Genomic DNA, 72,089 nt, shown 5'->3' with positions numbered 1-72,089 from the left:
TGGTGTTGTGTGCCCTTTCACACTACTCTCCTGTGCTGAGAAAATCCTAGCATTCACTGAGGGGACACTATTTCTATACATTGAGGAACCATTGCAGCAACTCTGCCCTATTTGGCCAGATATCCTGGGTTTTCAAATCTGCTCTATCTTATAAATAAAAGTAATAAAAGGACCTAGTTTGAAGGTAAGGGAAATACTGTCAAGTTCAAATATGCATGCATTTCTTTTATAATATGCATGTTTATAACAGAAAAATAGAAAACTTAAAAAGTAGAAGGAAGAATAAATAATTCCCCATAAGCCTACCACCCAAGGTAGCCAATGATAAAATAGTTGTGAATATCTTTCCAGGAAATTTCCCAGGTGTCCCAGTAATTCTGGGATGGAAGCTTTCCCCCCCGTAATCAGACTATGGACGACTGATGATCTGTAGTGAGTGAAGAGGTCATCTGAGGATGTGGGGAACTTGTCATGGGTTCCAGGGACTTGGCTCATTGCCTTCCACATTATCCTGGTTTGAACTTATTTGTCATCTTGGCTCAAAGCGATGGATAATGCTCACCTCCTTTGCTCTTACCTTATGGCTCTTGTCTCTTGAGCACACGAGCATGCTGCTTGTCAGTTGGTTCCCTTCAGCTTTGTGTGTGGCTGAGGGGGCTTGCCGGTCCTCTGGGACTTGCTAGCTCACATATGGTCTGTGTGGATTTCAGAGGGAGGGAATGATGGAGCAAGACAGAACATTAGTAGTGCCAGCAGTTCGAAAGATGTTTGCCGAAGCCTTTCATTTAGACAAGCTAAAATGACATTTCTTTTAGGACATGAGATTTCTCAAGCAGCCGGCCATGCTTCTCTGAGAACTGAGATTTGATAGAGTAAGTCCCTTTTTCTCTATGTTAAAGAGGGCACAGAGCTGGTTTCTTACCATTATGTGATGAACAAACCACTGATATTTTCTGAGATGTCTGTGGCTAATGGCACAAACTTTTAAGTAAATAAAGCTTGCTGTTTAGGGAGTCAGGAAAATCTTTAAACTGTGCTTTCCTTACCAACTTCTTGCTTTGAAGAAATATGAATCTGGGTCCAGAGAAAACAAACAAATTGTAGTAAAATTGTAAATAAAAACCTTTCAGCCTTCATATCCTTCTGTCTTAAACCAGAATCCCCCCAACTGACAAGCTCAGGAATAAAACATTTAGAAGTAACAATATGATGTGAATAAACAATGTGCATTTCTGTTCTTATCCCTCAATTGGAGTGCTAAATAATGAGACTCTCTGGGATCACAGAAGTCTTAATGCAAGAATATTGCCACTGATAATTTCATGTTAGCTCAAATTTCATGTAAGTAGGCCACAAAACAAAGGATATACCTGTGGGATGACTAAATAGTAAGGGGAAACCTGAGTGGTGTGGCTCAATTGGTTGGGCATCATCCTATCTACTGAAAGATTGCTGGTTCCATTCCTGGTCAGGGCACATGCCTGGGCTGTGGGCTTGGTCTCTTACAGTAAGGGACATGCAGGAGGCACTGATGGGTATTTCGCTCTCACATTGATGTTTCTCTCTTTCCATCTCCCTTCCTCTTGCTCTAAAAAAAGTCTTTAAAAAAAAAAGAGGAATAACCAGATAGGGAGTATTGACCTATTCAAAGATCTTCACTTGCCCAGATTCCACCATATTTTTTTACATTTCTTTAACATCAACATGGACATCCAATTTAAGAGTTTGGATTCTCAAGAATTCTTTATATTTAACCATCATCTACAATGATCTTCAGACTTTCAAAACTTGTAGCTGACGATCTCTCCAAGTTGTTTAACATGTGAGACCTTGTACTAAAAGGCCTACTCTCTGATCATCGTCTCCTCTCCTAAAAGTTCTCTCACTTAGCTATGCCCACAGCCCCTGCCCTTAGATCTCATTGTGACATCTGGAATCCCATGTCCTCTTTCACTACTTCCCAATCATCTCCAGCCTGCCCTTCCTTTTCTACTCACTGTCTAGTGTCCCTCACTTGAATCATTCTCTTATAATTCATTTTACCCTTTTATTTTTCTAATACACCTATCTTTCAAAAACCCAAAATTAAAACTCAATACCTGGATTGAAGAGAATTGGGGGAGAAAAGCCACATGACTACAAAGATCTGTGTCCATAAATTGATAGTCATACCAGTAAATTCAGCTCATGAAGGTTAGTCTAGTGGTTAAGAACATGAGTGCATAATCAGACTGACTAGATTCAAATTTCAGTTCACCACCTACTATAAGTGAGACCTGTGGCAAATTATTCTTTTTGTGTGTGTGACCCATTTCCTTACTTGTGTAATGGGAATGTAAAAGCAATTGTTTTGTGACCTGTTGTTATTACTTAATGTCATGTGCAGAGAGTAGTATCTGGCATGAAACTTCAACACATCGCCATCTATCTCACTTTCACAAATGATAGTTTCCATTTTATAATGTAAACAAAAACCATTAAAAGAGAGAAACTTGTCATTGGTTCATAAATTCAAGGAGCTGTTTTTGTTTTTAATTAGCAGGGTTTGTGGTAATCTTCCAGTCATGAATATGATAATCTTGTTATTGTTCTGTCCATGCCCAGAGGGTGAATAGAGAACTCTATAGACTATGAAGTTGGCACTTCCATCATTTCTAAGGATATTAATCTGACAATATTGAGTAGATATTTGATTGCAGACACATAGGGAAATGAGAAATAAATAGGCAAGCAGAATGTATATCATCAAGGGAAGCCAGATTTTTCTTGAATGTCTAAACCTTGTCAGCGCAAACTCAATAAAAAAACCTACATGCTTATTACTGTACCTCTTTCTTTTCTTTTCTCTGTCTAAAAAAAATTACCCCCCATGTTTATAACTCCAAGTGAGATGTTTGCTATGGTCATATTAATTACAAAAAAACAACAACAACACACAAATCAAACATGTTTGGATATTAAGTTAAAATGAATTATGCTCACTAAACTGGGCCATAGTTTGTTGCTTTCTTTTTAAAATTCAGGGATTTGAATAATAAATCTAAGATTATTGAATTAAAACATTTTAACTTGGGGGCAAATCAGTTGATACACTCATGCACCACAGCCTTCTGAAAACTTTACTACCCTTTATATGATTTACAACCATGTAAAATGTCAAGCTAAGCAATATGACAAAAATCCCAAAATTAGATAAGTCACTCATTGTTTTATGAGCTATAGTACTTTAAAAAAATAGATTCTTGGTGAATTCTCCTCTCCATCCCAGCCAAATTTTTTAATTAAAGAATAGTTGATATATAATATTATATTACTTTCAGGTGTACAACATAGTGTATATATATATATATATATATATATATATATATATATATATATATGATATGATCACCATGATAAGCCTAGTAACCATTTGTCACCATGCAAAGTTATATTATTATTGACTATATTCCTTATGCTGTACATTATATAAGTTATTTATTTTGTGATATAAAAAAGATGCTCTAGGAATTAAGATCAATATCATGTAGAAAACACATAGAAAAATGACAAAAGTTCTTTCTTATATAATAAGTGATTATATTATATGTTAATAGATTTAACTCCTTCATTAAAAGGTAGAAATTGACAAATGAATTAACAATAACAAACAAATGTGTCACATCCATATGATAAAATATTATTTAGCCATAAAAAGGGATGAAGTGCTGATACATGCTATAACATGGACGAATCTTTAAAATATTGTTCAAAATGAAAAAAAAAAAGACACAAAAAGCTACATATTGTATGATTCCAATTATGAGAAGTAACTGCTTAGTGGGTACAAACTATCTTTTTGGGGTGACAAAAATGTTCTGAAAATAGTAGTGATGGCTGCACAACATTGTTAATATACAGAAAATCACTGAATTGTACATTTGGAAATGGTTAAAACAGTACATTTTATGTCATGTAAATCTTACCTCAATAAAATAAACAATCAGGGACACATTAAAAACAGGCATGCTTCAAGTGAACAAAAATAAAATAATTGCTTGAAAATGGCCTCAAATTATCCAGATTTTTTTTTCTTGAGTTATATAGTTTCAACCAAAAAAACCTTTACATTTCCTCAGTAATGCAGCCTCTGCAGTAGAGGCATGCATCATCCTACTATTTATAATTAATACAATTTCTTATGAAGTTACATTGGCAAAACTACATATAGAAGTATTTTCAGTTGTCTTATACTCCTTTCAGATAGCAGGCCATCATCATGTATTATGCCAGGAACTGCAATAATTTAATCAATAGTATAATTAAACAGTCCCCATTATAAGTATATATTTATATACTATTGCCTTGACAAGTGGCTTTTAAAAAGCCTCGAGTTTAATAGTTTTGCGCATCATTTACAGTTCCTCTGCACCACTGACATGATTGATTAGCACCACAATAAGGAATTATGTCTTCTGCATAATCCATCCTATATTGGAAGAATTGATTATATTTCTCAGGGGAGGTCAGGTCTTACAATGCAGATGTTAATTAATTTTTTTGTATTAAAAGCCAAATACAAAGATTGAATCACTTTTATTAGGAACTTCTTTTAATGAATTCATTGCCCTTTGAACCAAAACAGTTTATCTTTGGGCACATGCATACTATTAATGTACAAAAACAAAGGATTGTGCAATCACCCACGTGTGTCTCCTTGCTAGATTCTAGAGATAGGTTGCCATGGCCTCTTAAGTTACTGTTAAATTTAATCTCAGACACTTAGCAGATTTCCTTCTTTTCATTTTTTTCTTTTTACTCTCTTTATCCCTTTGAAAAATTATTTGAAGAATAACCCAGGAAGTTAAAATTGGTAGAATTATTTTATCTCTTGATGTGAGGGTTTAGAATGGAATGGGATTACATGTCCTGTTTATTTCAAATATATTGTACTAGGAAAGCATCATGTCAAAAAACATCAAGGCTATGCAGAGGATAAAATGGTCTATAATTAAACTAGAGAACTTCTAGGATATATTTCATAGGCTTTTGTGCATTATAAAAATTCATAACTCTAGTGGTGATCACCTCATATGTATTTTAATAGAAATTTCACTGGAAATTGAAATTAAAATGTAGCAATGGTGGTTTGCATTTGATTGGTTTTTGCAATGGCTGGGTCTGTCTGCAAGGCATGCAGAGTTCTGAAACTCTGTTATGATCTAGCATTTCTATTTGAAACTATTTTTTAATAAATTTGATGACCCATATTTTGATCACCATTCTATTTAAGTCCAGATTTCTGGGACCAGAGTATTGTATTCAGTTCTCTCCAGCATAGGATCATTGCCATGGCTTATTTTCTTAATATTGCTCCTATGTTCTTTCAAAAAGTTGTGTAATCCTACAATTAGTTTGAAAAATTTCATTAGGTATCAAGTGAAAAAAATGTTAAATGTGCTCATGCAGAAAGCATACCATATTTTGAATTTATATTACTTGGAGCATTGCACTTCAGAGCCTCATGCTAACCAGGCTATGGGAGGAGACTTCATCAAAGAACCATCTTTTATTTATGTAGCAGATGAGGCATATACTCATTTGTATACATTGATGGTGATAAACATTTTATACCCCCGCCCCAATTTTGAATGAATTATCCCTAGGTTATTTTCCTGGGTTGTAATAATTTTTGATATCTCATTGAGCTTCCTCCCTCATACCTCTACACCAGGGCTTAACTGAAACAAATGACAATGTGAGTGGGTTGTCTTTATTGTTATTCTTTCTACCCACCTTCCTCTCCTCTCCTCTTTTGGCACCTTCCCTGACTTCTTATCTTGTCACCTAATAACTTATGTTGCTTCCTCACTCACAAAATGTCCTAATCAGACACATTTTATCCAATAGTACAAAGTTAAAGGGCAACAAGAGTTCTGCACTGTATCCCATCTTCTAATGATCCAAAGAGGAGACAAGCATAATCTTCCAAAGCTGAATAATGCAGAAATCAGGTATTATTTGCTTTGCCATGGTATAAAATTGCATATTTTCATTAACAAAGAGACAGTAATAGCAATTTTAATGGTATATTAACATATTAATTATAAATCTTTTCATCCCCTTACTCTCTTACTCTAGGGAAGTAAGACTTTTATTGGCTGAGTCAGGTCCTAGTATTTGGAGGAGCTGGGGAAAGGGCAAAAAGCAATTAGTTATCTCAGATATATTTATCCACATAATAAAAATCTGAACCAGAAAGACGAAGGGCAAGAGACAAGAAAACCTCCAAGAACTGAGTTTGTAATAATTTGAAAGAGCATGGATTTGTGGGGCCAGGGTTATTGAAGCAGTTGTGGCATGTGGGAAATGGAGAGTGAGAGAGATGAGAATAAAAATTTTTTAGTTTATTTACACACTATAAATGTGCTTTTCCTTTGACTGGGGTAGGTTAGATGCTTTTTAACCATTTCGGATGCTGAACTAATGTATATTTCAATGGCACCCAAGATAGAGCTGGGTGGTACAATTTTATACCTTAGGCAGCCATGACTATGAGCACCCTTTTGTGGGAAGCTTGACTACAACCTGTCTGGGCATGTTTTAGTACACATCTTGACCTTACACAAGTGTTACTGTCTCAAGCTTTGACATACCCAGTGAATTTCAAAAACTTTCTCTTTGATTAAAATTCCTTCTCTTTTGACTGGTTTTCTTGAGACTCTACTTTCTGCTGCCTATCTTTTGGATTTATCTGGGCTGATGGAAGGTAACACATATTCCATTTGATTTGAGTTTCTAGGAAATATGCTCTACTCAAAAGAGAGATTCCAATTGTGGAAATCCCAGGCATCTTGACTTGTCAATGACACTTTGCCCCCAATCATCAAAATACCTGCAACAGGAAACTACTTCTACATTGTATATTCACTTCCCACACTGTTTTCCTTATGTACTCTTTATAAGGATTTATTCCCTTCTGAAGTCAGTGATTACAGAGTCTATATAATTAAAGAGAAGTCAGAGTAAGAATCAAAGATATAACCAAATGTTTAACAAACATGGTATTTTGCTAAGTACTGGAATTATGGTGGAATGCAAAAAAGACAAGTTTCATGCCCTTAAGGAATTTATAATCAAATGGGAGTGAAAAATGTATACAAATAAATATTCATGAATACAACTGTATGTAAGTGCTATGAAGAAAATAGATAGAATGCTATGAGAGCATATAGCATGGGACTGGTCTTCAAGAAAGGCTTCTCTTAAGGAACTAACAATAGAGGCAAGATAATATTTGTAGCTATTAACTAGGCAAAGGGGATGGAGGAAGAGTGGTTTAGTCAGCTATAAGGATAGCATATGCAAAAGCCCTGACATAGGTCAGAACATGGAATATTTGTTCTAAAAGCAGAAGGAAGTCAATGTGGCTAAAGTACTGAAAGAGGTGGAGAGGATGTAATATGAGCCTAAAGAGACAGAAACCCTATTAAATTTTGTGAGCAAATTCAAGGTGTTTTTTTTTTTTTAAATAAAAGATATACAAATTCATAGATGTATTTTAAGCAGAGAAGTAGCAGATAAGCTTAAGAACATCAAACACAGAAGAAGGAGTGCTGTGAGGTGAGTTAAAGACTGTTCCTATAGTCCAGAAGAGGTATTATAGCAGTTTGGTCTAGTTTTGTTACCTGAGTGACAGAATTAAGAGAAAGGCTTGAAAGATATATAGGAGACACAAATATACCAGACTGCATAACAGGTTGAATATGGGGTTAGGGAGAAGAAGGCGTTGAGAATTGCAGAGGAACATCCCTGGTATGTCTATTGCCATGTTATTGTCATTTGGTGTTTTCTAATGTTCGTTTTCCATCCACGTAGAGATAGGAATGACAAAATTTAACAGGGTTTCTGTCCCAAATTTATAGCTTCTATAGCTGAACAAAGTAGGATCATTCACCAAGGTCAAAAATGTTGGGAAAGACCAGATTGGGGTAGTGGTGGCCATGGTAAGATCATAAAGGAGCTCTGTTTGGTCATGCAAATTGAGACTATGTGATCTCTACAATGAGTCCAGTAATACCTATCTTACAGGTTGGGTCTGTATTTTGCAGGATATTGTGCATGTAAAAAGCATAGTACCTGTCACTTAAAAGGCCTCTGTAAAGGTGAGGAGACTGCTTATAACATGATGTATACGTGTGCACATTTAAGCTTGCAAGTCTGTATGTAAATAATCCAATCAATGTGGTCCAGTTATATTTGAATTTAGCCAACATAAAGTTACTATTATATGAAGGATAGTTCCTGTGTTTCTAATTAACCTCTGAACTCCTGACTAATTTAATTCCAAATACAAGATAGACAAGATAATATATAGCTAACTTGTGCTATGCTATTTTATCTCTACATTCATTGGAGCCTATGAGTTCACAAAGTCAATAAAAAAATGGTACCCCAGTTCTAAATAATTACAGTATTTTAACTTTAATTTAATTATGGTGCATTGAATGGTAGACCTTTAAAACTTTACAGTGATTTGCCTCGGTGAGTTAGATTAATCAGTAAGCCTCATTATACTCAGCACATACAAGGATATATGTTTCCCACTTTATAACACATTCTTTAATGTGCTCCCACAGTGCTATCAAAACTGATGCTGGAGCATTGACAGAGCTCGTATTTTTTCCTTTTAAATAAAAACCCTCGAGTGTAAAATTTTACAGGAAAGAGCTATGAGGAAAGAAAGTTGGCAAAATGAAAAACAGGCTTTGTCTGGCAGCATCTAGACTCTGAAGGAGCCACAGAGCATTGGAGACTTAATTTTCTCCTGACAGGTGACATAAAGATGATCTATGGAGTCATCCCTATCTCTACATGGATGGAAAAAGGAACATTAGAAAACACCAAATGACAATAACATGGCAATGGACATACCAGGGATGTTCCGCTGCAATTCTACAAAAAGAGTTTTCTACATGAAGAGACACGAGATACACCTCCTTTAAAAAGGCCCAAACTAAAATTAATATTATGGAAAGACTGACAAAGCATTGATTAGCTAATTTAAGTGAAGATTTTTTAATAGAATATGCACGTTTATTTCTAAGGAAGTCAGTCGCCCAAACAAAAACATTGTTGGAGCTATTCCTCAAATTCTTTATTTGACTAGTTGTACAAACACTAAGAGTGGAGGATGGATGGGAAGAGCTGGGACCAGAGTAATTAAGTGAAATCTAAAGAAGATGAATTAGACCAAGCATTGGACAGTGAGCATGGCTGATCAAATGATTTTCATCTGTAGTGACTTGACTGTGGGAATAGAAAATGAACTATTCCAGGCATTGAAAATGAAGGCTGTGTCTTGAATGGTATCCAAACTGAGAGGCTTTGCACTCAAATGGCTCTAGCCCACCTACAAGATGGTGTGGAATAAACCTAGGGAGATCACAAGGACAATGTACCAGAGAAGCTGGGCCATGGGTATCAAATCACAGGCCTATAATCCCTGGAATATTAAACAGTGATGTGGCTGTATTCATTTCCTGATGTATTGCAGGAGATGGTCAGGCACCTGTGGTTTGGATAAAAATGCATCATTTCTTTTCCTAATCCAACTTCGAATATCCCCACATCCATTAGACTTGGATGGAAAGCTGGGGCCTTCCAAAGTTTCTGTAGTGGAAGAAAAAAACGTTCCATTCATGGGGTTAGTAATACAAGCCCAAAGCACGGTCCAGAGAAGCCCCCCACATTTTGCTCCTACATATTTTTAACGGCCATCTCTGAGGATTCAGGAGTTTCTTAGAAACATTTTTCAGAATGATGAGAATCTGGACTGCAAAATCAACTTTGTCTCTTTTCTTTTACATTTCTTTGGTCCCCTATAAGCATAGTGGATTTTCAGAAAAATACATAGTTAATGAGGCTTAGTGAGAAGAATTCTATTTTTCCAGGTTTTGGAAGATTTTTTCCAAGATTAGGGCACATGTAGGCATACATTTCAATATGGGTGGCATTCGTTAATTCAACCTGCCCCAATTTCCAGTGTTTCACTTTCTGACCTCTTTCCAACTATTCTTGTCTCCAGAATCTCCTCTCTCCCTTCCAGCCCTATTCTTATTCAACTTTTTGGGGTCTTTTTTCATTCTACTGCGCAGACAACCAAACAAATGCCTTTCTCTGTAGGCTCTCTAATACTTTCTCTTAATCCAGCCTGTTTTATTTTATAAGTAGTTTCTGACTCTCTCCTATGAGAGTAAATATCTCTCTGAATTTCTTGCTTTATTTGGATATTTTCTCTCAGCCTAGAACATTTTCCTCCATTTAATCCTTTCTTACCTGACTCTTGCTGATTCTAGTGACCCATTAATAGACTCCTGGTTGTTCTTGCATTCCCTTCAAATTAGATCAGATCCTATTTCCATTTCTGCAAACTCTTTTCTTTTTGCTTTGAGCCCCCACATCACCCCTTCCTTCTATTTCTCCTTCTCTCTCTTTTTGTCTCTCTCTTTCTGTTTCTCTATGTGTCTCTGTCTCTGTCTCTGTCTTTGTCTCTGTCTCTCTCCCTCTCTCCCTCTCTCTCTCTCTCTCTCTCTCTCTCTCTCTCTGTCTCTCTCTCTCTGTCTCTCTCTGTCTCTCTGTCTCTCTCTCTCTCTCTCTCTCTCTCTCTCTCTCACACACACACACACACACACACACACACACACACACACACACACATCAGCATCAGTAGGAATGTGGCCTGCCCTCAGCAGATACTTTTGTCTTTATTTTATTTTTAATTTTAAAATACATTTTTTATTGATAGTATTACATATCTCTCCTCTCCCTTTCCCCCTCTTCACAATTCCCATTTTAAGGCTTTCGTCCCCTGGCCCCATTGCTCTTTTTCTGTCCTGACATTTCTCAAGCTATTTTGGCACTTCATAATTTCTTACATGTACAATGGAACAGGGGACTGGTAACTGAGGTTGTGGGTGGCTCCCACTGCCTCTAATTTGGGGTGATTTGTAGTCACCCCTGGAAAGCCTTGGCAGAGAGTTTAGAGCATGTGCTATTTGAACAGGTACAGCAAGAAGTGTAAGGAGCACACATAAGAGATCTCGTTAGAAACAGCAGGGCACCTGTCAGGAATTTATAAATATTGCAACAACATAGTTTCTTGATTTTTATGATTATTATGAAATTTCTGTCTCTATCAAGTCAGAGTAGCAATGACTTGTAATCACTGTGTGAATATATGACTAGATAAGGAAGCTAAAATAAATTTGTCATCTTGCACAGATATAATGACACTTTCATACCAGGGTGATGACTGTTTTTAAAAACACTCACACAAAGAGAGATGTAAGTCATTTTTCTCTTTTATATTTTATATTTCTCACCTTAAAAAAATGTCCTGGCTTATGTAACAGAGTTAGTTATTCCTATTCCAAATCTATAAATTGAAGCTTGGAGGATGAGTTTATATAACTGGACAGTAAGTTCTTATTTTTAAACTTCCGCTAAAGAAATAAGGATGCTTTCTGCTGATTCAAAAAAAAAGTTTGACCACCATTTAGTTGTGCTTTCAGTGTTTACTTTGATAGGAAACCTTATTTTTTTATACTAGGTATACATATTTTATTAAAATGCCCCCAGTATTGATACTGAAACATTCATTTCTTTTTTAAAAAAAGATGCCTTCAAGGCCTAGCTGGCAATCTCTTTGGCAAACACAGGCTCTGATCTGTGTGCTCTGAGAGCAGAAGAAAGGTCTCCAGTGGAGTGCAGCTTTGTCTGTTCCTGTTGGGGAGAGAGCACAGGCTCTGAGGGAACAAAGAGCAGTGTAAAGGGGGTGTGACCCAGGTGGTTGGGGCAAGGAGACCATGAGACCAGCTTCTCCCAAATGGTACTTCCTCAATGACATGGTGCATCTTTACAATTGTTCCCTCCTGCTTCCCAATCTGGTCTCTCTTCATTCAGGGAAGTTTTGTAGTCCCCTCTGTCTTGTTATCCATCCTGTTTCCCTTTTTTTATTTCTTATTCCCCTATACCACCCCACCCCTTCCAGGATCTTACATGGTTAGATCTAGAGAAAGCATTTTTCTATCTACCCTGCCCTCACTTTTTTTTTCTTTTCCAGATTTAGTGAGGTATAATGTATATACAAAAATTGAACATGATCAATGTATACAATATTGTATACATACATTTGTGTTACCATCACCACAATCCAGGTGATAATCATTACCACCACCCCCAAAAGTTTTCCTGTGTCTGTTTTGTTTCATTTTTGTAGTAATAATGCAGCATGAGATCTACCGCTTAAACAAACTTTTAAGTTAACATTTACCTTGTTGTTAACTGTAGGCATTATGTTTACAGAGGACCTCTGAAACATATTTCTCTTTCTGCACAGTGAATAACTCCTCTAATCCCCTCCCACTGTTTCCTGGTAACCACTATTCTATTGTCCACTTCTATGTCTTTGACTATCTTGGGCGCCCCGTATAAGTGGAATCATGCCGTATTTGTTTTTCTATAACTGACTTATTTCACTTATAGGATGTCTTTAAGGGTCTTTTGTGCCATGTCAAATATATACCCTTTTTTAAATATGAGGTGGCCATCATCAGTGGCTCCTAGCATTCATTAGATTGACACACTGGTCTCTCACAAGCCTTGACTTCCTCACCCAATATAACTTGGAGACTAGAAGCTCCCCTTCCTACCAGGCATGAGAATGAGAAGAAAGTGAGCACATGAGAAAAGAGAGAAACCCTAGTGTCCCTTTAGGCATCAACTTTCATTTCAATAGTTGTGAGTTGGGAAAATTATTTTTAGAATGTAAAGTAGTAATACATTACTCTCTTTGAGCATTCTTGAGATCTTGGTTTTATAGATAGGGCCTTCTTTCTGTGATCTGTTTTGTAAAATATTTATTTTTATTGATTTTAGAGAGGAAGGGAGAGGGAGCTAGAAATATCAATGATGAGAAAATCATTGATCAGCTGCCTCCTGCATGCTTCACACTGGGGATCGAGCCTAAAACCCAGGCATGTGCCTTGAATGGGAATTTAACCATGTCTTATGGTTCATAAGACAATGCTCAACCACTGAGCCATACTGACCAGGCAATGAGTCTGTTTTATTTCTAGTTTTTGACACCTACTTTTTTGCCAGAAAATTACATATGTTCCTGAGCTCATAAAAAAAAAAAAAAAAGAGCAGACAGAATTGAAAGAAGCTAAATCATTTTAATATCCTTATCATGACTGATTTGCAGAATAGGGGTTAGAATTCAGTGTACAAGCCATTAGCCTGGGTAACCCTAATTTTAAGTATAGCTGCATTTTATGCTAATTCTAATGACATCTATTTTGTGAACAGCTCAGGAATAGAAGGAAAAGTCTTTGACCCACTGAACAAGACTAACTAGTGCAAAAAGTGGTTTATGTCCTATGTTCTGTCTTGTGTAGAACATTGGTAAGGCAAGTAAAAAAATTCAGCAGAGCATTGAGTCTTAATTACAACTCAGAGAAGCACATCAGACCCAGTGCTTGAACCCCTGACTCTGCGACACATGGACATCAGTGCTGTCACCAGAGAAGTCACACAGAAGCAGCACTGAGTAGTATCTTAGAGGGTGGTTTGTTGGTTTCTATGGTTCTAAGTCATCCATCATATGGTCTGCTGGCCATTTAATAGTTTCAGAGGGAGTGCCAAGAAATGATTTATTCACAGACATTGCTGAATTTGAAAGGTACAAACAATGACTGCATTCTGAAAGACTCTGCTTATTCTACAAGGACTGCAGTGGCCCTTTTCTCCTTGCCTGTTCGTTCAGTAAAGAGGGTGTAGTTTATCTTGATTCACTCATTCTTGCTTCCTTTACGTATTTTTTTTTTACATTTGTTATCTTTCCATATTTACTTTTACTTTTCTATGTGTTACCATCTTGATTCACAGAAATAAATCAGTGGCTCAAAAGTTGTTAACTGAAGCGTGACAGTAATGATTAAAATAGTGAAGCAAGTACCACAACTTCGAAGAGCATCATAAATATAAATAGTGAACAGGGCTTAGATGTGAAAATAGAAGTGATTCTGCATCTGCCGAGATAACTGAGTTTTTAAATGTACTGAATTTTCACAAACTGTAAAGAAAAGTGCAAATAAGAACAATGGGAGTCTGAAAATCTAACTTTGTTGGACCAAGCTTCCATTTTCCCTTAAGATTCAGCACTCCATCTGATATGAAACTTTGTCATATTGTGGCACAGAACCACAAGATCTTCAAATCATTCTGCGGTATAGTCAACATGCTAGAAATGTGAACAATATTGTTTTTCAGAACAATAAGATGATACTTTCTACTAATCAATGGACAAATTTTATTTCTGAAGATTGAGAAAAGGCCATTGAAAACTTCCCTCCTGGGGGGGGGGGGGGGGAAGCAAAACAAAATAGAAAACAAAACCTGTTCCATCACACTACAGTAGACAAGCTTATAAAAATTTAATGATAAATATTATGCTTGGAGAGGAAGTAGTGCTAGCTCCTGAAAAAATTCTTTTATCAAAGGATGTTTGTGAATATCACATATCACTGACAAAGTAACAGGTATTTTGAGTAACTGAGACCACAGGTGGGCAGAATATATAAATCAATTCTTGCCAAGTAGGAAAAGGAGTCTGAGAAAATAGAGTAAACATATACTAATAATTTCTTCTGTGCTCTGTACTTTAGGTATTCTACCTTATTTTTTTTTTAGCTCCTAAATCCTATAAAGTAGGCACTATCCTTATTCCCTCTTGACAACTTGGAAAATTATAGCTTAGAGAAGGTTAGAGCTGTAGTCAAGGCACTTGACCACTAGGGTGTTAACTCCGGAGCCTGAGCAATGGCAATGCACTGCTCACAGGGAAGAAAACCTGATGATTTTTGTTTTACCACTGAAAAATATATACCAAAGGGACACACTTATTTATGTGTCAGAATGATTTGCCAAGGTTCATTGAGGTCAGTAATGATGAAAAGCCATAGAAAAAACATCAATTTCTACGTGTACTTGTTTAGCTTGGGTTCCCCAGGAAGCAATCCCTGAAACGTCTAATTAAGGAGTTCTCTTGGGATTGATACCTATGACCTGGAAGGGAAGAAGGTATTGTAGTATTAGGCAATGGGAGAAGTTGAACAAGTGCCATTGAAAAATCTCAGCTGACTTCCTGTAGGGCTCTGGATGAACAGTGATGGCCCTTCAAAATTGTTGTCCTATGAACATTAGAGGAGTTCTTGCTAAAGTGAGGAACAAGCAAAAGATGCCCAATCAAATACAATTTAACATGGTTTTAGAAATGTGAAGCAAAAAAAAAAAGAGAATAAAATTAGATGAATAAGAATTAAAAAGAAATAGTAACCATTTGGAATCGTATATATAGAAAAAAAGAATGATGGGAAAACTAGTACAAACAAAAGTTGTAGTAAAAATAAAAGGAGGATGTTAAGGTAATTCACAGAAATCAATACAGCTTTGTATGTGTAACAGATTATTTAGTGAAAGAAAAGACCTAATTAAAATTACAACAAAGAAAATATGATACCTTGTTATAAATTCAAGAAATGTATTAAATTTAAATAGGAAAAACTCTAAAATATCCCTGAAAGACCCAAAATTAGATTTGAATAAGTGGAAAAACTACTAATATTCTTAAATAAGAAGATTTGGAATTATAAAGATATTAACTCTTCCTAAGCTACTAAGTAAATTTAACATAATCCCAATAAAAATAGTAAGAAAAATTGCAATGATGCTACCCAAGTTTATTTAAAACTTTACATGGAAAAATAAACAAGCAAACATAGGTAGGAAAACCTTGAAAAGTAAGAATATGTATACTCTTACTTGTCAAATGGTGTAATATGTATATATCCTTCATGTGAATATAACTTTGTTCCATGCATAGACAGATGCAGTATCATACAGAATTGACTCCAATATATTTGGAAATTTGGTATTTCATATTTATCCAGAAAAGTTGAACTTTCTCATTAAATGGTGTTGAGGCATTTTAAAAAAGATTCAATTAAAACTGCACCTCCCTCCATAGACCAAGATAAACTTCAAAATGGCTGGAGATCTAAATGTAAAAAATCAAAGGATACAACTCATGGAGGTAGGGACACTTACCAACTGTCACTCAGAATCCACAAGCAATTTAAAATAATTAAGTTCAATTACATTAAAAAAAAAAAGAAAGAAAGAAAGAAAGGGGACCATCCACAAAGTAAAAAAATATATATATTTTCAATATACACAAAGGGCAATTATCACTAATTTATAAACACCAACTAAAGTTGAGGGGGAAAGACCTATAAACCAAAGGCAAAATAGGCTAAATATATGAACAAATAATTCACAGAAAAAATAATTTAAATGGACTTTAAATATATAAAAATATCATTAATCTCACTCATAATAAGAGGAATACAAATTGAATTATTTTGTCATTTCTCAAATGTCAGCTTTACAAATCTCTAACAGTTTAAGAATATAGAATTTTGGCAAAGCTATGGGGAAACAATCACTGTCTTATATTTTGTGGGGATGTAATATCATACAACCCCTGTGAAGGGGCATATGGTAATATCTAGAAAACTTACATATACATTTATCTTTTTCTCAGCAACCTCACTTCTAGGAATCTAGTCTAAAAATAAAGCAGGAAAATATGAACTGACTTATGCTCAAGATTATTCACTGTGACATTTTTTATAGTAGCAAAAGATTGAAATCAACCTCAATGTTCATCAGTTTGGAGACTAGTCGGATAAGCTACAGTGCATTCATACAATCTAATATTGTGTAACTATAAGAAAAAAAAATGAGGAAGGTTTTTATATACTCACGTAGCTTGAGAACCAAGATATAATTTAAGAAAAAACAGCTAAGTAGATTTAATTTTATCTTTTTTGAAATGCCTCAACACCATATGATATGCTGCTCTTAGTATAAGAAAGGGGATTAATTATACAAATGCAAATAGAAATAGAAATATTTGAAAAATACTAAAGAATTAACTAAAAGTAAATAAAAGTGATTACCCATAACATAGAAAGAAGCCATAGAATGGGGAAAACAGTAACAGAAATGGGGCTTCTTTGAAAGTAATCAGTTATATATCAATAGCTTTGATGTTGAAGTCAAGTGAGTGTTTTACATACCGGTATTCTAAATTTAAAGAGTCCAAAAAAGAAGAAAGCAATTCCTAAAGACTAAAAAAGTTAGAAACATCTGTTACTAACTGGGATACAGAAAGAGTATTTTCTCACACATTTATGGTGTGAATTGAAACATTTTTTGAAAGAAACCTGCCTGGCAATATTTATTAAAATAAAGTGTGTGTGTGTGTGTGTGTGTGTGTGTGTGTGTGTGTGTGTGGTGTACATATGTATCTGCTGACCTAACTATTCCACTCCAAGAAGTTTATGCCAGAGAAGTGAAAACATCCAAGGATATACAGACATGACATTTATTGCAGTAAAAATCTGGAGGCAATGTTCTTGTTTTTATGAGAATGGTTGACAATATCATTTTGTATCTATACTATGGAATAGTATACAGTATTAAAAAGACTAAATTAGAACTCTACTAGGAGACAGAGGAATTCATGTAAGAACTTTTGAATAAGAATGACAAAATACAGATAAGGGTGCATAATATAATTTTATGTTTGTAAAACAGCAATGAGGAAAAAACATAGATATGTATATGAGTGTGTGTGTGAATCATAAGGAAAATATACAGGGTAGCATAAAAATAGGAATTATCTGTGTACTTAAGGCAAATGGGAAGGCCGGGCAAAAAACAATGAGGGTAACAAAACTGCTTTCACATGGATAAAAACAAAATTTGTATTTGCATAATTTGATTCCATTTTGCTTTTCTGTTAAATTACATACATGTGATTGTGTGTAAAAACACGGTCAATGTTTAAAAAAAGATGCATGTTTAATAATCTTAGAGGTGATGTGCATCATTAATGTTGACTCAAACCTTTAAAGAGAAAGAAAAAATATGAGAGAAAAGAAAATAGGAAAAAAGATAAGGACATGGAAGCCTAGAGGAAAGAGAAATTGAGGTAAGGAGCCTGGACAAGGTATGCCCCAGAGGCCACGCATAAGCTTCTGGTCCTAGTGCCTGGCCTGGAGCTACCATTGCTAACAATCCCTGCGAAGTTGTAGCTTCTTCAGCAAAGCCTTTCCTCTGGACTCAAGCAGAAATGGCGGCTTTCTTCTTAATGCCACCTGTGGTCTGGTGTGCACCTGAAAATATCTCATGGTAGTCAAGTCTTTCCTTGAACTTTCTCTCCTTTGATATCGCTGTCATCTTTGTTATTAGCATTTTTGTAAGCTTGACCTTTATGTCAAAGCTTCACACTTAGAAAACATTGTACAAATATTTATCAAAAGAATGGTTTAAGTTCAATGGATAAGGCTAGAACCTAGTCTTCTTTCTCTAAAGCTATTCTGCTGCCCTGAAAACAACTTAATGGAGTGGAGATCCCATTCCAAGGTTCTCTCTCAAGCACTTATTTGCATCATCCCAAAAGAACAGGGGTGTTTTCATAGGAAGTAAAGACTGAAAACATGCAGGAAGGAGAAAGAGTGAGCCCTGCTTCTGTTCCTGTTCTTCAGTCTGTGGCTGTGAATCTCTACGTGTGAATTAACAAAGCAGTAGAACATCTAACTGTTTTCCTATTTTGCCAGCTAAGACTGGGAGGAGGACCAGAGTGTACTCCCTTTGGTTATGGCATGTGCGAGCTCAGAAATAGTGAATTAGGGAATTGAGACAAAAGCAGTCTCTTCCACCTTAACATCCCAAGAAGGGAACTATGCTTGTGAACCACCTCCACCTTAACCAAGGCCGGGGCTGTACAAAGCCGAAAGCTCCCTTTCTGCTTTCCATCGCCCCACTTTGCTTTCTATCCCTGACCTTAGTCTAAATTGTACTGCTGTGTTACACAGCCTCGTTCAGAGTAAGAGCCACACCTAGCTTTTCCATCATCATCCTTTTATTCTTCTCATTCTTTATTAAAGCCACAAGCTTTGGAGATTTAATTACTTGTGTGTGGTCTTTATTTATTCTAAAAATACCAAGTCTATTCAACAGTTTTGAGTTATAGAAGCAGGGTGATAAAATGTGTGCATTTCCATATTAGGGATCTGTATGAACAAATATCTCTAAGCAGTAAAATCTTACAGTTTGGGGCTTTCAAATGGTAGATTCCCCATGTGAAGTTGAAAGTCTAAGAAAAATGTTATGTTTTAGTAATACAGTATTACTTAACCATTTCAATCACTTTATCCACATATCATTACCATGTTATATATTTCTTTTCTTATGGATGTGATTTTGAAACAGGAAGACATTGCCAGTCTTAAAAAATAATATGCCCAGTGTGAGAACTATCTTGGAATAAAATGTGTGGAGAGAAGTTGAACCAATTATATATATATATCTTTTTATATATAATTGATTTTCATGATATCTATCTCACTATAGAGGTTTTATATACATAAATTATATAATACATTTTATGTTATAAAATAATATATATAAATATATTATATACTAGAGGCCTGGTGCATGAAATTCATGCACAGGGGTGTGTGTCCCTCAGCCCAACCTGCACCCTCTCCAATCTGGGACCCCTCCGGGGATGTTCAACTGCCAGGCCTACACAGGCAGTCAGACATCCCTCTCTCAATCCTGAACTGCTGGCTCCTAACTGCTCACCTGCCTGCCTGATTGCCCCTACCCACTTCTGCCTGCAAGCATGATCACCCCCTAACCACTCCCTGCCAGCCTGATTGATGCCTAACTGCTCTCCTGCTGGCCTGATCGTCCCCAACTGCCCTCCCTTGACAGTCCGGTCACCCCTAAATGCTCTCCCCTGCATATTCCCTCTTTATTAGATAGGGTTTTTTTCTTTAACATATTGGACAGCCCTAACTGGTTTGGATCAGTGAATGGAGCAATGGCCTGCAGACTCAAGGGTCCCAGGTTAGATTCCAGTCAAGGCCATGTAACTTGATTGGGGGCACATACCCAGTGGGAACTGTGCAGAAGGCAGCTGATCAATGTTTCTCTCTCACTGATGTGTCTAGCTCTCCCTTTCCCTTCTTCTCTGTAAAACATCTATAATATATATATATATATGTGTGTGTGTGTGTGTGTAGTATATATATAGTATATATATATAGTATATATATATAGTATATATATATATATATATATATATATATATATATATATATATAGAGAGAGAGAGAGAGAGAGAGAGAGAGAGAGAGAGAGAGAGAGAGACATTTAAGATTTATCCAAAATTTGCCTGGCTGGTGTGACTCAGTGGCTGAGAACCCAGGCTGGGCCGGGAGGGGATCTCTGTGTGGGTTCGCATGCCTCTGCCAGCCTGAGACCTCAGACTGGGGCGTGGCTCAATTGCGGTGGGTGTGTGTGCCACTGCTGACTTGAGACCCCAGGCTGGGGGTGCAGACTCAAGCCTCTGCTTGGTGCTGGAGCATTCCCACGTGGCTGCAGGCAGGGCAGAAGTTCCCACCCCACCCCCAGCTGCTTGGCGCCTGCACTCATAGGCTCTGAGTGGCCATGGGGCATTCTGGGACCTCTGCTGCTCAGGGCCTACAGGCCTATAGGCTAGGAGCAGCCTGGGTCCAGAGGATATTCTCGTTGCCTGGGAAACCCAAGCCTCCTTCCTGCTCTCTGTGGCCATAGCCATCTTGGTTGGGTTTATTTGCATACTCTCTCTGATTGACTGGTAGGCATGGATGGTGGGCATGGCTTGTGAGTGTAGTGGAGTCATGGTTAATTTGCATATTACTCTTTTATTAGGTAGGATAATACGTATTTATATATAAATATATTATATATTTATACATGCAATGATCTACATTGATCTATATGTATCTATTTATTGAGAGAGAGAATGAGTAAGGAATTGTTCCACACAGTTATTGAGGCTGAAAGTTCCAAGATTTGTAGTCAGCAAGCTGGAGACCCAGATGAGTAGATGTTGTAGTTCCAATCTGTCCAAAGGCCAGAGAACTTTGAGAGCTGCTGGTGTATGTTACAGCTGAGGTCAGGAAGAGACTGATTTCCCATCTCAACTACTAAGGCAAACTTCTAATTTGGCATCATTTTGGTACAGCTCCAATTTCTATTATTAGATAGATCAATTGCTCTTATTTCTTCTAGTCAGGTCTTCAGTTGATTTATATCACAGCAATCACATTAGGGATGGTATGCCTTGCTCAGTCTCCCAATTCGAAGGTCAATCTCATTCCAAAACACCCTCACAGTCACACCCAAAATATTTGATCAAATATCTCAACAATTTGTTAAATGACCCAATCAAGTAGACACATAAAATTAAGCATCATGCCATATGAACCAAAGCATAGTTTTGTGTGTTTTTTTCAGAATATCCTTTGAAGGCATGGTCAGAGCACTAAAGGTATTTGATTTCCCTTTAATAGCTCTCATATAAGATATTAGAAATTGCAAACATAAACTGACAAGCTATTCTTGTGGCCTGGGATTGCCTGTGAACAATCAATGTGTATTATAGGTACAATTTATTTCATCTATTGTTTGGATTAGAGCTCAACATAAATCCTAATTTGGCACCATTTTGGTACAGCTCCAATTTCTATTATTAGAGAGATCAATTGCTCTTATTTAGAAATGTTTTATGTAACAATTTTTCTAAAATAGTTTTTAATAAATTGTCTGACAGTTTTTTTTTTTTCTCACCAGGGTAATTAATTTTATATTCTCACTCCATCATCAAGTATTTTAAATATGCAAATCTTCTTACATTTAGTACTGTCTGTCACAGCAGTGCCAAAAAAGATGTAGAATCATGTTTTCAGAGGTTTTTCTTCACAAGCTTCCTTAATAGAATAGAGCCTGCATAAAATAAGCTTAAATTTATTATATATTTCTGATAAGATTTTCTATTTCACAAGACTGGAGTCAGGAGAAGGCATGTGTGTGTCATTACTGCCTGGTTGTCCTCGCTCTGGGAAAATGGCTCTCTGCCCCTCAGAGCCCAGAACAATGTGCTGGAATCAAGAAATCATATGTCAGTGCTCCTTCTAACACTGTGGTTATGAATCCGATAATTATTAAATTTAAATGTAGTTGGTGAGCATGCTTCATCCAAATATAGATAAGCAAAAAGAAAAAGAAAAAACAATAAAGAAAAGGCTTTTGTAACTAATTCTTCAAACCCTGAGCTTCATGGTAGTGGCATTAGGGGTACATAAGATAGGAATCTGGAAAATATATATATGGATTTTGGGGGCAAATAACTATGGAAGTTATTAATTCAGCACCCAAGAGTTAGTTCAGACTTCTAAAGCCCATGAACATAAAGATATTTCTTCTGCCTGCTCAGAAAATCTTAAACACTCCCTTCTTTCAACAATATTCAATCAACAAATACCTATTGAGCATACGCAGGTCCTAGACACTTGGCTAGAAAGGCAAAAAATAAAACAACCACCTGATTCTGCTCTTTGAAGCCTACGTAGAATAAGGGAGATACACATTAACTAAATAATCACACAGTGAACGTAGGATTGCAAACTGAGACAGACTGGGAAAAGAAAGCAACAAACTGACCCAAGCCAATTCGACAGTTTGCAATGATAAAGTTATGTACAATAGATAAAGGCACCTCTAAAAATTAATGTTGCCCAGGTCTGCACTTCTCCCTACTCACTTCCTGACAACCAGGTGTCAGTTACAATTACAGTAAGCCTCAGATGGAATTCTGTCACACCAGTGATTATCAGTAAGCTAGCATCCAAACAAAAAAAAAAAAATGCATTCACGCAACCTGGAAGCTTGATGAATTTCCAGCCTTTAGTCCTTAAATGTAGGCAATTCTTCTCAAATGCCAACGTTCATTGAGCCTGGGGTGGGACTGTAAAGTCCGCCTTTCCAACCAGCTCTCAGGTGTGGCTGATACTGCTGTCCCCAGACCACACTTTGAGCAGCAAGGTTTTTTAAAGATGCTCTATTAAAAGTTCATTTGAGCCCTAACTGGTTTGGCTCAGTGGATAGAGTATCGGCCTTTGGACTGAAATATCCCAGGTTCGATTATGATCAAGGGCGATGTACCTTGGTTGTGGGAACATCCCCAATAGGGAGTGTGCAGGAGGCAGCTGATCAATGTTTCTCTCTCTTTGATGTTTCTAACTCTCTATCTCTCTCTCTTCCTCTCTGTAAAAAAAATCAATAAAATATATTTAAAAAATAGTTCACTTGACATCAATGTGACAACACTCCATCAGTAGGATTCAGATGACGACAGCCTGTAAGCATCTGGATCCAGAGCCTACGGGGCACCCTTTGGAAGACTATTTTACGGGATTTGCTCAGTTCTCTACCCTATTTCTTCAGAAGCAAGAGAGCTAGTATGATGTTCCTAGCCAATTCGCATTTTTAAAATACCACCCATTAAACGAATGAAAAAGAAAGCTTAAATGCAATTTGCTAGCTTTCAAACCCTCTGGTGGATTAAAGATGAAGATAAGTGAAGCATTTGTTGAAGCTGCCTCTGAAGAGGAGATATTTTTAAAATTATAGCTTTAAATTCTCATTACTCCTCGAGTGTATGTTTTAGATTAAGGTCTTTCAAATATGTAGTTAAACACCCTCAAGACGGAGATCAAGAGACGCAAACACACTGTGTATCCTAAAATATTTACAAGTAACTTACGGACAACATAAATTGTCTATAACTGAGTTGTATGCATGACCAGATTAAAGAACCATGGCCCATCCTGAGAGTGGCTCCCGGGGAAGAGCTGAAATCTACAGAATAAAGAGGAGGTGCCTTGGAGGTGAGGGCATCCCAGACAAAGGGAACAGCATATGCAAGGCCTCCTGCTATAATAAGAGAGGTGGAGCCTTGTAGGGTACTGCCATCAGATGGTTATATAGGTCAAGCAAGTCTCCCAGGGCAGAAAAAGAACACAGCCTTGGGTTCTTCTTTCCCTTGGGGTTTAGAGTCTCAGCACTTGACGCAGGCAATCACTGGGGAGGCAGACACAGTTCATTCTATGATTAAGCTGTAAAATTGACCTTCCTGGTAACTCAGTTTTGTCTTCTGCCTAACTGACTGTGCCCTCATTAGCACCTGGACTGACAATCTATGCTCCTCTGGCTGCTAAGGATTCGCCTGAGGCCTCTGGGAGAGAAATTCAGTGTGTCAGCTAAGGAAACCAAGTACCGTTCAAGGAAAGGCATCTATTAGCAAGATAAAACTTTGCATTTGATTCAAGAGATGCTTTTGTATATCACTGAAACTCACAGGACTCAAGACTCAACTTGATGACAAAACAGTTTTTTTGATGTATCCTCAGAAAAGTTCTGTTACTAGTAAATGGCAATAGCATAAACAATGAATTTATGATGTGGAAATTTGTAGTATATAAAATGTATCTCTAAAGAGAGGCTTTATTAGTATTTTTATATTATACATTTTCTAAATAACGTAATTAAAGTTCATGTAAAATGTGATTACAGAGAATACACAAATGTTTGTCCTTTTTATATGATTTCCCTTTTTATATGATTTTCCTTGTTGTCAGTATGGTATGCTCTTTAGGTTTTTTTTCCCCTTGGACTGAAATATTCTCAGTTTATCTCCTCACAGCTTTCCTCTTCCACCCACCCTTCTAAAGATGAGTTTATGATACACTAGGAAAGTGGAGGGGCTGAGAAAGAGACTCAGATCAGCTTCTGTGACAGAGTTAAAGGTCTTGCGTGTTTGAAAAAATAATGAGCATGTTTGGATATGAACACTCATTATCTTAAGAATTATATTTTAACCTCAAGAGACAACATAACTAAACAAATATGTCTGCTTTATATGTACATATACACACACGCATAGTATTCATTTTTAACGTAATAAAGATAAATGTTCAGACTAAGGTGATTAGCACTAAGAACAGGAAGCGCTCTTATATATGCATACTTATCTCCCCTAGTCTAGAAGAGGCTGTGAGTTATAAAATAATTTATGGTAGCTGCAGTTTAACACTGCACTCACCTTTGACTGTATGAGGATTTATCGGTTTAAGTGATGAGCTCTTTGGTAATAAAGAGAAAGTTGTACTGGTTGAACTGCTAATCCCACCGCTTGGCTTTGAATTCCATGGAACCCAAGTTGTGTCTGGGGGGGTGGGGGGGAAGAATGCACATGTGTATGCTTTTATTGTATTATCTGTTCCACCACCTCCTGGTTCTGCTTGTGTTATCTCCACGGCCTCTACCAGGCTTCCTCAGAACCGGCACAGGCTAGAAATATAAACAGCTTCAAAAAATGCTTAGATAAACCCATGGATGAGCTGTGTAATTAATTATTAAAGGAGTCTGGCATGGTTTGTGTTACCTCCCTAGCCTTTTCATGGTTGAGATCGGAGGCAATAAATATACTCTCCTGCCAAATTGCTATCTGAGACCCAAAGGATAACTGCATGGACTGACCTAATGAATGTAATGAACATTTTATGACCTTTTAAATCACCTTCTATTTTTAAGAAAGGGAGCAAACACATACTATCTGGGATAGATTTGCTTCAGCACGTTAGACAAAGTCTGCTTAGGAGGAATGGCTCATTATAACTGAGCAAGGCAGGATATACTCTCGAAGGCAGGGCTGCCAACATTGCCAAGTTGAAAATGTGGCTTTAGTCAAAATGTAATTATGCAGTATTGAAATGATTTGACAGTTATGCAACTATTTTTATAGTCATAAACTTAAAAAGTAATTGTGAAGCTGTCTGATGAGTGCATAGGAGTTCAGTATCCCATTCTACTTTTATGTATATTAGACATTTTCCATAATAAAGCTTTTAAAGTAATCGTTAATAATGCCATTATTGAGTAAAGGGACTATAAAGTGCGTGTTTGGCCTTACCAATTTGTAGCTAAATCTGAGATCATTTAGTCACGTCTAGCACTTGACCACTCAAGAGGCCTTGGGCCAACGTAGATTTGAAATATAGGCATTACCATTTTTAGGGCTATCATGGGTTCAGCAAGAGCAGGTGGCCCACGCAACCCAGAGCGGATTCTGCCAAGATGAAGAAAAACTTGAGAGGCAAGGGAAGTCATCTGGCCACCCAATGTGGGCACAGGAAAGTCTCTGCTAGAGCTCAGGTGAGAGCTAGGGAGGCTGGTTGGTAACATAGAAGAAACAAGAAGGAAATAACTGAAAATAACCAGAGATGTGAGGGATTAGGTAGAAATAAGCAGAGATTGCAAGGCAATCCCAGGCTCTTAATCCATAAGGGAGCTCAGTATGAAGATCCCCATGGCGTGAGAAGCACCAAAACCCTGCATGGAACCAAGACCTACCTGTTCAACCCTCCGGAGTCTTAAAGGAACATGTTCCTGTCAGAATCACAGGTTTAGATCGACTTTAGAAATTCTCCTAGTCTGAACATCACCTAAGGATTTTATAGAGATGATGGAATTAGTAAGTAGGATACTTTTTAAAATATATTTTTATTGATTTTTTTACAGAGAGAAAGGGAGAGGGATAGAGAATTAGAAACATCAATGAGAGAGAAACATCTATCCCCTACTGGGGATGTGCCGCAACCAAGGTACATGCCCTTGCCCGGAATCGAACCTGGGGCCCTTTAGTTCACAGGCTGATGCTCTATCCACTGAGCCAGACTGGTTAGGGCAACAGAACACTTAAAAAAAAAAAAGAAATTAAGTAAAATAGTTTAGTTCTTCTAAAATCTCAGCACAAATTCAAGGAGAGTTCCTACCTTTGGTTATTGTGCTTTCTCTAGTTCCCAACTTTAGCCTGTTTCCCTGGTGTGAAAATAGAGATTTATTTCAGATTTTGGCAGGTCTTACTGACAAGTACTGAAAATACCTGCTGCTGATCAATTCCGGAGGCTGTTTAGAATTTCACTTTCATCATATCTTTCACTCAGGTATCCATTCAGTCTATATTCACTGAGTTTTTCTTGGTTCTAGGCAGAGCAATAAGGCCTGGGGACAAAATTCTGAATGACATATAATTCTTGCTCCCAAGTGCTTATAGATTTGTTCTAATAATGTCCTTCGGGCAGTTTCAACATTGTAAAAACAGGACACCTCTGCTAGAAGGGTACTTCTGTGGTTTCTATGGGCTTGTCATTGCACATCCTTCACTCTTACCATCACCTCATTAGGTAACAAAGAGGGAGAGGGGTGGTCATGAACAAGAAATACCAAACATTCTGCTTTACCTGACTGCCTTTATCAAAGCTCTCTCTCTCTTTCTCTCTCTCTCTCTCTCTCTCTCTCTCTCTCTCTCTCTCTCTCTCTCTCTCTCTCTCTCTTTCTCTCTCTCTCTCTCTCTTTCTCTCTCTCATTTCAGGTGGCTCAGTAAATTTATAGAACTTAATCTGACTGAGGTTAGAAATGATACAAACTCATCTCCTTAGGGCAGCACAATGGTTTGCAGTGAGGAAAAGAGCCTGACATACCTCCCAGACTGTCTGGATCATCTTTCTATAACCACATATTTTCTGGCTATATGAACCTCACAATGGAGCTGCACTAAATTTCTGCATCCCATTGGCTTACATTTCTCTGCGCCATTCCTTCGAGTGAGTTATATCCTTCAAAACAAGAAACATGTTTGGTGATATACAAATTGAGGCCAAGATAATTTTATCTAGAATACTGAAAATATTCCTAGGGTGGTGTTTATCCAGAATTTTCATTCCTCTTTTATAGCCAATCTTTTCCAGCTGTAACAGCAATAGCAAGTTGCTTGGTCTTTAGCAAATAGAGACACTATTGTCACATCATTAGAGGTTAGATTTCTAAGACTAGAACCATTTGTTGAGACAATTTTCCTTTTTAAAGGTAGTTTTATTGGCTTCCATTTCAAGCAAGGACCAGAAATAGGAGTGATTTTGATTCTAATTTGACAAAATCGCTCAAAAATGTCACTTTCTAGGTCAGTGAGTTTTTTGTGTTTTTTTCCTTTTTTTTTTTCTTTTTTAGTAACCTCATTATCCTTCTCAGTTTAGCTTTCAGTAAGATCCTGGATTTGGAGGAAAGGGCACTGAATTGATATGGGAAATAACAAACGGCTTTGTATTTTTTGGATCTTACCTTTCAAGAAATAATAAAGGCAAAGTGTTTTTATTTCACAATCACAGCAATTTATCACAGCTAGGGACCCTGGATTTCTTCTTGCTTTTGATAATCATCTCTTTGTATTCACCTGGAGTACTGGGCTGTAGTAATAATACCAATAATTGTTGCAACCACTTACTTATTTTATTGTGTGAGGCACTTTTTATATATCCCTTTTCTCAATCCTTGTAGCCAATCAATATATTATTATTATCATGACTTTACATACTAGGAACCTGAGGCACAGAGAAGTTAAGAAAATTGCTCAAGGGCATATAACTTTATATTGTCTATATGTCGAAGCTTTAAGACAATCAAAATTATTTGTAGTCTCTCTCTCTCTCTCTCTCTCTCTCTCTCTCTCTCTCTCTCTCTCTCTCTCTCTCTCTCTCTCGTCCTTTTACCGAATGTAAATGATCAAACAAAAGCATCAGCAATAATAGAAGCCACAGACAAGGCCATGTCTTATATTCCACAAAAGGATGAATATGACATAAAATGAAAAGGAAACGCCCTCTTAGTGCTTTGAGAAGACTGAAAGAGGAGACCAAAGCAAGGGCTTATTTGAAGATAGTCTGGCTCCCTCCCTTGAAATCTGGAAGGAGTGGAGAATAAGAAGGAAAAAAGAAGCCTAAGTCAATGATTTTTGTGTACTTTTCAATGTTTACCTTTATATACACCACTCTCAGTGGGTTCTGGAGCAGTGCAGTAATGTGATTTAGAGAAGTGTCTCATTATTTATTTATTTATTTATTTGCTCATTCATTCATTCATTCAGGTAATATTATCTGATTCAGGAAACAAAAAAGCCTTGCTAATGCAGTACCAGGCATGTAGGTGGTGCTCAATAAATATTTGTTGAATTAATACATGGATGAAGGAATATGCTATAAAGAAACACCTTTAATTATGGGACTCTTTTTGACATTACATCAATATTCAATTTTCTACATTTAGAACCTGCTGGCATCTCTGCTGCAAATTCTATTTTGAAGGCTACAATAACTTGCCCAGGAAAACATTACCACTGAAATTTTACAGAGATATCCACAGCCTGAAATTTGTTCTAAGTGAGTGTTTGAAACCTCTAAATCAAGTTTTCTGGCTTTGAGTGAAAGGATGTCAAAAAGATGGAAATTAATCTTTCAAAATATGGATTTTGCTTGTTGAATTGAAAACTTTTTATTTTCTTCCGGATAGAGAAGCTCTTTCAATGTGATGAATTCATGATGTGGATTTAATTGCCTTAGTAATATTAATAGCAGTTAATTTTTAGAGGCTGTAACAAGCATTTGTTATATTTAATTGATGAGACTCTAAGTTGACTGTTATATATTATCTTATATTAGATGTGTATCCTGTCCTTTGTTCATCAGTGCCTCTATTTATAGCATTCATTGAACCACAGATACTTATTGAACACAAGGTATGATGTGGAAAAAAAAAAAAAAAAGGAGGGGTAAAACATGAAAAAGCATGGCTTACTCCTTTAAAGAATTAATAAAGTAATAGGAGAGAGAAACTATATCATTTTTGGCTCTCTCATAGGCCAAGTCAGTTGGTTTAAACATAAACAAGGAAATTATTATAAATTATGTGCCGCCTTCTGGCATGTACCATGCTGCTCTTCCACATTCTTCTCACCAAGCTGCATCCCTGCAGGGCAACACAATAGTAATTCTTTATACCACTGTTTCTATTTGTCTTCCAACATGTGAAGGTAAACATAACTGGAGCTGAGGAAAATTGAGAAATCAGTGAACTTTGTGTAACCCAGAGATCCCAGACATGTCCAGTTCTTCAGAAAGCAATGCTCCTTTAAAAAACATTTGTATTTTTAGAACAGCCTTAAATTTATAGAAAAAATGCTAAGATGGTGTGGTATGTATAATTAATGAACCAATATAGATTATTATTGTTAGCTGAAGTTCAGACTTTGATTTCCTGAGTTCTAGCACTTTTATCCAAATAAGGATAATCTGAAATTGAGAGAAAACAGAAAGGCACAATATGAAAAAAATAAGTTGGCTACTGTGTGACTAAGATGCAAAGACCAAGACCTTCCTTGGGAACTACTATAGGATTATTTTTGTCCTTGGCTTCTACCCCTGCTTCTATTAAGAGATGTCCAGTTAACTTCTTTTTAAGCCTTAGCTTGAATTAATTGAAAGGTTAAAAAATAAACCTTTAAGGTGGTTTTTCTAAAATAGAGAAGTTTTTTTTTGTCAAAGTTGAATTCAAGTATATCCCTCAAGAGAAATTTAAAAAAATATATTATTTTTAAATGGTTTTACTGACCTACCCCATATCTGGTCATCAAGTTAAAATACAGAGTACATTTACCTTTATTATTCCATGTTTCACTTTGATATCATTTCCCTTCTATGTTCTGATTTGGAAATGCTCTCAAATATCCATTTTGGACTTTTTAGGGTCCTAAAATTCTCTTTCAACTTCAAGAATATATAAAATGTGCCAAAAATGTGAAAAATGGCTTTTATGGAACACTAGAGGCCCATTGCAGGAAGATTCCCCCCAAAATAGGGCTTTCTGTGGCCTGCTCCGCTACTCCGCCTGCTTTCCTTCCTTTGCTGCCTCCCCACTTGCTTCTCTGCAGCTTTGCTCCTTTTTGCAGAGCTTGGCTTCCTTCTATGTTGTCTTCAGTCTTCCCTCTGCACCTGGATATGCAACTTAACCACCATCTTGTTTGGCTTAATTTGCATACTTGCTAATGATTGGCTGGTGGGTGTGGCTTGTGGGCATAGCAGAGTTACGGTCAATTTTGCATGTTTCTCTTTTATTAGATAGGATACCTTCTATACCAGGTATCAACCTTGCCTTGGATGGCAAATTTCTGTGGGCCCCATTAGAAGTCCTCCATCACCTAGAGATTGCTCCCTCCATCTATTGTGGTAAAACCATGCAGAGATGAGAGATAGCCACCAGAGAACACCTGAATTGGCACCTTGACTGGGCTTGTTACTGATTCAATTTGCCTTTCTACTGCTAGACAGGTCCAAGGTAGAGTCATTGTTATGATGAGGCTACAGAAGGACAGACTACTCAATAACTGATTTCATACAGTAATTTCTTTATAAAGGAAACCTGCTTAACTGTGTCTAGTCTTAAAATTATCTATACTAATAAAAGGGTAATATGCTAATTAGGGTGGATATCTTCTGGATGACCTTTCAGACATTCTTCTGGATAAAACCTCCATGGCTGCAAAGGGCTGAGGCGTGGCTGTGAAGGGCCAAGGCTCAGGCCAGCAGTAGTAGCAGCAGCAGGGTAATGGGGTGGCGCCTTCCCCTGATCTGCCAGGTCGCCTCCCCCAGAGGAAGGCCAGACTGCAGCTTAAGCTGGGGGCCAGGGCAGAGGCAGTTAGGTTCAATCAGACCAGCAGGGGAACAAGTTAGGGTTGATTAGGCTGGCAGGGGGGCAATTAGGGACAATGAGGCAGGCAGGCAGAGGGATTAGGGGGAATCAGGCAGGCAGGCAGAGGGGTTAGGGGCAATCTGACACGCAGGCAGCTGAGCAGTTAGGAGCCAGCAGTCCCAGATTGTGAGAGGGATGTCTGACTGCCCCGGAGAGGTCCCAGAATGGAGAGGGTGCAGGCCAAGTTAAGGGATCCTCCTCCCACCTTGCACAAATTTTGTGCATTGGGCCTCTAGTAACCTAATAAAGACCATCTTAACAAAGTGCTTTATAAATTTAGGCATTTCAACTCATACATTTTTTATGAATGATATCACTCCTCTCACTATGCAAAGATATAGTTCACCTATTCAGAAAAATGTTCCAGAGGAATGTTGCTTACAAGGTTTTGTCCACTCTGGGAACTAGAATATTCTCTGAATCTGTCAAAGAAGTTTTCCCTATTTAAGATCCCTAATATGTTTTAATACATGGAAGTTTTCTTCTTTGGGAAAATGAAGATAGCCAAAGGATTTACTGGGAATGACCTGAATCTTCTGTATGGAAAGAGAAAACACTATACAGCAGTGAGCAAAAGAAATAATTGTAAAAATTATAAAGGATATAAAAGAGGTTCTGAAGTCAATTTCCAGTTTCTTTCTCCATTGAATGCATGAGAATTTTAGGCAGCATATTCTGGTCTTGAATAAAACTCTCTCCTCCCAGTTTCTAAAGTTCTCCTTTTATGCCCAGCTAATGCAGTTTGGGATAAAGTGATAACATATTATAATTAGACTTCTGTTATGATTTTCAGATTATTCTCTATCTCAGTCCACCTGATTAAAAAATCTTGATAAAAAAAACATGAACATATGTCTTTGGTGGAGGCTTTGCTTTGGCTAAACGTGGCTGTCCCTTTGCTGGGTTGCCTAGCTACTGCCCTGGTCTGTCACTCTATTCTGAAGATTTCTGCTGTGTTGCCTGCCATTCTGTGGTAATAGGAAAGTTACCATCTCTTTCCAGGCTGGGAAAGATGTCAGTTTTGATTGGGATCTGTCTCATATATAAATGTCTGCCATTAGTCTTTACCAGACACACCACTGTATCTCAGAAGTAGTAGCTCAGGGGACTTCCTGTTTAACCACTTTCTTCCCAATGACCTACAGTCAACTTGGGATCAGTCCTCACCATGATGATAGCACTTTTGCAGAGCCCCTTAGGGTATAAACCTAAAAGGGCTGGGAGACCAAAGTTAGCCTTGGTGAGCAGACCATTCCAGCACTACCTCCTGTCCTGGCCCAAGATCATTGTTACAGAGGTTACTGACATAAGAGAGGCAAGATGTACATCTTTGTCTTTGAAACAAAACATAAAGGAGAGTCTTTTTATTTATTTATTTATTTATTTATTTATTTATATATTTTTTTTTTGCTACATCTACATCAAATATTTCTTCAGACAGTTAGTTTTAAATTTTACTATGCATTAGAATCATCTGGCTAGTTTACTAAAAAGGTGTTCCTGTATAACTCTTATAAATTTGAATTCAATAGGTTTTGAGTAAAGCCCAGATGCCTAAATTTTTAATTATACTCCAGGAAATTCCAATAAAGTGGCCCTTTGATCAACCATTGAGAATCACTGACTATTCTAAGAGAAGAATTGGGCCTAATATAGTCAATAAATTTAAGAATTCTGAAAGACAAAAGGCCCAATCATAGAATTTAGTTCTTGGTATATGAGTTTATTGGTATGAAGTAATGTTGATATCCAAGGGATCGATTAAAAAATACAGAGCCCTGGCCATTTTGGCTCAGTGGATGGAGCATTGACCTTTGGATCAAAGGGTTCCAGGTTTGATTCTGATCAAGGGCATGTACCTCAGTTGCAGGCTCCTCCCTGGCCTGAGCCCTGGTTGAAGTTCGTGCAGGAGGCAACCAGTTGAGGTGTTTCTCTTACATTGATGTTTCTCTCAGTCTTTCCCTCTTTCTTCCACTCTCTCTAGAATCAATGGAAAAATATCCTCAGGTGAGGATTAAAAAAATACAGATTATTGGGCCCCATCTATACTTTAAGGAACCTGCACTCATATAAGTATTCCTAGTGATTCCTGGGCAAGTTCAAGACCACAGAAGGAGAGATGTGATATTCAGCCAATTTCACACTCATTTACCAAGGGTGCCCTGTGAAAGCAGGCTGATTAGTAAAGACCCATGGTATGGAAGCTTCTAGCAAACTTTGGTAGCAAGTAGCAATAGCTGAATTAAAATTCAAATGTCATCTCTGTTCATAAAATTCAGTTTCACTGCAGCAAATAATTACCACTGACTAATGAAAGGGATGGATAGACTAAAGTAAACTTGATATTTAGCTTGTGTTTTATTTATTTTTTTCCTTCACTGTTTGAGCAGGGTAAATAATGTCAGTGCAGTCACCTCAATGGTCGCTCTTTTGATAACAGCCCAGAATCAAACATGTAGTTTTCTTTTTCACTTCGATATCTTAATGGAATGCATGCAATATTATTTATCAACTGTAAGCTTGATGGAATACATCATATAAATCATCTGCAATGTTATTTGCCACCTTCCTGCCTGTTCTGAAATGCATGCAGGCTTAATTAATCTAATTAGTCAATGCACAGATCACGAGCACATTTATAGCTTCTCTGTCATCATAAATAAAGTAGTTTTGTTTTCATAGGCTAAATAATTCATTTTAAGGATGGATACTAGGAAGAATCCGGGAGAGCTGACCTCTATTACAGTAAAACAGAATAACGACGACAGGGTTTCCTTTCTATTCTGTGTGCCCTCCATTAACCTTCTATTAAAATACTCCTTTGCAGGGGCGTCTAGGGGGGAGGAGGTGGCTCATGGCAGAAATGTCATGCCCTCCCACCTGGAGAGGCATACTTGCCATTTGCAAAGAATGAGCCTAGCCATTTTAAACCTCACGACTGAGAGACACATGGATTCTTAAGTACAGGCATGTGCACTACAGAGCTGAGGACCACAGATGCTGTAAATTCAGGAGCCCACGCTGCTGGCTGAGGTCAAATCCAAAAGGAGAACAGGGCAGAGTTGCAGGTGAGAAATGAGGCTAAGCACAGCGAACAGACTGGATGTTGCGAATCAGCAACTGTTTTCTTTCACAGCCATGGCTCCCTGGTGCAGCCTCACTAGCTGTGTGGTCCCCACTCCGCGAGATACAGCAACGTGAATGGAAGCTTGCAACACGGCAGCCTGAAAGGACAGTGTCTTCCACTATTTCTAAGCTGTGTCCCCTTGGACAATCTACCTACCCTCTGTGTGTGCTATTTCTGCTCAGTACAATGTTGACACTTCACAGGTTTATGTGAGACAATTCGAGAACTTAGCACATGACCTGCTCCTCATATATTTGTGGGGTTCATAGCAAGAGTATGAGTGGAGGCTGCTCTCCCTAGCCCACTGCTTGTTCTCCTACGGCCTTCCCTTTTGCTCCCCACCACCCAGGAGGAGGAAACCAGGGAAAAAGCCCAGGTGGGACTTGGAAGTGGATTTAGTCCATTCAGGCAGAGACTTCCTGGATCCTGTTATTCAGACGAGAGTAAGAAAGCAGGAGCATGGTAGGGTAGGGTTGGGCATTTGGTGCAGGCTTTCCCCCTCATCCCTTGCACTGGCTCATTTATTTATTTTTAAAGAATTGTCTTAAAGCAATAGAACGGCAAATCACAAAGAGTGAACTTTAATATATGTAAGCTAAAAAAAAATACCACTAACAACCAGAGTGATGTGCAGACTATGACATATGAACCATATTGCATTACATATGTATGCCATAACTTTATTTTTTTATTTTTTTACTTTTTTTGTATGCCATAACTTTAAAGAAGAGCATTAGGATAAAGGAGTCGACCTAAATAACTCTGGAAAGGGGCGATTTGACTGTGGATGGTAAGAATAAGCATTGGTTTTTAGCTGGCAATTTCTTGTGGTAGTATTAATTTAAAATCCTGGAAACACTTTTCATGTAGCCTAAGGTTGAACACATAAGTAAATGGCTGGGACGCTAACATGAACATGTAACAGATGATACAGAAAAAATTTAGATATATGTCTGTGTCTTGGTATACTAATATATACATATACCAAGTTACAGACATACATTCAGTACATACAGCACATACAGCACCCAGATATTAATTCCATAATTCCATAATTCTATTTCCCAACAACTGGAACCAAAATCCTCAGAAAAAATGGCTTACTCTGGGGCTGAGCCAGGAAAAATATCGCAAGCTAGGCTTTTACTTTAAGAACAGGAATAAGCTTGCTTGAGAGTTTGAGATTCAGTCCAATATTGTAAATGGGGGACAGGGCTAAAACCTTTCACTGCAGCTGCCACACCTAAATGGTCAGACAGAAATTATTAAATTTCACCTCTAATAAAAGAAACCTTCTTATCTACAGTACAGAGAAAAGACATCTGAATTCTAGAGAGTTCCTTGAGGTTTTTTTAAATAGTGGGACTATCCCATAAAATCTGTCAACATATTCCAGCAAGTTGGTAGCTGTTTATGTCTTTCATAGCTAATCTCCAAACTGATAATAGAAACAATGAATTTTTCAAAAAGAATGTTTGTGTCTCAACCTTTGTAAGGTTAAATTATGTCAAGTGCCTACTGAATTTGGTACTCAGAACACTGATGACATCTTACCTCTTGGCAGATAACATCTAATTTTCACACAAGGCTGTTTCTAGAAATCTAATCTTGAAATTAAGAATCAAGCCAACTTCATTGAATTTTCTAGACCTCTCCCTCTCAGCCCTGAGGTCCACAGGTCTCCTGCATTTCTTCTGATACACAAAACATGGACAGTAAATTGGAATACTTCAAGCAGTAATTAATACGGACTTGGATATTTCATTCCAATTGGCATCTTTCATTTGACTCCCAGTCAACACAATGACATATTTATATTTTGCATTGAGAAAAGAGTAAACTCTTGGGGGGGATGTGCAGCTAAGAAACAACTTCCTTCCATCTCAGGATGCATACTTACAACAGAACTGTCTGCCAAATTAAGGTTGAGGCAGAAGCAAACTTTAATTGGCACGTTGGAGTCACAGGAGCCACTTATTGTAAATAGCTTTGGAGATAACAGGAGTTCTCTGGTTACGTTCCAAGGATGCCGGCTGTATTCAAACATTTCCCTGGTAGAGTAACACTAATAATCTTGTATGCTACATTTATTTTCGGTTTAACCTGCTTCTTTCTCTCAATTATTTATAAGGACCCTCACCACATCCTGAAATAAGCCTTCCCCTCATCCCTACGGCTGCTATTGTCTTTTTTACTTCATCCTCTGAATTTTCCCGGTCATAATCATCACAGTGGGGCTGCTCTTGTTGTCCTTGTTTGTGCAGCCACCCCAACAGTGAGGCCAGGGAGCAGGTTAAATTAAAAAAACAGATTTGTAGCAGCTTGGCAGCCAGCCATTTGCCCCGGTGGCTCTATGCAGGAGACGGAGGCTCCAAGTTCATCCGAGGCAGTTTGATGCAGCGTAGTGAGTTAAGAAAGCAATGGTCCCCTTGTCTCTGTCAGTGTCTGTCATGGTGATGCCTCTGGCTGCTTTGTCCCCTTCCAGCTGATTCTAGCAAACAATTGAGATATCAAACAGGGATCATTTTTTTTTTTTTCTTTTCCTTGATGGCTTTGCTAGAATGATTGGCGCAATGTCCAGACTTTAGGGTAAGGATGCATATTTTTTTCTCTCACTTGATTTCATTCATTCATTTCATTGGATGCCATTTTTGTCATTTACCCACAACAGAAGAAAGCCACTAGGTCTCCAATGAGATCATTTTGTGTTTCAGTCAAGGCTCCACCATACTCTAACTGCGTTGCTTTAGACAAGTGACATAAGCTTGAGGACTCTCAGTTTTCTAATCTGTAAAATGAAGATTCTATTTCCTATAAGATTGTAAAGATTGAATAAAGGATTTACTTCCAGTGACTGGTACAATGCCACACCTTTGTGCCAGGTGCCAAGAACAGAAAATAATATTTATTATTGTATTCTAGAGTAGGAAGAGAGGAATGTGAAAGTGTCTCAGGCATAAATCTTTCCCTATTGTTTATGGAATTAAAATAGAGAAGAAGCAAAACATGCAGAATCCAATGAGTCACCACAATTGTTGGTATCCCTTGAGAGACAAAATAAAACATGGTGATGTGAAAATTATTTATTTTGTCCATGTAGGTAAAACAAAAACAAACAAAAATCTGACTGATTTGCCATTGAGAGGCCAGAGTGATTATGCTAATGTTCCAACAATAAAAGGAATTCTTTAGCTTGTTAACATATTAGTTTTCTTATTTTGTAATCTGAACATCTGTGCTCATGTACTAATTAAGTAGTTTTGGAATATTAGACAAATCCCTGGCCCCCTCTATGGGACACCATTTCCTCATCACAAAATGTCAAGATTGAGAATTTACCTCTTAGGTCTTCTCCAGTGTTAACCCAAGGGTTTTAGGATTTCAATTCTCCTGTAAACACTAACACCACCAAACTTGTCATTTAAATATTTCCTTCAATACTTGTGTGTTGCCCTCTTCAGGCCGAAGACTGAATTACCACTTGGATGACATTGATCTTGAAATCAATTAAGATAAAATACAATCAAAGTTTTGAGATAAACAGTCTGACACTGGCTAAAACTACAAGCTATAACAAAAATGAGATCTTTGTAACACACCTTTTGATTCTCAGTGCATTGTGAATTTAGTTAAAATGCACACAGTTAACATATTCGACATTTCATTTTCCTCTTTTATGTAATCAGTACTTAGAGTTACTAGGAATATTTTTTGTGTGTCAAATAAACAATGACAAGAAGTGGGACCAAATTGAAAAGGTCAAGTTAGAAGGCAAGGGGGTAAACTGTTTACTCAAAATGTTGAAAATTTTCAATTAAGAATTAGCAGTTTTTCTTCTACCTTTCCTCTTTTCCTTTCTCCTGCTTTCCATCCCTTCCTTTATTCTCTCTTTTATACTCCTTCTCACCCTCCCTTCTTTCCTATTTTCTTCTGTACAGTAGAAAATAATTTTGCTATGCTTATTTATCTGGTTATGAGAATAGACTTCACTGCTGACTGATTATGTCAACTTAGGTAAGTTGATTCACCTCACCCAGTCTTATTTTCTTCATGGATTAAATGGTGCAATCAATAAAAATATTTGCCATGAGTTTTCTGTATGAGTAAGATGGGATAAAGTACATGCACATGTTTTATAAACCATATGTTGCTTGCATGTATTAATATCATCCTGCCTAGGTCTGTGAAGACAGGCCTGGTCTTACCTGTGCCCTTCCCTCTATCATTCATCCTACAAATCTCCTCTTCGCTCTATCCCCCTGATCTTAAAACATACATCAATCTTGAAAAACTATAGAAACCTGTCCAGTTTATTTTTTGTGGAATGTAATAAGTATGTTATGCAACAAAGAAATGTTTCAGAACATATTTTGGAAACCATATAAGAATGCAGGGTCAAAGGTGTTGATGCTACCATATAAAATCATTCTTGTGGTTTCCTGGTGGAAAAGGGAAGGTGATGATTATCAGTTCTGCTGGGTGAATTGCATCCTTGATACCAATGCTTCAAATCACATCTAGAGGACCAGTAGGTATAGCATTGTTATTCTGTTTATCAGCATACTGTTTTCTAGTATAGCTACTGAACCAAATTACTCATAACTGATGGACCAATAATTTTAGTCCACCACATTCTTGAGTGGAGGAGGAATAGGAGTCAGAGTTTCTTTCTACCCTTTATAGACTACAGTTAACAATCTTTTTTTTGCATCTTCCCCCATCCTATTGCTGACCTTAAAATACATCAGTTTAGTTCTTTATGGTCCAAGGCAATGCTTCTCAAACTTTAATGTCTGTATACATGAGTCATCAAGGATTCTTATCCAAATTAAACTTCTGAATCAGTAGGTTTGGGATAGAGCCCAAGATTCTGTATCTCTCACTAACTCTTAGGTAGGTGGTGCCCATGCTTTTGACCTGCAGGTCACACCTTGAGTAGGAGGACCTAAGGAAAATGAGGAACACGGATGATGTGGCATTAAAGCAACTTGTTTCTGGTTCAGTTAGTAACTGAGCTAGAACATGGGGAATGTAAGAGGATGAATGATATTTTCTAAGCATGATGTCTGGAAGGTGAAGATTGAACCGGTGTGGTCCAGAGCCCCATTGGGAGGTGGGAATGCTTCTGAGGGTGTGCTCCCCACATTCTTCTGCCATGTTTCTAGCTGCATGCCCAAAGATACCAAGTAACAAATCAAAAGATTTTGTGTTTTCTTAAAAAATCACCATCTTCTAGTTTTCCTTCCCAGCCATTCAGAAGAGAGTACCATATATTGATTTTTCTTTCTAGCTATAGATTGAACCAAACATTCCTTAGACACAAAGGGGAATGCTTTCTTTAGCTCTGTTTTATATTTATTATGTCAAGTAAGAGCTCTTTGCAGAGGAAGGCATCTGTGAAGATCTACTGAGAAAAGGCAAAGCACTGAGGTAGGTGATTTATGGGGGACTAACTCTCATTGTCCTGCTCCTTTCTGATACTCCCTTACTCCCCAAAATGATACCTCACCTTAACAATGAGCTCAGAGGTGCATCTGAGTATGTGCATGAGGGGCAGAGGTGTGATTTGTTGCTTTATTTTTCTTTGTGGTTGTTGTTTGGGAAGTGGGGGAAAGGGTGGTCAGGGAAGCTGTGAGGGAGAGTAGACATCGGAGGTCTCCTGCCCAAGGTTTATGAGAGCTGCTCCCCCCAGGGAGGCAGAGTCAGGGGTTGTATTTCATATTTTTAATCCTTATACTTTTGAAGGAACACAGCAGAAAAGGCTCATCCTTTCCTGCTAACTGAGGAAGGAGGTTTCTTGTTTCCTTTATATGTAATCCACATTCTTTCCCAACTCAACACATGAAACATGGATTTTGAAACAAACCAAAATGTGGAGCTTTGATTTTCTAGCATAAGATCTTGGACAGGTTACTTAATTTCTCTGAGCCTAGTTTCCTCATCTCTAAAAATATATCCTATTGTATCATTTAATATAAGTTACATTAAGTGAGGACAGTATGTGCATTGCACATATCAATTCTTTTTTAAAAATAAAATATATTTTATTTTTTCAGAGAGGAAGAGAGAGGGATAGAGAGCTAGAAACATTGATGAGAGAATCATCGATCAGCTGCCTCTTGCACCCCTCTCCCCCCCGATGAGGATGTGCCCACAACCAAGGTACCTGCCCTTGACCGGAATCAAACCCGGGACCCTTCAGTTCGCAGGCCGATGCTCTATCCACTGAGCAAAACCGGTTTCGGCTGCACATATCAATTCTTAATGGATTTTACTATCATTGTAAGTAATTTATACAGGGGTAAAAAATATATACTATTGTATCATCCTATATAATAAGAGAGGAATATGCTAATTATCCATTATGCCCTGAGGCATAATGACTGACCACATAATGACAGGATCACGGATCAGCAGAAGGATGGGGCAGCGAGCTATGAGCTAGCGGTGGAGAGCTACAGGAGTGGGCAGAGCAGCAAGCTATGAAGGGGAAGGGCCAGGACAAACTACAGAAGGGTGGCAGTGAGCTAATGGTACACAGATTTGTGGGTAGGGCTACTAGTTTAATATATTACATTAAAATGAGGCCAGTATGTACAGTGACATATAGATTCTTAATAGGTTTTACTATCATTGTAAGTAATTTATTTTTAAAAATTAGAACAGGTGTCTAGGACTAAGATTTATCTAGACCACTTGAGAACTTGTTTGTTTGTGTGTGTGTGTGTGTGTGTGTGTGTGTGTGTGTGTGTGTGTGACTGCTGAGCTGCTTATTTCTGGGACAAATAGGGCTTAGTAGAAATATGTCTGTGCCATTCCCATGAGCCTCTGTCTGTTTACTCTGTGTTCAGAATTAATCCAGAACCTGGACTAGCTTTTTCCTCTTGGTCCACATTCTACCTACCGAAACAACACAGCACAGCCCACACCTTCATGCCAGACCCCCACTATCAAGGATAGAACTCCTTCATTCCTAAATAATTTCTTTTGTTCAGATTAATCCTCTCCAGCCATTGGTCATGCATTATCTGAGCCATTTCTTCTAAATAGGTTTTATTTTTAAAATATGGTATCTGACCTTCAGATAGTCCTCTCAGTATATAGAAAGATGAGATCAGAATAAAGTGGGTAACAAATTCCTACTTCTGTGGCCTCATTTTAGTTTTACTTTATCTGAGGGCTATCCTGTAATGTTGGGAAATATCAGTCTAGCCATCAAGTAACAGAGATGGGAAGTTTTTCATTGAACTCAATCAAAGATGAGCTTCATGGGATTTGTGAGCTGTTTGCTTTGTGTGCATATGCACTCTAAGGGGAAAAGGGAGTTTTCGCTGGATTCTCAAATATTTCCTGGTCCTCTAATATTCTGGAAAGGTTTGAATATAAACTCTAGTAACTGTTTTCTGGTGCAAAATATACTTTTTTATTTTTAAATCTTCATTAATTTGAGAGAGGGAGGGAGAGAGAGATTTGTTGTTCCATTTATTTATACATTCATTGGTTAATTCTTGTATGTGGCCTCACTGGAGATTTTACCTGCAACTTTGGCATATAGGGACAATGCTCTAACCAAGTGGTTGGCAAACTGTGGCTCGAGAGCCACATAGGGCTCTTGGCCCCTTGAGTGTGGCTCTTCCATAAAATACCACGTGCGATTGAAACCTCATGGCCCATGCACAGAAGTCGGTTTTCAGCTCTCAGAAGAAATTTCAATCATTGTACTGTTGATATTTTCTCTATTGACTAATTAGTTTGCTGATCACTGCTCTAACCAACTGAGCTATCCAGCTAGGATCAATATATATATATATATATATATATATATATATATATATATATATATATATATATATATATATTTAAAGAAAGAAGTTGATTTTAAAAGGGAAAGTGTAAAAAAAATCTTTAAACATGTTGGTTGACTGAAAGCATACATATATATGCAAATTTTGTCATTTTTTTAAATGAAGAGTCAAGGACTTTTGATGTGGGTAAGTTCATTAAAATTCTGTGTGTTATAAAAAGTATGCCATTAAAAGCATTAAACTGCATACATGAAGGAAAAATTTAAAACACTGGAGAAGTAATATGAATAAAGAACATAGGTTTTTATAACTTTTAACAAACATTTACAGTTGTGATGCTCATACTTAAATCAACTAGTATTTATTAAATTACTTGCCTTTGTCAAGTCTTTCCAAATATTCAACTTACTTGAAACAATAATTCTAATCATATTTCTTCAATTTGAGTAACATTGAATTAAATAATGTAATTAAAATTATCGATGTCTACAAAAGGAGATTCAATAATTAACAACCCTCTTTTCTAACCGGTTTCTGAACAAGTGGAAAATAAAAAAGAGCCAATATTGAGGTCAGAATATCATTTTTATAATGACAGAAGCTAAGGTTGAAGGACGGGATTTTAAATGTGTTAGCCAAGTTAGTAGTACAAGTAGGAGTTAAGCCCAGAGTTAACCACCCAGTCCCAAGAAACACTGAACTTAGGCTGGCCCTCCTTACCTGGAACTGAGATCTTGGGTGAGCAGAACTATGCACACTAATTCAAGCAGTGTTTCCCAAAGTGTGGTGCGCGTACCCCCAGGGGTATGGAAAAGTTTGGTGGGGATATGCACTGCACTGTGCTTAGCTGCGCCTAATTCTACGTTCTCATGAGTACGAGGGGTACTCAGCGTTACGAAAATTATAGAAGGAGTACACATATGTCAAAAGTTTGGGAAACGCTGAAACCGGTTTGGCTCATTGGATAGAGCGTCGGCCGGCGGACTGAAGGGTCCCTGGTTCGATTCCGGTCAAGGGCATGTACATTGGTTGCAGGCACATCCCTGGTAGGGGATGTGCAGGAGGCAGCTGGTCAATGTCTCTCTCTCATCGATGTTTCTAACTCTCTCTCTCTCTCCCTTCTTCTCTGTAAAAAATCAATAAAAAATATTTAAAAAAAAAAAAAAGGTTTGGGAAACACTGCATAGAGAAAAGCAAAGCTGAGTCAGCCAACTCATTCCACATACCCCTGTACCATGTGTAAATTACTCTACCTCCCTTGGGGCAGAATGAATGAAGAAGAGGGGAGAGGTTTGGAGAGTGTTTGGGGAAAATCCCTCATTATGGATTCAAGGAGAGAGAGAAAAGAAGAAGGAATTCCCCTATAACAACAACACCTGTGTTACTGGCTTCATAGGTTCAACAATGTACCTATCTGTCACAGGGTAAGCACAGGACTAACTCATGAGACAGAAGTGAATGGCTCCTCTGGATAAAGCCCCCTGGCTAGGTGTGCTTGGTCGGCATGTTTTTCAGAAGCAATGTTAAATGTTGATTTATTCTTCTGTTTTGTAGAAGCCAATTAAGAAAGTTATAGTATCCAGTGAGCTCAGGCCTGCGCCATCCTGTCTAATGTTTAATCTTTTACATTTCATCTCATTTATTTCAATATGTGATTTTAGGAACTCACTCAATTCTGATAAACATTAGGAAACAACTTTCCTACAGGCAAAACTGAAAACTTACTTTTCTAAAAACTCTAGAACTTTCAGGATGCTTTATTACAAAGCAAATATATTTCATAGTTATTAAAGTGTTCTTGAAAGTAGTACAAAGTACTCATAAAAGTTTATATCCATCAATGTTATAGTCAGGTGATAATAGTTATATTCTGTAAGGTTTAAAAACCTAAGGAAATTCATTGACCCAGTATATTTGACAAAATTTTATGTCAAATAAAATTAATGAAAAATAGATATTTACTTAAAATATTTTTCCCTACACGGAGCAGCTAGAAGGTTCTACATATGGCCTGGGTATGCAATAGCATAAAAAAAGATCTAATTGGCTTTGTGAAATTAATAAGAAGTTAAGTAATTTTTTAAATGTAGTTCTTATTTTAAACCTTTCAACCTTTAAGTTAGAAAACATATATATGCACCACAAAATTTTTATTGATTGCATTCTGATTCTTTCCTTAGATAAGTCAATAAGGAGTATTTTCTGAATGCTCTTCCTTTCCAAGACAGAGGAAAATCACTCATGATATTCTTTAAAACATGGGAATTTATTCTTTTTTTTTATTATGTAAAATTAAGTCTTCCCATCAAGACACCCCACTTTCTTTCATTGCTCCTGCTGGGGCATCCTAGCTGGTAGCCAGACTAAATTACTGTAGTTATCCATGTTGTTGGGCCGTTCCTTTCTCCCTGCCTTTGTTAATACTCTTTCTCTCTTTCCTCATATTGTTCAAAATCTTTTGGTTATCATGAACATTGCAATATATATATATATATATATATATATATGTATATGTATAAAACCACTCATTATAGCAATGCTTATCTTTGCAAAAGAATGAAAATGAAGCAGATACCCATCCCAGGGGACTGGATAAATTATTATCTTTTATACATACAATGCCTACCATACAATAGAATATTATGCCACTGGGAGAAGAAAAAGAACAAAGACTGCATTATGTCTACATACAGATCTCCAGGTCTATATTATGTGAAAAAGCAAGATATACAACAATGCAGGGATTGGGCCGAAATTGGCTCTCTGACATCCCCTGAGGGGTCCTGGATTGTGAGAGGATGATTCTCTGGTGATGCACCCTGAAATCAGGCTCCCTGCTCTCTGGGTCCGGGTTGTGGGTGAAGCAGATTTGGGGCCAAAAGTGCCCCAGCAGCAATGTAACCCATGGGCGATTCCGCAAGGAATTGGCCTCCCTCCTCTACTGGTCAGAGCATCAGCCTCCTTGTGGTCATTGCGTGTCATGGCTACAAGGTGAACAGTCAAACAGTTGGGTGGTTGCTTTCCCTTCTAATGGGATTCTCTTTCTCAGTAATGGGTTTCAAACAAAATAGATCAACCCATTAATGGAAAAATGCATGGAGGGATCTGAAAGCCCTTCCTTTAAGCAAATATCCCTCCTTTGTGTGACTTTTCCTGATACTCTCACCAGGTCAAATGTTCCCTCTGCTGTTCCTGCAGAATCAACCACTGCCCAATCTTCTCAGCACTTCTCATTCACCAGCTTCATAACTTGGGCAGGTTCCTTTGTACAACAACTACGTCAGATATGCTGTGCTGGGCACTGGAGATATTGACCCCAGATGAAGTGGACACACTCTGCCTCTAGTCTCACAAAGCTTGGAATTTCATCCATCCTCTGAATGCAGACCTTCCTGTTTAAATTGGTTAAAGTTGACCATGTTAAATTTAGCCCATTATTACAACCTATTGGAATCTTTTTGCAACTTAATTCTGCCATTATTTCCAAGTGAAATATCAAATCATATTTAGAAATTAGTATTCCAGCCCTTACTGGTTTGCCTCAGTAGATAGAGCATCAGCCTGTCAACTGAAAGGTCCCAGGTTCGATTCTGGTCAAGGGCATGTACCTTGGTTGCAGACACATCCCCCATAGAAGGTATGCAGGAGGCAGCTGATAGTTGTTGCTCTCTCATTGATGTTTCTCACTCTCTATCCATCTCCCTTCCTCTCTGTAAAAAATCAATAAGATATAGATTTAAAAAAATTAATATTCCAAGAGATGTGATAAGTATAAGTCTCTGTTGTTATCTCCAATTGATGAGTATGTTCTCAAGTCTTTGTGGGAGTCAAGGGTAAAAATTATTGCACAGACAAAGCTCAATTTAGAGTCTATTCATAGTTTTCTTAATCTAATCTGATCAAGATTTGCACACACACCCTATACATCCCAAGTAGATTATAATCTCTTTAAGGAAAAATATGACAGTATATTGTATTTTTGTACATATTTTCTCCAACTTGAATAATATAATTTCACAATACATATTGGACTGATTAATCAACTGGAGGAAAGAGTTAATAAAACATGTTTCACATTTCGGAAAGTGCATCTGGGAACAGAGGAGAAGAGACTGCCAGGAAGCTTGAGCACATAGGAAGCTCCAGTAAAGATCACTTAACTCCCCACTTCAATCTGGAGCATGAACAACAGTGTCAATGGTTAAGAATATTTCTGATCTCACCATATTCACCTCTTCTTAGTTTAAGTAATATAGTTGAAATTAATGAAACCCAAATTTGCCTTTTGAGATTGACTTTATCAGTATTTAATACCCTTCCTATATTGAGATAATTATGTAAGATAGTCACAGCTAATTAACAGTGTTCCATAAATAAAGATTAAGTGGAAAAAAATCCACCAGTGACTTTAAAATCAGCTCCTTTTCTCAGCTGGTTGATTTCTGGAGAGATTTGCAGTGTCTCCTTGAGTCACAGAATTGCCTCTCCTCCCCTGAACTGCCTACAGCTTGCATTGACTTGATGCCTCCAACTAGATTGTTTTATTGTAAGGCTTTTTGCCACTGAGGAAAAACAGCGACAGAACAAAACACCAGGTTGGCTTTGTTCCTCCCACAGGCCCTCCTTATCGCCGTGGTTACCCAGCCATGTTGGGCAAAGATGAGAGGAGAACATGGGGTCATCATTTTTTGGTGGCTGGGCCTAAGGTTCACAAAACAAAGGAAGGTTGTAAAGGATCCAGAGGGCTGAGTGAGCCTTCCTGCACCATGCCTGCTAATCCCCCAGCAGGGCTCAGCCATACAAAGGGATTGTTCTCCTGGAATTCAACTTGCAAATTTTGCAACCCGGGTAGGGTTGTTATTTAAGCTTCCTGTCACTGGAAGTTAATAGTTTGCCACTCTTTGCAAGCTACACTGACAGAGATGGGGAGAGAGCAGCTAATTAATAACATGGCACAATCCAAAGAGAGAATGAGCCTGTGCGCCCACACAGCACTGAGAAAATGCATATTTTTTAAGCTTTTTTACTGATGTCAAAAACCAAAGAAGTTTATTCACTTATTCAGAGTTACATTATCATCAGATAGTATTTCTCAAAAGCTTTCAGAAACTTCTCAAACACACACACACACACACACACACACACACACACACACACACACGATAAGGTGTCTAACCCTTTGTGAGAGTTGGCAACTCTAGTTTTATCCACATAACTTGGTTCAAATGAGGTACCTGATTATATAAACAAACCTGACAATATATCATGATGTGTTTTTTTTCCCCTCAGGAAAAAAGTGAGCTGTCTAGTTAGCATCACTCCCACCCCCTGTTTTATCTACATTTGAACATGTAGATAAAACCACTCTGAGATATTGAGCTTTTATTAAAAAATAAGGGAGAAACATTAAGAGGTGGCCACAATAGTAGAAAAAACATGATCTTGGAACTTAGCATGTTAACAAGCCCAGAGCAGGTGTTTCTGGATAAAATGGGTTCTCCTGGTGTGTATGGTCCCTCTGTAGGCAGGCTAGAGGGCAGTGGCTTCCCCTGAGGTCTTTGTTATGATTCCTTATATTTCCTTGGGTTTGGGAAAGAGCAGGCTTTCTTTAAACTATCCAGTCTCTTTCCTGGATATTCCTCAGTTTATGCTTGTGCCCTCCACCTATCTAACCTCTTTCCTGGATTTATCAGGATTTCCTGCCCTTCCCCTATCCAATCTTTTCCCCAGGAATGTTGTCCCCCTCACCCCCTTTAATGGTCACCATCTTGGCTTCTACTGTGCATGCACTTAGTAAAAGGAATTCCCTCTCCGTTTTCTCCCTCCCCATCATTATCTGGGCAGACTCCCCAGGGTGACTGAAAAGCCATCCTTTCTGCCTAGTCTGATATTTTGCTCTATTTGGTGGAACAATGGTTACTTCCCAGGGAAGTTGTAAAGCTATTTTTTTCCACTTAATCAGGCTTAATCCAATACCTGGTTCCATTCACTCCCACCTCTCTTGTTAATATCTAACTAACTGCCTACTCTAACGCAGGCGCTGAATTAATTCTTGTTAAATGAAAACTAAAACAAATCAGATGGACCTTGAGGTAAATCCTGATTCTGACTCTCACTGCCTGTGTGATTGCCCACATTACTTAGTATATCTAAGCCTCACTGTTCTCATCTTAAAAAAGAGGATGTTGCCCCCTGCCACCGAACTGTGGTGAAGATTAAATACGATGAGATAATGTATGGGAGGTGCCAGGTCCTTACACAAGACATGGCCCACTTGTGGCTGTTCTTATTTTGTTATTCTATTCTTGCTTTGCTATGTGAACTTCTCTTGAGCTGAATGAAGGCAAGACCCTGTCTGCTTTATTCATCTCTGTACCTTGAAGTGCCCAAAGGCACAGAGAGATGCCCAATCAATGCTCTTCCAGACAACATTTCCATCCTCTTGCCTTCTTTTACTCTAAGGCAGTGGTCAGCAAACTCATTAGTCAACAGAGCCAAATATCAACAATACGACGATTGAAATTTTTTTTTAAGAGCCAAATTTTTTAAACTTCAACTTTTTTTTAATGCCATTTCTTCAAAATAGACTCTCCCAGGCCATGGTACTTTGTGGAAGACCCATGCTCAGGGGGCCAAAGAACCTCATGTGGCTCGCGAGCCGCAGTTTGCCATCCACGACTCTAAGGAATCTAAGCTTTGTCTCTGCTTTAGGTTGATTGCCGTAAATTATTTTATGAGCCTAGCTGTTTAGTGATTCACTGATCTGGGAAGTAGTTAGTTTAGGTACCCACAGCAAAATGACATTTTACATTAGGAGAGCTGCAGCTCAGGAAATTTCTACTCTGTGCCATGTGCTAGAAGCTTCTTTCCTGCTACCTTGGATGTACACAGTTAAGTTTGAAGATTGTGGGTCTATCTCAGGCCCCATACATTTTGCTTAACTGTGCAACTCTGCCATTTGTCATCCGGTAAACATTTGTGTTTTAGGCACTGTGCAAGGCTGGGACATAGAGATGAGCAAAACATAGCCTCTGTCATAGAGGACTGTAGAATCTTCTGTAGAAAAAACAAGTAAACTGAAGCCATCACACAAAGTTTCCAATTCTGGAGACAAAAAACAAGCACACTGGTCAGCTTGATTCTAGAAGTTTTAGACACAGGAAGACTGTGATTAACTAACTATATGACACCTTAATCTATTTGTATTCTGGTCAGTCTACTGATACCTCTACTATCTACCTTCTGGCTACCCTAAATGGGCGTCACCCAATTAGTAGCATCTGTACTCCTGGAAGCTTTGGTAGAAATGCAGAGTCTCAGGCCCCCTATCTTGTGTTATTAAATTGGAACCAGCACATTAGTGTTTGTTATGCCTTGATCTCCATTAAGTTAAGGGAAGTGATAAAGGCACAGAAGTTGACACAATAGGTAGGCATATAACATTGGTTTCCTTGTTTTCTACAGGATGCATTTGAAGTGAGTGATACCTTAGTGCTATTAAAGTCAATTCATAGCCTATAATGCACTAGTAAGAGAAGTGGCTGTCAGTAAGCAATGCTTTAGAGCCACAGTCCCCAGAGACATCCATACTGAAGCTGCTCAGAAGAAAAACTATTTTGAGATTGAATTCTGACCAGAAAACTAGTTCTCATACTAAAGAGAATAAATTCCTCAGCTTTTCTCATGGACTCCAGAGAGAAAAGCAACACCAATAGGTGAAAAGCACAAGAGCGAGGACAAGTAAAGAGCATCACCACTGCATCCACTATAGAAATGGACAGAGCTATCGGCAGCCATGGTTAGCTGGACACAAATATCAGAAAACAACCACAATCCTAAAAGGAGCTACCAGCAAACAAGCCAGTGGGTTAAAGACCAGATGGTTCCCCACATGGCCAGCCAACACAGGAAAATATAGTCAAGTTCAATATTTATTAGGAAAATACTAAGTAGAGTAACAATGAGGTATCACTTTACCTGAGACCAGCAAGAATTAGAAAGACCACAACACCTACTTCTGGTTGTAGATGAGGAGAGAGATATACTCATAGACTTTGTTAATGTGAAGAGCCCAGTAGAAAGCAATCTGGCAAAACCTATTTAAATAAAAATGTATATTTAAAAGTACACGTGTGTATACACACACATTCTTACATAATATATAATAACAACAACAAAGACAATCCTAAACCAGATGTCTTCATTCCTCTCCTGCATACCCACTCTCTACCCTATCCACTTCCAATCTACACCCTGGGAGACTAATCTTTATGGCCCAGACCAATGGGATTTCTGAAACCAATTACTTCTGGTCAGGTTCAGCCAATTGGAAGAAGTTGCAGGAGAAGGAGGTCAGAACTGGCTGAGTGTCTTAATATCACACCTTCTCTTAAGACAGCCCTTTGTACATGGCTGTCCTTCCATTTCTGCCAACCGCCTTCTCTCCCCCTTCCATTAGTTTTAGGAATGTTAATAGCCCTGGAATACATCTTTAATCCTATTTTCTGATATCCTATTTGCACATTTATAAATAATCTCATTATTAAATTATTCTTGAATTATCTTAATTGGAAGTTATCATGTTTCCTTCTGAGATTCTGTCTACAACTTTTATTTCTGCATATTTATATATGTATATTCTTGTTTGTATACAATTACATAAATATGGGAAATATAGAAAGATCTATATTATGTGGTTAAAATGAGATACAGAAGTTGAGATGAAGGGAGTAATATAATGAGAACAATGGTGAGTAGTACAGGAGGAGAAGAAAGCTGACAAAAAGGAAGAGAACAAAACAATCTGTATTAAATGAACCAAAAACAAAGAAACAAACAAACAAAAAACATACAAAAATGCCTCATATCACATTTAGCATTTTATACATAAGTATGTATGTATATAAAATTTAATTAAAAATCCAATGGGCAATATAGCAAAAGGGACTAAGCAACACAGATTTCCTGGCTCATAGTGTTATGGGGGAAGCCAAATGAGACATTGAACATCTGGTCTATAATGCAGACTGAAATACTCCCAATAAGAAGGAGAATGTCTCAGAGGTAGATGAGGTTCTTAAACGCATTGATGCACTTATAGAGAATAAGAATTCTGTTAGTGATTGAATATGTTCTAAGGTAATAAATAAAAACACATCTCAAAAATCTTAGAACCTTCCTTAGCTGTAGGAAAGTGAGAAGAAACAAAATCATAATTGAGAAATTGGTTCAGCCTTATGTTGGAAGAGGTTTGTATTTGTAGGGCAGAACAAAGAAACACATACACAACATTTCTCAAGCAGGACTGTACTTGATTCAGTGATAAAAGGAAGATGTGATGAGATGGGACACCCAGGATTTGAGGGAATGATTGGCTTGGCATAAGACCAATTTTATTAGCCAAGAATGACAAGACTTATTGGACAGAGGTGTCAGAGCTGTGAGAAGTGTATAAGCAGAAGTCCAGAGGAGAAAGGGCAGCCAAGCTAATGAAGGCAGTGGCTCATAATCCAGAAAAATGTTTGTGCCCTTTGGTTTCTCTCCCTGGAATCAGTAACACTTCTCCAATAAGACAAAGCAATCACTTCACAATGACTAGGGAAGAGGTTGACATGTTAGGAGATTCTTTTGCAAGCCATTAAAATTTTTGCCAAAGGTTTCTAGTGAACAGAGGGTCAACAATGAATCTAAGTTAGTTAGAAAATTAAATGAGAGAATGGCATTTTAGAAGGACACTAGCCCATTCCAGGGGAAGCCATGGGTGGAGACCCAACTGTGCACTTTCCAACAAACATGCTACCTGCTCCAGAATGAGCATGCCCAGACTGGAGAAAGTGGGTGAGACTGTCATCCATCACTTTAGTCTTCCTTTAACAGAGGAGTCACCTTATTTTTTGGTTACCTTTACTGCCAATTGATTTGATGTTGAGACTGAGCCAGAAAAACAGATCAGCAAGTAACCAACTGCTAATAGTATGATACACCCTTTCTTTCTTACGCTGGAGAGTCTTATTTTCAAACAAATTAGTCCCTGGATGTCAAATGTATTGCAAATGGAAGACATCCATAATGCACCAACAATTATTTATTGATCAACTCACCTTCTAGAACTGGAAAGTTAGAAGGGAGCATGGAGATGATTTGCCTCAACCTTTATATTACAGATGAGATGGCTGAGGGTCTAAAGAAAATAAAATATTTGCCCCATATATCTTAGTAAGTTTTACAAGCAACATACTTTTAAAATGGACCCCAATTAATAAGCATAAAGGAATCTTTTCACTATTGAGAAGGGAGGGTTAATATAAAGTTAATATAAATATAACAGCAGTTACCAGTTTAAAACATTTATTAATTACAGAAATCTGTACAGCCTCTTTCAAACACACGCACTTGTCATCCTAACAACTTATGGAGGCATATCCATCCTGTATTTGTAACTAGGGAAATGGCCTTGTTTCTCAAACTAAAAAGTTGATAGGAACATGTAGGAGCACATGATTAGAACAGAAAGGTGTTGTTTCACAAAGTCTCTCTTCATTTTCTCTAATCTTACTTCACAGCCTCACCTGTCAGTTCATGGTGCCAACTGATGTCATAGTGCAGAAACCCATCAGGGAGATTCCCTGCCACAGGAAATCCAGCCAGGAGTGAATTTACTGTTCCCTTCTTCCTTGCTAACAGACCAGTCAATAGATTGGACTGACCACCCAAAGAGTGACCAGTTGGAATAACAGCCTTTCAGTTCAGAAGAAACTCTAAAGCTGATTCAAACAAAGAAAGAGGCAGGAGTGCCTAGAGTCAGGAAACATGGTTCCATTCATTCTTTGACATTCCATATTGCTTGACTCTGTTGGTGAGGGATAGAACCATGAATGACAGTCAGCAAAGGCATGAAAAGGTAAGTATTTGAGGAGATCCTGAAGGTCAGCCAAGGTCACAACAAGTTGGAGGCTGATTTTTTGCTGATGTAATAGTATTCCAATTTAAATTAGTTAATTATGTTAAAATTAATATAAATCTTATTGTTTAGGTGAGAGTGGTTGGAATTGCTAATTATGCTTTGTCAAACTGATTAGAAGACAGCATGGGCTATTGTGATGGACCTGATCAAATATTAAGATCTTATCTTTGTCCATTAGCCATTGGATGGGTTCTCTAACCAAACTGAGTATGTTCATTCAGGTAAGACCACAGACAGCAAACAATGTTTATAAATTCTCTCATGCAAAAGCCATTTCTTGGAGGCATCTTCTCCTGGATTCCCCATTCACTCTTTTTATTCTGTCATCTTCATTTATTGCCTTGTTGTTACCTGGTCCCGTCTTATGGTAGGCCACTGAATGTTCAAACAGGTAAGTTGTATATATTTGGGCATGAGTAAGTTACATAACCCCTTTGTTATTTAGATTCCTCTTTGAAAAAGGAGGAAAAATAGTCTGGCATCATGGCTCAGTGATTGAGTGTTGATCTATGAGCCAGGAGATTGCAGTTCAATTTCTGGTCAGGGTACATGCCTGGGTTGTGGGCTCAATCCCCCAGTGTGGGGCGTGCAGGAGGCAGCTGATCAGTGATTCTTTCTCATCATTGATGTTTCTGTCTCTCTCTTTTCTTCTCTGAAATCAATAAAAAATATTTTTAAAAATAAGGGGGAAATAGTATGTATCTCACAGGATTTTGGCAAGAAGTAAGTTAAGTAATGTGTGGTGATTAACAGGCACACAGTAAACACTATTTCATTATTTGCTAGTAGTATTACTTAGAAGGAATATAAAAAGCCTTTAATATTCCACACCCCTTATTTGTCTGTGCTGGTTGTGTGGTCATTCATTGATTTAACTATTGTTCGCAAGTTCATTTCTCTCACACACACACAAGGTCATGGGTTTCTGTTGTGCATTGTGTTATATATTAATTATGCTCACATTTCAGTTATATTCATTTCAGAGGCCTCACAAAAGAGGTCTCTATTGAGATTACCTATATGCCAGGGTATTTGGAAGGTGCTGAGTATGTAAAGAACAATAAAGCATACAGTTTCCTACAAGGAGCTGATAATTAGTGAGTGGATATATTCCTCAAGTATGAACAGGAGTTTAGTAAGGAAATAAGGCAGAAAAGGGCTTTTTATTTTTATTTTTATTGTTTTATTTATTTATTTATTTTTTGGTAGGCGAAGAGACTGGCATATACAAAGAAAAAAAGGTATAAAAGGTCATAGCCTATTTAGAACACTGTAAATCAGCAATAATAAATTGCCTGTATAATTTATTGAATTATGAGAAGAGAAGATGCTCAGATATTAAGAAATGGCAGGGAAAGTATGAGGAGATGAGATTGAAGAGGGTCCTCTCACTATATCAACAGAGGCCTTATGTATCACTAAGGCACGTTGGTCATGATGATGAAAATCCATAGGAGAGTTTTTTAAAGAGTAGAACAATCATATTCACATCTGGAAAAAATCCCACTGGCTGCAGAATAGAAGACAGACTGGGAAAGAATGTGTGGGGTGGGTGGAAGGGGAACCATCGCTGGAGGCTGCTTGCGGTTCTCTAAGCAGTGACTTCCTTGCTTCTCTCTTTTCTTTCCCCCTCTGTGGACCACGGAACAAAATGTGCAAGACCAGATACTTACCCATCTGACCTAGTAGGTGGGCAAGTAACCAAACTGGCCAGAGCACTCCTGCTTCCGTTTTTAAATGGCCTTTGAAGCTGCAGCCCATGCGCAGGCAGGCCAGGATTAAACCCTGAGTCCAGCCAGGTGATGAAAAGAATCTAGGTGGGAGATTAGGAAATCCATGAACTGAAATCTGGTGAAAACTGGCGAGGGAAGTTACAGATGAATGAGGTGAGCATTTAGCTCTTCTCAGGAGACTTAGGGTAGCCACCTGACTCTCCTCTGGGGGACACGAGCTCAGTGTCCTCAATGGCTGTCAGGAAAGTGAGGGCTGTGAAGTCCAAGTTTTCAGCCCCTGAGCTCACGAGAGTGCCTGGATCTCTGCATAACGAAAAGTGCCCTCCAGTGAGAAGGTAGCTCCAATTTGCAACAAATGACAAAATGGTTTCCTCATCAGGTAAGTGTTATCCAACCTTGAACGTTTTCAAATGAACTACTGAAAGGATGAAATAAACAAAATTCATACTTTTAATGCTTTTGTGTCTAATTTAAGATAATGCCTATATGTCTGCCGGTGAAATTGTAATGTTTGTAATGCGTTTTTAATGTTTAAGAGATCCTGGCATGCTTGACCTTATAATTAGCCATGTGATTCTAGTTTAAACGACTAATTAAGTGGTTGACTTCAGACTAAAGCTTTAAAGTTGAAAGTTGCAGGAGAGGTTGGATAAGTTTGTAAACAGTATTGAAAGATTTAAGAGAACTTTGGGGTCACGATATTTAAGAGTTTAATTTATTAGGTTTATAAGAACTGCCTAGGTACTTGGGAAAGCTTTGCTAGTTAGTCAAGCATTTGAAGTACTTAAAAAGAAAGTCGTCTATGTTACATTTATAAATGAGATTTAGACTCTTTAAGAGAACTTGATTGCCAAAATTGTAAAGTAGCCCTTAAATTTTTATTAGATTTATAGATCGAATAATAAGATTTGTAGTTTGAACTTAAAAGCTTAAGGGGGGAAAAGAAAACTTAATTACTTTAATCTATTGAATATTTATCTTAGAAACCAAGTAGCTGCAAAGTCTTTTATATGCACAAAGGCTGGCCTCCAGGACCCCAAAATCTTCTGCTGGCATCTTCCTGGGATTTGTTGGACCTGAGACAGGAGGCTCCTTTTCCTCTCCTGGACGGAGAAGCTGGTGGCCATCTTCCTGCCCCAAGAGAGGACGGCTGGCAGGCAGAACGTGTTCTTAGGGGATTTTAATCCCAGGTTCCACTGGGTCAAGGGCTGACTCTGCTCCCTCCTTTGTGATGGGAGGTTTGGGGGAACCACAGCATTGCCTTTATTTGCTTTAGCTGGTTGGAGTTGTGTCTCCACCATTTCCAACTAAAGAGTCCAAAATACTGCTGGGGACATGAAGGGGAGGACCCATGTAAATGCCCCTTGTGGGAAGAATTACGTTGTGTAATTTTAAAACAAACAAAAACCTACAGCAATGGGAACACTATTTGGGTTTCTTCCTGAATCAGGGCTTCCTGAATTGCTATTCTTTGATCTCAAAGAATGCTTGTTGCCTCTCACTTTGGCCTTTTATTTTTAGGTGAAGGGAGCTCTGATGAAGACTTTGAAACTCTGTTCGAACCTAACAGAGTCAAGCTCAGGATGGTGCCTCCATTCTGCCTTTAGCAGTCTGGGGACTATGCTGCTATTAGTTGAAATGAGCAACTCAGAGGAGTAGATTTGAAGATAAAAAGTAGGGTTTGATGATGTGCAATATTTGTTGGTAGTGCCCTTTAGATAGTGGGATACATAGTTCTAAAATTCAGGAAGCAGATTGGGATTGGAGTAGCAGCTTTTAGAATGATTGCTGTTGAGGTAATGATTGAAGCCTGTTTTCTCACGTTCCCACCTAACCTACTTGGTTGTTCGGCATTTTGCTAAGTACCAGGCAAGGCACTGTATCTGTTCTATGAATGTGTTTGGCTCAGGTAACAGAAAACCCACCATAGAGTAGATAGGGACTTTTTAAAACTTTAAATATACATATCATATATATTTACTGCAATATAATTGAAATATATTCTTTTTCGTTGTACATCATAATGACTTGATATATGTCTACATTGAGAAATGATTACCACAAGTTTATGTAATACTTATTATCACACATAAATTATGGATATTTTTCTCTTAAAAAAAAAAAGTCTTTTCAATATTACTGATTAAAGTACCTGAAAAGAGACAGCTGCTAGCATTGGTTTTGTGACATGATGATGCCAGCGCTGGAGTCTGCCATTGTCTTGTCATTCCCCTTATGTCTCTGGATGGTCACTGCATCTCCAGCAACAGAATCTACATTCAAGGCGAGGCTAAAGGCAGATGCAGGTTATGCTGGTTCCTTTTATTAAGAAAGAAAAATGTTCCAGATCTTCTAGTTTGGTCCATGAGACTTCTGCTCATGTTTCCTTGCCTCGCACGGTGTCCCATGGCTATCTCCAGCTGCAAGGAAAGCTCAGGAAAGGCAGCAAATAAAAAGGGAATTTGGGATAATTGGTGAGTCAGCCTATGTTTTATGATCTCACCATTAGGAAGTTACAGTGTCATGACTATTATTCCCTAACCTAGGACTTCGGAGCCCAGGCCTGGTCCATGGTCCATGGTCCCTGCCTTGATTAGGGAGATGGCTTAACAATCTGCTGGACCGCCTGTGATTTATTTTATAGAAATTTTATCTATATTCTGGAACTCAATGAGTCATTTTCTAAAGTCTGTATTGCTCTGGCAAGTTTTGCTCAGTGGATAGAGCATTGACCTGTGGAATGAAGGGTCCCAGGTTGGATTCAGATCAAGAGTACATCTTGGTTGCAGGGTTGATCCCTGGCTCTGGTCAGGGCATGTGCAGAGGCAACCAATTGAGTTGTCTCTCTCACTCTGATGTTTCCCTCTGTCTCCCCCTCCCTTCCACTCTCTCTAAAATATCCTTGGGTTAGGATTAAAACAACAACAAAAAACAAACAAACAAACAAACAAAAAAACTACTAAAGTATGTATTAACAAAAATGATATTGTTAATATCTGATATTGTTAATATCTAACAATGTTGGATCTTCTAAAATTACAGTCTGGATAGTCATAGAAGTCTCTAAACTATTCCTCAAGTTGCAGAAGTGGGAAGAGCTCTGACCTGACAGAGAACCCATGTACACGGCAGAGGACCTTGACTTTTGTCTAGGATCTGCAAGCCCTGGGCATGAAAGTTGTCTGGAGGGTTATTTCAGGACATTTGTTAGCAGGTCGTCTACCAGGATGTGGAAGGCTTGTCTGAGCAAAGTGATACTCCAGGCTGGAACACTGACCACACAATTTTGAATTTACCAGAAAGCTTCAGGCCCTGTCATTTGCGACTTAGACCAGCGAAGTAGCAAAATGGCAATATTGCAGCAATTCATTGTCTTATAGTCCAAAGGGAGTAAAGAAAAACCTCACAAGAAAAGAAATTGTTTTGTGATTTCTTCAATGTTCATTGTTGCTATTTTTAACATAACAGGTCAATGCAGGACACTAGGTTGTAAAAGTTAAATCTATGTTTACTTTTTGAGGAACACATGAAATAAGAACCCCTGCCAGAGGGCTGTGTTTGTGTTCAAACGTCTCCACTGTTTTGAAAGCTTTGGGAGGGTGCTGGAGATAGGACTTACTGGAGAGCTGTGCTCATAGAATGATACTTGATTCCACCCAGTTCTGGACTAGAAAGTAATGCTAGTTATGTTACCTACTGCATATCCGGAACTATAAAAAACTGCCATTACTAAATGCTAACTTTACAACTTATTTCTTGACTTCCTATTCAATTTTGTTCTTAATGCATAATAATACATGCCATGTATTTCTTAGTAAGAAGCTTAGATATATATTCAGTTTTAAATCTATCAACCTTTAAGTGCCAATGAATGTTCTCCAAATTTGCATCCTGTATCAGACAGTTAGAAGCCCAATGCTTCCCCACTGATTTGTATTATACATTTGGAAAAGCTGTGTTTTATTTTCTGATTGATGTTCAACTGGCAAAGGCTCTAATGCTCCAAGTATAAGATATCTTCAGCCTCCAGCCTCTGTGGCATGTCGTTAATATTTCATAGGATCTGAACATCGAGGAGCTTATTAACCTCTATAGTGAGATGGAGGGTTTTATTCACTAAAATTCCAGGACCTGTTCTCCATAGGAATAATAGCTGTCATAAGACTTCCCTGGAGGCTCTGTGTGAAGCAGGGGGTCATGAGTTAGGGGTGAAGTCCATGAGAGGAAGGACTGGATGGGAGAGAGGGAGGGTCAATGGGTGTGGTGGTATCAGGGGGAAAAGAGAAAGTCAGACACTCAGAGAGAAACACAGTCACAAAGAGACTGCGGGGGAGATGCGATTGTGGAGTCTTTCAGCAGAAGGTTGTCATTAGGAATTTTAGGATGTGTCTCTGTGTAATGTGTTATTTACACCATACACAACTCTTTCAAGAAAACCAAATATAACAGTTTAGATAGTTTTCAATACTTCTGAAGTCCGATGTGTGTTGTTCTGGGGGAGGCATCAATGAACAGGAACTGGCCTCGAGACTGACAAAGTCTAGTTAGATTTCATTTATGATTTATGCCTCTTTCCCTCATGACTACTCCTTCCTGTCTGTTCTCCAGTTGCTGGGAAAATTTATTTCCTTGAAAAGGGGCATCCCCAAAATGAATTACGATTTTTCCTACACAGCTTGTGCATGTGTAAAGGTGGAAAGGGTATCTTGAACTTGGAATCAAAAGTCCTAGTTTCCAATTCCAGCTGGGCCATTTACTAAGTCCTCATGTGAGTTTTCCTACCTCTAAATGAGACTATAGCTCAAGGTTGTGAGAATTACATGAAATAATGTTTGTAAACATGTCTTTCACTGTATCTGGCACATAACAAGTTTAATGGATTTCACATCTGGATCAGTGGAGAATACCTTCATTGTATTATACCATCACATTATTTTTATTCTGATTTGCCCATATGGGGTAGACACAAAGAGTCATTTCTAGTTCTAATATGATTTTCTAGTTAAGAGCCATCTCTGGAGTAAATAATTTTTAAAAATCCAAATTAGTATCAATAGACCCATTATTCCCCTCCCCCCTGCTAAAAAATGCAAAACTATTTCAGTATTGCTGAATTGTGCACCAAGAGGAAAGTTGGAGGGACTGGGCAAAATCCCATGTTTTCTGCTCCATGAATATCTCCAATAGGCCTATTATGGAATAATTTTTTTTCAGTCCATTGGACCAAAGGAAACATTTGTCCTCTAAGCCCCTGGAGCTCTGATGGCAAGATGCTCGGTGCACATTATATATCCAGCTGTTGATATGAATGAAAGAGGCCCACTTGATCCACAGAGCAGGGCACATATGTTGCCTCTCAGAGCTAAGAGTCCTTGTGAGACTGATTTCTGAGAAGAGCCCTCACCACATTGCCCATGTGCACTTCCGCTCAGCATTACTGTGCTGCCTGAGGGATGTCAGGGACAGCATCACTGTGCATCTCTGCAATGTATGCCAAAATGGTACCCCAAGGGCTGTGTCTTGGTCTCCATCCAAAACTATGACATTTCATTGTTAATTAAAGCTGCATAACACACAAGGCTTTCCACCAGGGACAGAAGCAACTAAAGTTTTCTCCAATATTATTTCTTAAATTGATGGTGATTCCAGAAATAACCTTGGACACTCAAAAGAACACTCTTGGATAGGAGTGGTGTATGGAAGGATGGAAAAATAGCTGGAAAGAACACTTTTCTTCTAATCCCTACTTTGCCAACTCCTGTACAGATCTAAACAGGGCCTTGTCCTTTCTTTAGAGACTGAGCCTGAGGACCCAAGACTCCAGTTGCCCACCCACTCCTCTCCCTTGTACCAGGAAACTGTGACCAGGTCGGATTAGGATAAAACTCAAGTCTCCCAATTATTCCTCTTGTGCTCTTTCGTTTACCCATTTAAATGGGAATAAGTGAGCCCTTGTAGAGATAAGAACAAAGATTAAAAAAAAAGAAAGAAAACATTTCAGACCCAATCATTCTAAAATATATTTTTAGCAAAAGATATTGAAATTGCAATACTTAGCATGTACAGCTTCTTAGAATTGCCATTCAAAACCCTCTAAGATGGGGCTGCATAGATGTCTAATTTAAAAGGGGGACTAGAGACTGAATGCTGCTAGATTTCAATTTTTTCTTCACAATCAGGGACCTCTGATTGTCTCAGCTGGGCCAGGTGGTTCAAGGTTTCAAACAAAAAGTCCTCTTACTCCCTCATCTTGAGGAAGAGTGCTTATTGCCGGCGGGAACCCATTCCTACAAAGCCCAAACAGACGAGTTTTGTGTATCTGTCAAATGAAGAACAGTCTAGCACATACTACATGTTTGCCTTTCTCCTTAATGATGTCTATGGCTTGCATTAATATGGAAATAGATGCAGCCCTAAGGCACTTTTGAAGTTGTCAGGGCTGTTCTCATGTGACAAAGTTTTCATGTCTCCGTTCATTGTGTCGTGCTCCCTTGATTTTAAAATCCATGCTTACCTGATGTATTGTAATTATGGGATCAAAAAATGACAGGATGATGCTATTCCAGAGTTAAAATGAATGATAATAACACCTTAGGTTTATATAGTGTCTTTCTTCTGAAAAAGTAAAAGAATTTTTGCATATATTACTTCATGTATCCTCTCAGCACCCCTGTGAGGTATTATTAGCCCCATTTTACAGATGGACGATCAGAAGCAGGGAGGTTACCTGACATCCAAGGTCAGCTGTATGTTCCAGCCACTGAACCACCCAGTAGGAGGCATTAAAGGCCCATTTACTGCTGAACTACCTTAGCACTCATACTTCACCTAGAGCATGTATCAATTTGTCCCTCCAGTTATGGATAACAAAATGATGTTTCATCTTTTCTTTCATGGTCAATCAATCATTTCCTTCCTTCTTCCCTCCCTACTTTCATTTCCTGTCCCCATAAACATTACCCACTAGCTTGGCATTCTGTTAGATTCTACAGGCTGGTGAGAGAGCAAGGAAATAAAGCAGGCAATTATCACATGGTGGGATCAGCATGCTCTGGGTGCTTTCCAAGGCAGGAGGCTTAACAGTGTCTAATGGGACAGAGGACTGATCCCAGAACACTTAAAAAATATTTTTATTGATTTTAGAGAGAAAGGGAAAGGGAGACAGAGACAGAGACAGAAACATTGAAGATGAGAGAGAATCATGGATCAGCTGCCTCCTGCACACTCCACACTGGGGATCAAGCCCACATCCCAGGCAAGTGTCCTAACCGGGAATCAAACCATGATCTCCTGATTCATAGGTCGATGCTCAACTATTGAGCCACACTAGCTGGGTGATCCAGGGACACTTTTAAAGACAAGGACCTTATATTAATTCTATTTTAAACTTCCTACATCTACCTAGAGACCACATACACAGTAAAATTTCAAGATTTTATATTCTAAATTTAGTTAATAGATTGTTAGAAAAATTAGTTCTGTCCCCTCTTTGGCAAATATACCTTTGTAATGATATGGCAAGCTGACTTCTTAGTGTTCTAATCTAGCTGCAAGGGGAGAGTGACCCCTACCCTAGCCTGTGGCACTTAGCTTGCTTTCCTCCCCTTTTCTTCATGTTATAGGCTCTGGCTACAGCTTGAGGAAAAACATCAACCATGTCACAGAGGGTATGGTCTGACTCAGGAGGGTGGGCCCTGGGAAGAAGTTGAAAGTGGATTTAGGGCCACTGGAAAGGAATTCTGGAATTCTGGTTACCTGAAGCATGCTCTAGAAAGAGTGGGGTGTTCAGAATGGGCTCATCCCTAGGCCTCATGGACTTCTCAACCCATGGCCAAGGGTATAGTTGAAGGAGGATTAGAGCAGAGCCTCAGGCAGGAATCCCTCTTCCAGAGTCTAAGAGTAGTACTACTGATTGTGCACTTCAGAAAGCAACCCAATGTGTCTTGTCACAAGCTGGGAATGCCCTTGAAATCTGTAGCCTCATTTTAAGAAGTCACACAAAATTTGTTTCTCCCAAAGTCATCTTAATTAATGGCAGATCAAATTTTTCAGTTGTTAAGGCCACCACCCTTATCTTTAAATCTTTCTGTAATGCCCACTTATATCAGCAAATTTTGACAAATATGTTCAGACACTAACCTCATCTCACCACTGCTACTGCTATAGTCTAAGCTACCACAATGTCTTGTCCAGAATTTTACAAGAGTCTCCTGATTTGTTCTCCTATCCCTACCCTAGTCCCCATCCTTGCACACAAAAGGAGTAAAGATAGTTTCTTTAGTAAATGGCAATGGGAAAATTGGACAAGTACATGCAAAAAAAATGAAAACTAGACCATCAACTTATACTATACACAAGAAAGAATTCAAATGGATAAAATATTTAAATGCAAGTTGTGAAACCATAAAAATCCTAAAAATTATAGGCAGCAAAATCTCAGACATTTCTCTTAGTAATGTTTTTGTCAATACATATTGGCAAGGCAAACTAAGGAGAAAATAAAGAAATGGGACCACATCAAAATAAAACACTTCTGCACAGCAAAATAAACCCCCCCCCCCAAAAAAAAGGGAGCCCACTGAATGGGAGAACATATTTGCCAATAATATGTCTGCTAAGTGGTTAATTTCCAAAATACATAAACAACACATACAACTTAAAAAAAGGAAGACAAGCAATCCAATTGAAAAATGGGCAAAGTACCTAAATAGATACTTCTCCAAAGAGACATACAGATGGCCAAGAGACATGTGAAAAAAATGCTCAAAGTCCCTAATCATCAGAGAGATGCAAATTAAAATGACAATGAGGTTTCACCTCACAACTGTCAGAATGGCTACAATCAACAAATGATAAGTGCTGGCAAAGATGTGGAGAAAAGGGAACCCTAGTAAACTGCTAGTTGGGAATGCAGACTGGTGCAGTCACTAAGAAAAATAGAACGGAGTTTTCTCAAAAAATTTAACATGGAACTGCCATTTGACCCCATGGCCCCACTTCTAGGAATATATTCTAAGAATTCTGAAATACCAGTCAGAAAGAATATATGCACCTCTATATTCATAGCAGTGCTGTTTACCATAGCTAAGACCTGGAAAAAGCCCAAGTGCCCATCAGTAGATGAGTGGATAAAAAAGATGTGCTATAATTACACCATGGAATACTATGTAACTCAAAAAAAAAAAAAAAAAAAAAAAAAAAAAAGAAGGATCTTCTACCCTTTGAGACAGCATGGAGGAACCTGGAGTGTATTATGCTAGTGGAAATAAGCCAGTCACTTATATGTGGAATCTAATGAACAAAATAAACTGACAAACAAAATATATCCAGAGACACTGAAGCATGCAACAGACTGATAAATTTCAGAGGTAAGGTGACGGAGTAGGGAAGGAAGAGACTAACCTAACCAAAGAAATTACATGCATATATGCATAACTCAGGAACAGACATTAGTATGGTGAAGACCTGGGGAGGAGGTGGGAACAGGTCAATAGGGAAAAAAGTGGGGTCATCTGCAATACTCCCAACAATAAATATAAATTGGAAAAAAAATTTGAATTTCCAGTCAATTGTATACCTGACTCCCACTATGACTACAATCTCCCAATCCTACTTCAATTCTTTCATTGAATTTATTACAACAAGCACATATAATTAACATACCTTTCTTTTTATATACATCCCACCACACACATATAAGAATGTAAGCTTCAAGATGATAGATACTTTGTTCCATTGAGTGAGCACATAGTATAAAATACCATTGTACCAGTATAAATAAATTAATTCTAGAATACTGTTCTGAAATCTACCTGTTATTGTTTTAGGATTAATTTTTCTTTTTAGTTCCTTAAATTAAAACAGGAATGTGTATTGGCTGGCGTATTACTTTAAATCTTCAGATTAAAAGCAATGAAAGCTGGTGCTCAGTAAATGCTTACTTTATAGAGAAAGAGATATATTTACACTAGAGGCCCGGTGCACAAATTCGTGCACCAGTGGGATCCCTTGGCCTGGGCCTGTGGGATCTGACTAAAACTGGCTCTCTGACATCCCCAAGAGTCCCAGATTGTAAGAGGGTGCAGACCAAGGTGAGGTACCCCACTGGTGCATGATTGGGGCCTGGGAGGGATGCGGGAGGTTGGCCAGCCATGGAGGGACTACGGGAAGGATCCAGGGCATGTCTGCCTGTCTTGCTCAGTCCTGATTGGCTGGATCCCAGCAACAAACTAAGCTATCAGCTAAAGCATTTGCCCCATGGGAGTCAGTGCACATCATAGCGAGCAGTTGAGCTGCCTTAGCATATCATTAGCATATTACACTTTGCTTGGTTGAATGGACGACTGGATGACTGGACACTTAGCATATTAGGTTTTTATATATAGGATTAGTGTGGATCTGAGCATATAGTCCATGACTCTGAACCTAATCTTGTCCCATCTTCTGTTCTCTGGGATGATGAGTGAACTCAACTCGAGCCAGTTGATCCTCTTACAATAGATTTAGTAGCACAGTAAACTTCTTTAAGGCATTTATGTTCCCCTCTCTTCTCAACACTTGTCTGTACTGTATTTGTATATACTTATTTAGTCTTTGAAATGCTATCTAATTATGCCCTTCTAATATAACCAATTTCCATAAACCACACATAAAACCCTAATCATTATTGTAGTCAAATCTTGCCTCAACATATTGTAACTTCTTCAATGTAGAGTTTTTTCTTGTTCTCTTTTGTGTTCTCACCTCACACACCTCATATTCCTCCTTCCAACATAATGAATGAGTCATGGGTATGCGAGCCATTGCTTAAGAAGTTAAAGTCACTTAAAAATATCTTGTAATTTGAGACTGAAAGGAAGGCTTAGCTATAATATAAGTGAGCAGAGGTTTCTTCATGTGCTCATTGATACCTTCTAAGCAAAGTCACTCTTAGATCTTACAGTTACTACTTATTATTTATTTAATTATCAGCAGTTGCTAAACTTAGATTACTTAAAGTAGAGGCATGCAGACTATCTACACCTTTACTATTATTTTTCTAAACTCTTATACATTATAGAAAACTAAGTGAGAGTAGAAAATAAAAGCAAATCATTCACTGTACACTCCCTGAGAATGGCACGTTGTTGGCATTTTAGCTTGAGACTTTCCTTGTTTAACCACAATGTATTTATTGGTTTGTATTTTAATTTTTTAATTGATTATGATGTTACATATGTGGCCTTATTCCCCCATTACCTCCCCTATGTCCCTTTAATGCCCTCACTCACTTGTTTTGTTTTGTTCCTTATTTAAAATTTATAAATTACTTACATAAGCAATAAGTCATTCTCATTTTAGAAAATATAAATACACAGAAAAATTAAGAAGGAGTGGAGATGGCAAATCACTTATAAACTCACTATCCAGAGATTTCCACTGTTAATCTTTTAGGAAATATCTCTTCACAATTGTACCTATGCATATACTCATGTATGAAAAGTATAGAATACATATTATGTTTATGTATCTACCAATATGCTAAAATATGAAATGCACTACTCTACAAACTAACTTTGTCACTTTATAAATTGTGTCATTAAATATTTTTTACATTATCATCATGAATTTTGTGACTACCTACAATCCCATTATATAGATGTATCAAAGCTTCTTTTTTTATTCCCTACTGTTGAATATATTTGCTGTTTTCTTTTTTTTCTTCAAGTGAACATCCATGCAAGAAAGCATTTTTTCACATTCATGAAATTTGTGGATGTGGAATTGCTTGGGCAAGAAACATTTATATTATAGGAACTGTGTTTCAAAGTAGAATCTTCCACAAACTTCTCTAACTTTTTCATATTTTGTAAATTATGTCTATACAGAACATAGATATCTCCTATGGAATATTTTTTCCTTAAAGAATATTCACTATATAAAGGACACTTATACTGGGCTGATCCCTGATGTTTATCTGGCAAACAAAACATCAAGTTTCAATACTTTCAACTTGATGCATGCTTTGGTTGTTCAACACACAGGAGCAGCAATCTTCCTGAACCAACTTCCCCCATCCAGGTACCCTGACAGGTACTCATGTTAGCCTTAAGGCTTTCTGGAAATTAAACTGAGCATGTTAAATTTATGAGAAATACTTTGTTCTGGTCTTATATGTTAAAGGTTTACTTCAATATGCATTAATTCAATAGTACAATCATTATTACCAGGTAATTCTTACTACCCCACAGTGTAGCTAATCTACTAAGTCTCACGCATCATAAGTAATTATACTTATCGTAATTTTTTACCTTTTATCTCTCTTTATGCCTTGAAACCAATTCAACAGGTCTGAAGCAAAAAACAAAACCAAAGCAAAAATTTAAAATAACAGAGTTTCTTCCCAACTTGTTAGGGAAAACATGGGAGATAAACCAGTAAGAGTCCATACTGCCTTGTACCTGTGTGCAGGTGAGATGTGTTTAGGTTGATATATGTGGTGTCATTTTTTGGATCATTAAAAATTGTGTCACCTCTGGAATGAAATGTTGCAGTGATTTACCAGCAAAGGACATAATATTGCACCATCATTTAAAAAGAGTAATGCAAAGCACAAGTATTGAACTGAACATATTTTTAAGTTCATCACCTTAAAAAATAAGATTCTGTGCGGGGGAAAAACCTGTAAATTTATTCTCACCAATCAAGTTCTTCATCTAAATCATTTTGATTTAAATGACAAACTCAGCTTTGGGGGAATAAACAAGTGAGTAAAAGAAAAGCTTTTCCCAACAGAGCCAAGAGAATGCCTGGAAACAAATTACAAGCTTTTTGAGGTGGGTTTTCAAGGTCATTTAAGCTTTTTAATATATATTTTTTCCTGTTCTGAAGACTCCATTTATCTCTAGACTGAGCCAGAAAAAGATGACACCAAAACAATAAACTTTTTTTTTATATTTCACATAAGCTTCTCTAACCATGTAGAGAAGTAGCAAAAATAGCCTCAGAAATAGCAGGCACCTACCTGTGGCCCATTTGAACAAATTAAAGTAAACTGCACAGCCTGAGTCTTCCTCTTGTGATTGTTGTGTGGTTATACAAATGTGGTCTAAGCAAGAGAGAATCAAGTAGTCTTTGAAGGCTTTTTTGTTCATGCAGGGGTCCTCAAACTTTTTAAAGTGGGGGCCAGATCACGGTCCCTCAGAGAGCTGGAGGGCCGGACTATATGAACTACTAATTCCTACTGTAACACCTCGACTGCGCTCACTGCCCAAAAAACCTGGGGGGCCGGATCAGACTCCTCTGCGGGCCGCATGTGGCCTGGGGGCCGTAGTTTGAAGACACCTGAAAGTGTTCATTTATATTTTTATCAATGAATCGGAGACATTTATTATTTAAAAATAAAAACAGGTGCAAAATTTTGTAAAGATCATCTATAAATGTCTACAACTAGAGCCAATGGCTATCCAAAAACTACTTGCAGAATCTGAAGCATTTTGTGATCAGAAAACATAGTTATACTTATTTTGTCATAACCAGAGATGCTCCATTTATGGTTAAAGGTATATTTGTAAAGTTATATTATTCATTCTGCAACACTGGAAATTGGAGTGTAAGTAGTAGAGAATGTGTTCTGTGAAAGATTTGAAATTTTAGATCTCAGAGCCCCTGTGATAGTTGAAGATTTGTAAGATAAAAGAGTGAATTTATTTTGTGTTGTTCCAAAAAAAGAAATAAATATGCTAAAGAAAGTAAAGACCCCAGAAAAATTTCTGGCACAAATACTGAAAATTTTAAGGTACTGCAAGCTCCTATTTTATAAATGACCAGAGACATGCCTCCTGAAGGATGGTCACTTGGAGGTCATGTTTATATGAAATGATCCTACTCTGTTGGTTCCAACTAGCTGTGCAAGGGGTCACAAGTCTTAGATCCCCTTTCCCAAAAACCCAAGGAAACAAACTACAGTGAGAAGGCTGGGAATAGTGGAACTAGCTACAAAATCAGAGCTAGCATAATGGCGAGTCAGTGTTACTTGAGCCTGCCAGATGAATCCAGTCTATAAAAATTAGAAAGAAGCAGATGTTCAGGAAGAAGAAGATATAAGAGACTTTGAAAGGCTAGGGAAAGTAATGGAGAAAAAGTAACTGATGACATTCCAGAATCTGAAAGTCTATAATTTGGTTAGCAAGGTGATCCTGTACCCTTTTAATAACCCCTGCTTGCCCCCATTTGTTAAGCTATTTTGAGTAGGTTCTCTATTCCTTGAAATAAAAAAATTCTAAAGAAACCCAATAACCCAATAGCTCCTCTTTTCTTCTCTCTATCCTCCAGATGCTAAAAACAAGACAAATGGTATAAATTACAAGGAAATGGATCTCATTTAACAATTGAAACTGTCCATACCCAGAATGTACTGTCATTGTACTGTGTTCAAGTGGCTCTATAATGGCCCCCTTGCTATCACAAAGCATGCCATTGGAGTTGCTTATGTTTGTTTTGTCCCATTTATAATCTTTGGTTATGGTCAGAGTAGTGGTCAAGATTTGGGAAACAAAAGTAATTCCCTAACTTTGTTGACACATGATTGTGGCTCTCACTAACTGCCCTCAAATCCCACCAATAGTAAGTTAGTCTATATAAGGTATATGGAGTAAGTGACTCTTTATAAAAGCTATTTGACCTTGGAAAGTTTTATAAACTTCATAAAGCTTCAATTTTTTCATCTTTTAATTAGTCCACAATCCCTTCATTTAAATCTTTAAACCAGAAGTATTTCAGATTTCAGAGCTTTCAGATGTTAGATAACTCTTGTGTTATTTCTTATACTGTAAGTAGATACCTCACTGAGGTTTGGGCACATACCCTGTAATTACACCATGTCTGCAGTAAAATGTTTAGATGTTCACGCCAACTGGCATAAAGATCATAGATAGGTTTCACATCAATCCAGGTCAGATTTTCCTATTAAGTGAGTTTGCCATAGACCTAGTAAAACCTTTTTGTAGTTCAGAACACTTTGGATTTTAGGATTTTAGACACAGCTGCAGTGCTTACCTCTTAGGGGCATTATAAGGATGGAATGTGACCAAATCTAAAAGCAGTGGGCACAGATGTAGTGAGTGCTCTGTGTTGACCACTATCACAATTATTCCCAGTACAACTGTGGTATCATTATTGTCTACTACCTCAGATGCCAATGCCTACCCATGGTACCTTTTTCAGGGAGATTTTGTATCCTGAGTGACATTTTACTATCAACATAAAATCATAAAAAAACAAAAGCTCTGGGAACAGTAAACAAATAGCTTCTTTTATAGATGAAAGTATAGGTGAAAGAAAACATACATCCATGTATGCTTTGGTGGTCATCCTTATCTTGACTGTCATCATGCCATCGGGTTCTAATGAATTACAGAAAGAGCACTAAAAATTAGCCATTAAGGTCACAGACCTTGACTATTAAACTGAACCACACACATGCACACCATTAACAGAGCTATTTGAACAATTTAAACCCATATGCCATTACTCTTAAGATGTTTTAAAATAGAAGAATAATCCGAACACTTGCAATTGAAGGCTCTCCTTTATTTCCTATCCTGGTGGTTTTTTATACCTTGGAAAATGCCACATTAAAAAGCCCCAAACACTGCGGTGGTCTTCAAAAAAAGGTAAAAAGTGCTGTCAACATCGAGGCCAACCCATCTTCCACCTTTCCATCTCACTTGCGATAACCTAGAAATCTGGGAGTTCCTATGATCTACCCTTTCAACCATTTCAAATTGTTGGAATTCTGATAGAAATTCCATTTTCCATCCATCCCCTCCCCCAGAATTAATTAATTTCTCTTTAGTAATCACAGCTGAACTCAAATGTAAACTTTATTGCATAGGTGCATCACAAAGGAGAGGTAGAGACAGAGAAAAGGGGTGATGCGGGGGGGGGAAGGAGAGAGATATTGTTCAAAATGCTTTATAAACACTAACAAGATTTTCTAAGAGCACTCAAGATCAGCAGAAAATTAAATTTCAGGAACACAGTCACATATTATAGTCCACATTCATGAGGCCAAACCTCCTTGTGCCAAAAGGTCCTAATTTATTGCATACCAATAAGAAAAGTATCTAAAAGCCAATTGATTTAATATCATTAACAGTTAACCCCCAGAAGCACCGATGTGATAAGTTTTTTTGCAAATTTGCTTCCAAATAAAAATAAAAATAATCAAATTTAGAATTAAGTTAATTGCTTTAGTCTGCCTTTAAAAAACTGCACACATAATCTAATTAGCTAAATTTATTAGGAGTAAATGTAAATGAACTCAGAAATTGAATTTAGGGACTAGTGCTGAAGCATTCTTTGCATCAACATGATAGAGAGCAAAGCTAGATGAAAAGTCATTTTTCTTTCCAAAGCCTGCAAATACATAAAACAAAACAGAGGATGGTGTCCAAATAAAAGAGACTGAATTTGTTCCCACAGCAACTTACAATGAAGATTCAGTAGTATCTACTGGACTGAACAAACATTTTACAGTGCTTAACTGTCTACTTGTGTCTTATGGTTACTGATAGAGTGGGGCTTCTCAGTCTAGTCAACAGATTTTATTCGTACATATTTAGAATGCAGATTAAACTTTTTAAAAATGCTATAACTTTCCTCTGTTGATGCACCTTTATGGTTTAGATTTTGGTTCAGTTGTATTACCTAGAATAGGAATTTAGCATTTGGTTTTGAGGGAGGGGCAAGAACAAGAAGGCAAATGACATTTCAAAGTGAGGGGGGCTGTAGCTGCTCCTTGCCTGTTTACAAGATGACTATTCTTTGTATTACTACCA

The sequence above is a fragment of the Pipistrellus kuhlii genome, unplaced genomic scaffold, assembly GCF_014108245.1.
Source record: "Pipistrellus kuhlii isolate mPipKuh1 unplaced genomic scaffold, mPipKuh1.p scaffold_m20_p_7, whole genome shotgun sequence".
Classification (NCBI taxonomy): domain Eukaryota; kingdom Metazoa; phylum Chordata; class Mammalia; order Chiroptera; family Vespertilionidae; genus Pipistrellus; species Pipistrellus kuhlii.
The sequence above is the reverse complement of the archived record's forward strand: the minus strand, read 5'-3'. Positions refer to the sequence as shown.